General features: G+C 50.0%; 4 protein-coding genes across 6 annotated transcripts in view; 1 reads left to right on the plus strand and 3 right to left on the minus strand.

Annotated features, from left to right (window-relative positions):
• LOC149271717 (nuclear exosome regulator NRDE2-like) overlaps positions 1-9,456 on the minus strand; it is an 11,243-nt gene extending 1,787 nt beyond the window's left edge. Inside the window, exons 1-11 of the mRNA XM_089507184.1 lie at positions 9,396-9,456; positions 8,425-8,527; positions 7,679-7,882; positions 7,246-7,389; positions 5,928-6,381; positions 5,308-5,713; positions 4,534-4,667; positions 3,762-3,885; positions 2,929-3,104; positions 2,325-2,711; positions 1-729 (exon numbers count right to left, since the gene is read on the minus strand). The exon at positions 1-729 is cut by the window's left edge and continues 152 nt beyond it. Coding sequence (XP_089363310.1) covers positions 1-729; positions 2,325-2,711; positions 2,929-3,104; positions 3,762-3,885; positions 4,534-4,667; positions 5,308-5,713; positions 5,928-6,381; positions 7,246-7,389; positions 7,679-7,882; positions 8,425-8,527; positions 9,396-9,456 — 2,922 coding nt within the window. The remainder of the gene's footprint in view (positions 730-2,324; positions 2,712-2,928; positions 3,105-3,761; positions 3,886-4,533; positions 4,668-5,307; positions 5,714-5,927; positions 6,382-7,245; positions 7,390-7,678; positions 7,883-8,424; positions 8,528-9,395) is intronic.
• A 14,254-nt stretch (positions 9,457-23,710) lies between these two features.
• LOC149271718 (calmodulin-1-like) lies at positions 23,711-24,951 on the plus strand. Its single transcript, XM_089507178.1, has 4 exons — positions 23,711-23,780; positions 23,999-24,105; positions 24,351-24,486; positions 24,923-24,951. Exons 1-4 carry the CDS (start codon positions 23,711-23,713, stop codon positions 24,949-24,951), a joined length of 342 nt encoding a protein of 113 aa, XP_089363304.1.
• Positions 24,952-32,603: 7,652 nt separating this feature from the next.
• LOC149271719 (tetratricopeptide repeat protein 7B-like) lies at positions 32,604-54,151 on the minus strand. 3 transcript variants are annotated; one of them, XM_089507175.1, is made up of 22 exons: positions 54,031-54,151; positions 53,318-53,472; positions 50,600-50,768; positions 48,161-48,291; positions 47,832-47,953; positions 47,370-47,393; positions 45,424-45,502; positions 44,579-44,751; positions 44,031-44,094; positions 43,183-43,320; positions 42,113-42,196; positions 41,757-41,861; positions 41,340-41,457; positions 40,962-41,019; positions 39,131-39,203; positions 38,894-39,054; positions 38,331-38,447; positions 38,019-38,130; positions 36,187-36,223; positions 35,891-36,031; positions 34,624-34,826; positions 32,604-32,825 (listed from the first exon to the last, which is right to left on the minus strand). In XM_089507175.1, exons 1-22 carry the CDS (start codon positions 54,149-54,151, stop codon positions 32,604-32,606), a joined length of 2,607 nt encoding a protein of 868 aa, XP_089363301.1. The 3 variants fall into 3 exon arrangements, with proteins under 3 accessions (XP_089363301.1, XP_089363302.1, XP_089363303.1); XM_089507176.1 differs by lacking the exon at positions 47,370-47,393; XM_089507177.1 differs by lacking the exons at positions 36,187-36,223; positions 47,370-47,393 and having other exon boundaries at positions 38,033-38,130.
• Positions 54,152-61,671: 7,520 nt separating this feature from the next.
• On the minus strand, positions 61,672-66,836 carry LOC149271720 (ribosomal protein S6 kinase alpha-5-like; the record flags this gene model as incomplete). The annotated part of the gene is made up of 8 exons (XM_089507185.1): positions 61,672-61,905; positions 62,040-62,203; positions 62,662-62,821; positions 63,798-63,989; positions 64,585-64,755; positions 64,844-64,937; positions 66,265-66,398; positions 66,711-66,836. Coding segments are annotated over 8 exons (1,275 nt in total), but the record flags the coding sequence as incomplete, so codon positions are not given.
• Between the last annotated feature and the right edge of the window lie 171 nt (positions 66,837-67,007).

A 67,007-nucleotide genomic window follows, 5' to 3' on the forward strand; every position in this document is an offset into this window, starting at 1 on the left:
TCTCCACAGTGACGTGTTGGTGGGGCACAGCTTTAAGGCGGCCATCAGAGCCTCTCTGAGTGGGGTAAGAGGGTACACGCTGGCCCTGGTGTGGTACCGGAGCAGATTGGCGCGCATGACCGCGATATCCTGCAGAGTGCTCTGGGAGCCCTGCGCTTCTCCTTGGTGTGCAGCAGGGGGCAGACACGAGCTGGAGATTTGTACCAATAAAGCGAGAGCTGCATCAATGCCCACAGTGAGATACTGGAACAGCGTAAAACAGCCATAGAAACAGCGCGTTCCGGGCGTCTGGGGGCGTTTCAGGCAGTCTTCCACAGCGTGATCGTAAGCCTTGCGAGCTCTCAGGATGCGAAGAGCTTGCACCGGGCCGCTGAAGGGAGCATACGGGGAACTTTCAGCAAGACTCGTCAGAACGTGGACGGCCCGAGAGCCGGCGCCTCCGTCCGGACACCCCAGCTTTTCCCCTTCCAGTTCTGCGTACAGGAGGCAGAGGCCACAGAGCTCCGGGTCTTGTAACCCTTTGCCCCCTGCTGAACCGATTGCAACATCAAACACCTTCCTGGCATCGTCCAAGTTGCCGAGAAGCCACTCCAGTAGCGCGTACTCCTTCCATAGGGCCAAGCAGTTCCGGTTCGAAGCCTCTTTCAGCAAAGCCTTGGCCAGGCGTTTGCTCCGCTTGCCCTGACACTTCAGCTTCCTTTTATTCGTTGTTTGGAGGTATGAGACCACCTGCCCACGGGAAGAAAAAAAAATGTTACAATAACATTAAATCTCACAATAAGGCACCATCTCCCTCTTTACATTTCCTAATATCTTCCTCCTGTCCAGATAGATTGTGTGTTATCTTCTGTTATATACCATCCATCTCAGCCTCTAACACTAGAGGGTCAGAGGCTGAGATGGAACGGAAGGAAATTTTACTTTACTGAGATGGTGCTAGATAAGAGGAACAGCCTCCCAGCAGAAGTGGTAGAGGGTAATACAGCGAGGGTATTAAACATGCATGGGATAGACATACGGCTCCTGAATCTAAGACGAGACCAACGACTGATTAAGGTTTGAGTATTTACAGCAGGAGAAATGGAAGACTAGACGGGGGCCGAATGGGGCCGATCTACTGGATTCTGGGTTTCTTTATTAGTGCAAGTCATAAACCGTCCTTTTTTGAAAGTGTATTATTAGGGATTTCTGTAGAAACAATATATATATATATACCGTATTGGCTCGGATATAGGCCGCCCCCTAAAAGTTTGGTGCTTTTTTAAAGAAAAAGTTTTTTTAATAGACATGCTGCCACTCTGTCCCCCCCCCCGAGATATGCTGCCACTGCCCCCCCCTGAGATATGCTGCCACTCTTCCCCCCCCCCGAGATATGCTGCCACTGTCCTCCTCTCCCCCCCCCTGAGATATGCTGCCACTCTGCCCCCCCCCCCTCGACTTACCAGAGCAGACTCCTGGGTGTCTTGCGGGGCCGGCGGGGGACATCTACGCAATACGCGTATACAACTTATATACGTATAGCGTAGATGTCCCCCGCCGGCCCCGCAAGACACCCGGGAGTCTGCTCTGGTAAGTCTTGGGGGCAGAGGTAAAACGCATCGTGCGGACGGTCACCGGCAGCGGCGATGCAAGCGTAAACAACCTCCGCTGCCGGCACGTCTGCGCGATGCGCTTAGACAACCTCCCATACCGGCTCTCCCCCCCGTGGGAATTCCTGGCAAGGGAGATTGGTAAAGCACACCGAGCAGACGTGCCGGCAGCGGAGGTCGTTCACGCGCATGGCCGCTGCTGGTGACCGTCCGCACGATGCGCTTAGACAACCTCCCGTACCGGCTCTCCCCCCCGTGGAAAGTGCCGGCAGGGGAGGCTGTCTGAGCGTATCGGGGAGTAGGATACGGGTCCTCTGCACCGCTGCGGGGGATCTGTATCCTAACCCTGCTGCCTGCCCGGGCGCTAGACCCCGGATATATAGGGGAAAAAAGTGCAGCCTATATTCGGGCCAATACGGTATTATTTAACAAGCAACATTATAACTGAGGCTTCTTGCTGGCAGAGAGTCGCCGGCTCCTGAAGCATCGCCAATGTTGAAGATATACCTGACGATAATACTGGTGGAGATAATATCATTTTATAAAGATAAGGAAACTTTTTTGGTCTAAAGGGTAAAGTCAGTATTAAACTGCTCGCCACATAGCGCTCTTGACCCGGAAGCGGCGGCTGCTTTAGCCGTAGCCGGTGTTGGCTTCTTGCTCGAGCGACGGTGCCCCAGTGTGACGCGTTCGCTTACGCCGAAGGGTTCACGTTTCGTACGAATGAACGGATACCTTGGATATTTCATACCGCAGCCAGTAGACCGACAGTTTCACCTTCTCCTCTCCTTGGAAAAGTGAAAGCGCAGACTGGAAGACATTTTGTATGAAGTCTTCTCCTTCCTTGGACTGACCCACCAGTCGCCTGCCCCGGGTCATGGTGTCCAAGTGACCGACGGTGCAAACCCCTGACCCTGGCGGCTTGAATGAGGTCAGCAGCCTCTCATATGGAGGAATGGGGTCAAAGATGGAAGGTTCGTCCAGAAAGAGGTAGAGGCAAGACTCGGGGAGACGAGACCCGCAGGGGACCCCAAGGAACTGCAGGAAGGAGAGGATCAGCTGGAACTGGAGACCGGGGCTGGAGATTCTAAACAGGGACGGACCGAGATCATCAAACAGCACCTGAGGACACAGCAGGGAAACTCGGTAATTAGGAGAACGTGAGACCACAAAACTTACTGACACTCAAATGGTTTATATGATTACTACAGAAGTATATGAAACACCTTTTACCCGTTTTGCAAATAACTGCGGTCGTTATCTGTATATCCGTGTTCAGATCTCGCTGTAACGTCGCGGTGACAGTAACGGCATCGGGGTGACTTCCGATAATTCTCACCTGTCTCTCTGGATCCTCACAATCCTCCTCGGTCTGCTTTTTGGCAGGATCGGGTCGCCACGGCAACCAGTGGCGAAATTCCCTCGAGCACTCTACATCCAGCCAGATCTCATGCCTGGGACGGTCTTTGTCTTTAATGTCAAATTCCTCGTCCGCTTCATCCTCGTCATCCTCGTCTGTAGACAAAAGTAACACAGACAGACTCACCGAGACATCAAACTTTACAATCAGTCCTAGAGAGCCCTTTAAATCCCTAAAATATAGAAACCCGAAATAAAACATCAAACCCACAGGAAAAGTCCGAGGGGGGGGGGGGGAGAGTACCTACAAACTGACACCGGTACTCCATACATCAATAGAATCGTTTATAAAGAAGCAATTATAAATATTACAATGTAACCATTTTAAATGGGTTATTTTTATAAATCATACTATATTCTGTCTTATTAAATTAAAAATGGTTAGAAAATAAAAAAAAAAAAGGAAAACATGCAACTAAATTGGTCTCTTCTAAATCTAATATTAATATTTTGATCAGTCTCGCTGTTAAAGACACCGGGGCCATAAAAGAGTATCTTGTTTTAGGAAGAAAGACCCAAGTTTTCATTTGCATTATGAAAATCCCTGCTGAGATATATATACTGTAGTCTGCCTTGCATGTCAGGGGTTAATGTCTTTTTGGCAGCTCGTGCCGGGGTGCAATGCGACAGATCGTTAGCGAAGCCGCTGCCGCAGGTAACAGGAGCTGACAGACGAGATGAATGGTCTACAGCAGCGAGCAGATAAATATATGTCTGGCCTCTCCGGGGACCGGAACGTGCGAATAGGATTACCCAGGTTATTGATGGTGACCCAGCCGCCACGTTCCTGCTGCTTCATCCAGGAGCGCCAGCCCTTGGCACCTTTCTCACCAAAACGCGATTCCCCGCTGTCCCAAAATGGCTCAAAAAATTGCACCTGGGAATAAATGGGAGAAAAAATAATTAAAAGAAGTCTTGATGGCAGTCACCAGGGTCCTACAGAAATTCCTACTAGGTAAGAAAGTGTTAAATACCACTTTCAGGGCTCCTGCCACAACACAGCCAGACCGTATACACGTTAGCGCCATGGCATTTAACCCTTAGCCTGCCTGGCTTATTCACATCCGCTGCATCCAAATGTTTACAAGCCGCCAGTTGATCTGTCTGCCTCTAACTGTTAGAATTCTATGCCTGAGCGATGAAGAACGCGATAAACGTATTTAATGGACACGGCTGGGGGTCTTTGGGGTTGACGATTAACGTCATGAAGCTCGTCACCTTAACACATCTAATTCACCAATACGTCAGGGTCGGAATAAGCGGAAGAGACGCCAGCATCACTGGTAGAGCCTTCCACATACGTGCACACGGGTCCCACCAGACCCCAGCTGGAGTGTTTGCCAAGGTGTGTTGGAGCTGGTAGGGGGGCAAATAGGGATTCTGCAGATTCCACCCATGCATTTGCAAGAGGGAACAGAGACCTCTCACTTATCATATGATTTAAAGTACATATGATGGCTGGAGTGTCCCTTTAAATCGATTCCCAGCTCTGCCCAAAGCCAGGGGTTCCGGCTGCTGTAAATACCTGTTCTCTGCTGCTCATGTCTTTCACGCTGTCCGGCTTATAGAGCGTAAACTCAATGAGTGCCTGGAACAGGGACACAGCTTTCTCCGTATGGCCGGCCTGCCGTAGGAAATGGCATTGCTGGATAAAAATATCTGAGAGGAACGGGGGAAAGAAGAAAATGAGGCCAGATGGTTACCAAGCAACGGAAAAGGTTTTTTCATAAAAATAAAAAAAAAGAATCCCAAAAACTGGAGCTTAGGAAAATTGTACACATTTTTTTTTTTTTTGTTATGCATTTATTACTGAGAGGGTGGTAGATAAGTGCAACAGCCTCTCAGCAGAAGTGGTAAAGGGTAATACAGCGAGGGTATTAAACACGCATGGGTTAGACATACGGCTCCTGAATCTAAGACGAGACCAACAACTGATTAAGGTTTGAGTCTTTACAGCAGGAGAAACGGGCGACTAGACGGGGGCCGAATGGGGCTGATGAAGGAAGGCTCTCGTGGGTGCGCTTCCCTTAATGTTACAGTAGGTGGCGCTGATGGCTGTTTTACATTTTTATTTAAACAGGACCATTTATCATAAATTGCCCGGAATAAGGTACAGGTTTCACCTCTGGGGTAATGCTTGTTTCTGGGGAGCTGATAAAATTAAATAAGGTTGGCAGAGCAAAAATCAGAGCTGTTTTCAAAATGTCAATTTTCTTAGGTGGTTTAGGATATTAAACAGTATTTGAATGATATGTCTGAATATCGGCACGCATTTAGTCGGCGGGGACGGGTCACTCACCGAACATGCTGCGTTCAGTGCCTGGCAGGGCTGGGTGAGACTGCATGCTGCCGTCCAGCACTGCTGCCAACGTACTGAGACACTTCCCAAAAACAGCGTTCATCTTGGACGTGGTGAAGGTGCTGAACTGGCTTTGGGAGAAGCGCAGATATTGCTGCCAGAGCTGCGGGTCATTGGGGTGCAAGAAAACCAGTTTCTGCCATTCCTTCAGCATAGCGGGCGCTTCCCAGAACTCTGCGCACACCTTCAGTCTGGCGGTCTTCAGCTCTGTGCTGCCCAGGTTGCTCTCGATGGCTCTCTCCAGGATGGACAATTTCTTCTCCAGAAGCGGCTTCACCGACATCCGGTGGCTGTCCAGCTCTCCCTCGCTGGTGGAATACATGCTCGGGTGGCTGATCAGTTCATCCTTTAAGGAGAGAGCGATGGGAATATCAAATTTAAGGTTCTGAATTAGAGCAGAAAGCAGCCAATGGGAGATAAGCAGGGCAGAGATTCAATCTCTCATTGGTTGCTCACAGTTTTGTCCACTTTAAAAACTGCTTGTTTGTTTTTTTCCCCATTTGTTTTTCAGATATAAAAAGAGAACACAACAAAGACGCATCAAGTAAGAGGAAGAGTACCTGGAAGGAGACAAAATCCATCCACGTCTGAACGTCTGTTGGGTTTTCCCGGATTCTCTTGTTGTAGTCCTCTATCCTCCCCAGAATGCCGCTGTCTCTGGGTGCCGGCTGCGGACAGTCTTCTTTGCGATTCCCTTTTCCTTCCAGCCACAGGGCGGTAGATGAATCATATACCCCGAGAGGGTTTACCCGGCTGGTGGGAACAGAGGAGGAACCGGGAGCATCCGGGTCACCGTGCGTTACGGGTATAAAATCCGGCACTTCTGATCCTGCTCCATCATGGTGTGAAGACACCAGCTCTCCGGGACACCGGAAGTCATGCACGGCGACTTTAGAGAAAAATCGTACCCTTTTCACCTGTTTGGGTTGCTTCTTATCGCCTGGTGTATTCTCCCAAACTATCTGCTGCTTCTTACGGTCGATCCCAAGGCAGGAGTTCCCTTTCCGCTTGTATCTAAGCGACAAAATACACCAAGAACAGTCTTATTCAGATAATCGGGTAACGAAAAAAATAAATTTGGGTATAATTTGCTACAAACTGTACATATTAAGAACCTGGATGAAACGACAGCAAGCAAAATTCTGGTACAAATCAAAGACCAAAGATTTGAAATTAATAAATAGAGTCGGGTCAGACTCTGCTTATTGAGACATTAATCAACATTATAGGAGAGCAGAAGGACTGGTGATTTATAGTCCAGCTGTTCAGGACTCACATCATTTATTGAATTAATCAAGAGTCCCCTTGTGGGGAGAGCGCCACTTAATAAAAGTTAGAAATAACACACGAGCATTTAAAGCAACATTTCCGTAGATTGTAGCGAATGTGAGAATAACTCCAGAGTTTCGTGGCCTATAAAGCTACTTGTGTAGGTTTGTATTCCCCGGAACGTATCCCTAACACCATATAGCTAGAATTCTTCCCGCCTATGTGTTCTCCAAACTTCAGGGAAATAATGTTTGGCGTTGTATGTAGATAAGCCGGGGACGGCACATCTTCATATCATATAGAAAAACACTCTGATGCAGATTGTACATTTACTTGGGGATCGTAACCGCTGCCTCGCAATGGGGTTTGAAATCGCAGGTCTGGAAACTTGGTGGACAATTAAAGAAGCCTTTTGTACATCTTTTTCAGTAGTTTATAGATCTGAAAAAGTACTGAAAAAAAGACGAAGGCTAAAACGGCCTAAGCAGCGCTTGGCATTAACCCTAACCTGTGCAGCATACACTCTGAGACGTGTGTCTGGCATCTGCCCGGCCCGCTCTACCATGGAAGTCTTTGAGGCTTGTGCGCTGCCAGCGGATGCCGCCTTACCTTGCAATGTCCCCTCTGTACAGAGACTTGTACTGCCAGTTTGCAGGGTCGCCTTTCTTGTCGATGATGAATGTCTCCTCGGTCCCAGACTGGGTCTCATCCAACCATCGCCAAACTCCAGAGGCTGATATCTGAGAGTCCTGCCTGATAGAGAGTAGTCGTGTTACCACCCATAACATTACACTCGATAGAAACCTGCTGCGTTAACGTTGCCTTTCTTGCAGGGGGCTTATGTTTAGTCGGGACATGGCTAGCACGGTCCATCAAGATCAGTTAGGCCCCCACTTTCCCATCAGCATAAAAAACTCTCTTCCCATGGTACCCTCCACAGCCCTCCATTCAATATGTCAATATATGTCATTATTAAACTAGAGCTTTATAATGCTTGTTAACCCGGGACTTGTGGAATTACTACCCCAGATCCCCTGTGTACCTCTGCGCAGGTTCACTTTCTGCCTTCCTTGTGCCCGAGACGGTTTCAGAGTCGCTGCTGCTCCTACCAACATCATCTTCATCGCTGCTGTGCTTTCTCTTCTTCGAGTGGCTTTTTTTTTTCTTTTTTTTCTTCTTTTTCTTTTTCTTTGACGTCTTAGAATCCCCCTCGCTTTCCGCTGACAGCTCCGGCTCGGACGGACTCCTGCAGGGAACAATGGCCGTCACTTTAACATCCCAGCAGTAAATACTGACAAACAACTTACCTTCAGAGGGATTATATAATAATATTATATAATATGTATTAATAATAATAACAATAGTAATAATAATAATAAAAATAAAATAATAATAATAATAATTTAAAAATGCATTCCACAAAGGAAAGTCTTTTGGAATATAGAAAAGTCCTAATTATGTACCTTACAGGTGTGATACATTAATTTTATACAACAGGGATGTTTGACCACCAGAGGCCAGAAAACAAGCGACAGGAAATTACTGGAGAACAGAGCGAATAAGAACAAAAATTGGAGGTTTTACAAAGAATTTCACGTCCTGACAGATTTCGAAAGGCAACCAATCACAGGACAGACGCCTTAGAAACGGACTGATTGGTGGCCTTCGGATAAGGAAACATAAAGTGGTCCAGACGTGTTAGCTGTACTTAAAACGTATCTGCATTTGGCCTTTTACATAGTTATTGGTTACACTACAGATCATCTAAACGGCTGATGGAGTAAATACCTAGATCCGCGGACCATAGGCTGGTGGTCGGCCTGCAGAGCGCGCTGGTGCAGAGACACGGCATCCTCCGTGCAGAAGCTTTTATTTGTCAGCCAGTCCAAATCTGTGGAGAGAGGAAGGTGGGAGACGATCAGTAACATGAGCTCTTAAAACCCACAGCTCTACGCGCGACCCAGAACAACGTCCCCCGATGTCATTACCCCCTTCACAACAAAACGCTGCCATTTAACCCCTTCAATGGGGGTTCACTCCCATCACTCCTGTGTTCCAATGGCACGTTGTGTTTGCTGATCCATGTATAGGTTTAAAAGGCTACATGATGGTTAAAAAAAACCTTTTGCAATTATGTTACAGACAGAAATTTCCTTGGTTTCCATGGAAACAGCTCAGTGATCCCAAACCTTTGGACCGTAGTGTGTGTGTGTATGTGTGTATATATATATATATATATATATATATATATATATATACACACACACACATACATACATACATACATATTTTTTTTACTTTTTCAGCACCGTAAACACTAAGTAGCTTTTTAGTGTCTATGTCAATAACCTATAGGCGGTTATTACACTGCTTGTGTGTCACGTGACAATCATGAGTCCCCAATAAAAATCATTAAAAAAATCAGTCAAGATTTTTCGTGATTAAACGCTTTCTGAGGAGGGTCTGCGTATTTGTTTCTGATGCTGTATTTGGTTATTAAAGTGTTAAATTCAGCAGAGTAAGTGGAGCAGCAGCTTTAGTAGCTGCCTATGGTCAGTATGATGTCACCATTACAAATTTTATTCAAACAATGACGGTTAAACGCGCATAACTGATGTCTGATGGCCAGTGAGCTCACGTTTGGTTTACCCATGAAATGTAAGACTGAGGTCCCTGAAATGTTTTTTTTTTCTGCACGATTTAAGGGTTAATCTCTCTGCCCCCCCCCAGGAGCAGGGCATTCCTGGCAAGGGTCTCACCTGTGCGTGCAGGAGCCGAGCTGTCGCTGCTGCAGCCTGCAAAAGCTGGAAACAGCGCCATTTCTCCGCCGCTGTCAACGAGCGCGTCGCAGCCAATGCACGTCACGCATACACCACAACATCCTTCGCCGAACTACATTTCCCAGCATGCGGTTAGGCGCTATCGCTGAACTAATCTAGCGGCTAAACTGGCGTGCATGCTGGGAAATGTAGTCCACACATGTCCTCTGCAGCTTAATGTGGTACACTGTATTAACTGCATAGCAACCAAAATATCCCCTGTGGCCATTACTTTTTTTTATCACTTTGGCGACCATTTGCCCCTAGCTGGTGGCCACACTAAATTTCTGAAACCATCTTTTTTATTTTAAATGCCATGAAAGGTTATGATGCCTTTTACCAGATATATTTTTATAGTTATATTTTTTTATAGTTATTTATTTATAGAGTCATGTCAGCTATCCAGACCTCAGTGGTCTCTTCTTCAGATGTAGTCTCAAGGGACCTGAGGTCTTCAAATCTTACGATTTTATGATTCATATTTTGGATCATCTTCGTATTCTTTGGACTTTTTTCTCTTGGTCCGATATGCAAATATTTTTTTGTGAGATTACCATAATTAACCTTATTGTAAAAAAAAAAAAAAAAAATAACAACAACGAGCTCATTTATTTATTTGGCTGCAAATTCCAGCAAAATCTCATCTATACGATTATTTTGTGTTTTATACAGAATTTTCCTGTCCTTTTTTAATATCAGCGACCGTCAGCACTACGGAATATGATGGCGCTACATAAAACAATAAATTAGAATAATCGTCATTTTTAAAACTCCTTATAAATAATTACTATTATTTTGTCTGCTGAAATTTTTGTCTTATTGCATAAAAATGAAGGAAATATTCTACGTTTTGAGAAAGTTCTGTAGGAAATCGCAATCTTGCGGCACAAATAGTTCAGCCTGCGGCCGCGGGTTAATTATTAATGGCGAGGCATGGTTGGCCGCGCTCCAGTTAGCAGACCGGGGCCAGTATCGTCCGCAGTGCATTACGAGTCGGTTTAATCCTCCCAACTATTATTCATAGTGTCGTTTATTTAAAAGGGGTGAAAGTGAGCGGTAACCCGCGGCAACATAACGGGCTACGTCTAAAGCACAAATCTAGAGCAGAGCACTTGGAACATCCCGTTGGTTGCTATGGTGACTACACCACTTTTACTGCTTTTTTGATGCATTGTACCCAATAACGTCTATCCTATACCTCCCACGAATCCCTAATTTAGGAGAGACAGTCCCTCTATGAGACCCATCTTCCTGGTCATGGTGTCCCTATATGCTTAGAGCTTTCGGTGTGGATGAGGGCAGGTCCATCCTTCACAGAGGGCAAATTGGGTCAGTTACCCCAGGTCCTGCGCCCCCCCCCCCCGGTCACCTGCCGCGTGGTTGCTGGGAAGTCTCCGTTGGGGTCTTGCGTTCTCACCATTTCTTTCACAGCGGTCACATGACGTTGTTGCCCCACAAAAGGCGCATTTGCCTCTGCACCCCCCCCCACGGCGATGGCCGTGGCTGAGTGTATCCCAGACCCTTTAAACCTGCGATATTGTGCTTTTAATTCATAATAAATTCATTTTTACCAAATAAAACCCTTTCTTAGCGAAACGCACAGATCCTCGGCATTAAAAGACCCGACGTGCCGCTGTACCCCTGCACCCCCTAAATCTATAGAGCCCCCTTTTCCCACGTGAAAGATTGTTTTGAAGCCGGTCCCTTGGGATCTGAGCTTTCATGCGCGCACGTCGGCGACGGTCTACATACTGCACCATCTGTCTGCGCCATGTGCAGGCGCTCGGTATCCGCGGCGAGCCAAATCCTGCCGTTTTATTCCGATCTCCGAGGGATTTGTCACTCAGACGTGAAATAGAAAAAGCAGTTTAATTGTCAGAAGTCATTTCAGGTCATAATTATCGCTTTACCCCAAAAGTCTGTATCCAACTTATTCAGTATTTGTTACCGGCAGCAGAAAATCCGCCGCTGGGCTGCTGCTCCCCGCGTGGCGGACGGTCGCTAAGTAAATGGTGCAAATCGCGTCTGATTGTGTAGTAGTGACCCTGAGCATCAGATACCCTTGCTGGACGCCTAGGGGTGGCTAAGGTGCAAACATTGGCATTCATTACCACTGAACGTCACTCTCTTCCTTATTTTTTAGGTCTTATTATTGGAATTAGAGGGATTGGCACCGAAGGGAAGTTTATTCCAAAGGAGGAGAAGAGACCGGAATCTAACACTAGAGGGTCAGAGACTGAGATGGAATGGAAGGAAGTTTTACTTTACTGAGAGGGTGGGAGATACGTGGAGCAGCCTCCCAGCAGAGATGGTAGAGGGTAATACAGTGAGGGGGTTAAACATGCATGGGATAGACATACGGCTCCTGAATCTAAGACGAGACCAACGACTGATTAAGGTTTGAGTCTTTACAGCAGGAGAAATGGGGCAACTAGACGGGGGCCGGATGGGGCCTATCTGCTGGCAGGTTGTGTGTTATATGTTATGAACTAGTACCCAGGAGTAGTCACCCTGGGCAGTCGTCCCCCAGCAAGCCCCACAGGGCAGAACAGGGCCAATCTACCCCTGGAAGGGTTAATATTTCTGTGAATATATAGTTTTACAAATAAACGCATTAATAGAGAAAATTAATCCGCATCACAGAAAGACTCAATTAACAGAAAAGAAATAATCGTATTAAGTTTGCATGTTGGCGGCCGTCAGATCCGCCGCTCGGCAGCACTCAGAATAATAGGTTTCCGTCGTGTTTATTGATTGCTCTGCGGGAAGCCTAAAACCGTCGCTTTTCGTAAAAGGCTTTCGTGGCAAAAGTGAGTTTAATCCCCGCGTGAGGCGAACGCCTGCGACCCGAACCCGGGCTGAGCGGCCGCTACACGGGCAACGCAGGAATTACAACGGCAAACGGTTCTCAAAAGGAAAAAAAATGCGTTTTTAATAAAAAAAAGAACTATTGGACTTCACTGAAATCTGCATCTGTGCCACAGGGGTTAATACAGAGGCTGAGCGATGTAGCTTTTAAAAAATGTTGATTTAAAAAACCCTTTATTGGATATTGTGGCCAATATGAACAGACCCTCGCTTCATGCTTAGAGGTTAAAGGCAACAATATATAAATAGGAATAAAGTAGATTTTATTTTATGCAATTATAAATGTAGGAGGGTCCTTTGTGTCTGTTTTGCCCCAGGAGTGCTAGATAAGTGGAGCAGCCCCCCAGCGGAAGTGGTAGCGGGTAATACAGTGAGGGTATTAAACATGCATGGGACAGACATCCGGCTCCTGAATCTAAGAGGAGACCAACGACTGATTAAGGTTTGAGTCTTTACAGCAGGAAAAACCAGATGGGCCGGAAGGGGCCGATCTGCCGGCAGGTTCTATACGTCGTCTGTTCTTATTTGGTATCAATTAGCCAATTAGTCTCCTGCATGGATAATCATTTAGAAAGCCGGAGGCCGCAGCGCGAGACTCTTCCTATCGCAGTCTAATGAGACGCCCCATCATTTACAGAGATAACAGCCGTTATTAGACGCCACAAAAACACATCTTTCTGGAAAAACCACAAAAGTCCAGAATAGGGAATTTCCAAAGCTGTTTGCCTTCATTAGGCTTTTATTGGTGTTTATTGTCTTTATTATATAGAGGGTATCAGAGACGGTAATTTTAATATCAATCAGTGACCCCCGTGAAACCCCCCCAGGGAGCCATCGTCCCCCACATAGAGAGAGCGTTTTAAAGCGTGGCGGACCCTCGGCTGCACAGAAGGCTGCGTTGTGTTCGGTGCTTTTATCCTGTACTGGAAAAAAAATGATATTCACGGGGATTGTGTGTTTTTTGCATTATACTATTTTTTGCTTCGTCTCCGTGGGCGTAATGTTTCAGCCTGAAAAGCCTGAAAAGCCGTGGTTTTTTTCCCCTAAATCACCTTCCTTCCTTTTTGTAAACCAAATATTTACGTTTAAAAGTCTAACATAGAATGTGGTTTCTACAAATAAACAAACACTCGTCTTAATTCTGCACATTCTTAAAAAAGATATAAATAATATAAATACTTATATATTTACATACTGTATATATATATATATATATATATTAATGTCTATAACACCATATACTGTGTATATATATATATAAATGTCTATAACATATACTGTATATATATATATATATTAATGTCTATAACACCATATACTGTGTATATATATATATATATGTCTATAACATATACTGTATATATATATATATTAATGTCTATAACATATACTGTATATATATATATATTAATGTCTATAACACCATATACTATATATATATATTAATGTATATAACACCATATACTGTATATATATATATATTAATGTCTATAACATATACTGTATATATATATATATATTAATGTATATAACACCATATACTGTATATATATATTAATGTCTATAACATATACTGTATATATATATATATATATTAATGTCTATAACACCATATACTGTATATATATATATTAATGTATATAACACCATATACTGTATGTATATATATATAAATGTCTATAACACCATATACTGTATATATATATATATATATATATATATTAATGTCTATAACACTATATACTGTATATATATATATATATATATATATATGTCTATAACACCATATACTATATATATATATATATATATTAATGTCTATAACACCATATACTGTATATATATATATATATATTAATGTCTATAGCATCACAATGGGATAAATGCAGCTCATAGCCAATTAGTAAATTAGTATTTATTTCATTATATTTTAACACCATCGTTTCCAATTGCAAGAAAAAAAGGACAATTCTTTATTTTTTCCAGGTGACTAATGAAATGGTTTCTAAAATAAACATGGGGCATAAGGCTAAGCCAACCCCCTCTCGGCACATTTTACTATTTGTATAGCAGAGGGTGGGAAAGCATCTGCCCCCCTCTGTTTGATTGCACGTAAACATTTACTATTACCCCCGGGGTAGATGCGCCCAGCGCCCACCTGATGGCACAATCATGTTGCGTGTCGTGGGGCGTTTTCAGCTGCCGCCGGCCGCACGGTGCAGCACACAGTGTGCGTCCGGAGTGGCAATCGGGTGCTATTGGCCAGCGGCCCACCGAGCATTTGCCCAACGTCCCATATAGCCACTCCAGGCCTGCCTACACCTGCCACCTGGCCTCTGTGGCTTAGACAGAGTATATTAACAGGGCTTTGACTGGTTATTAGGAGTGCTATTCTAGATTGTAAGCTCTTCTGGGCAGAGCCCTCCTCGCCTTTTGTTTCTGTAAGTCTAAATTCTTATGTTACCCACCGCTTGTTATGTACAGCGCTGCAGAATATGATGGCGCTATAAGAACAATGAATAATAATACGAAGCCGAGCCTTTATAGTACTCGCGGTATGGTAAAGACAAGCGGCAGAGCTTACAATCTACGGGTTCAAACAGCGACGCTCTCTCATAGGATACATTAGTCACTTATTTCTTTACACGCGTTCTGAGTCCGTGGTGATCGTAGCCGAGGTCAGTGAAATAATTTCTTGCTCCTCCCGCGGGTCGGTCAGTCATTTATCTAAATAACCTCCTGCGCTGGGCGGAAAGCGCCATTCTAGTAAGAGAAATAATTACCGTCGGTTATCGGATTGCTTTGTACTTTGGTATTTACAGCATTTTCACGGTTAATCATTACTACTATGTCAACTTTGCACACCGTCTGATGCCAAGCCGAGCCTGCGCGTGTGTACAGTAACCAGAGACACGCCAAACACACGCAAACATGCAAGCGTTTCTCTGCTATGATGTCATCCGGACCCCCCCCCCCCCGTGTCAGGATAACGCCAGCTTTTAATGCAGCAGGACCTGGGCCGGTACTATGGAAATCTTTACACATTGCCGCATTACGTTTGTATTCTTAGTAACAGTTGCCAGCCGGTGAGACGTTTTCGGCTACAATGTTTCCGGCACACAGATCGCTCGTGATCCTCTCGCTGCGGGCACTGAAACGGTTAAACGCGTAGGTCACGTGTCAAAGCAGGTGCAGCTACACAATCTGATCACCAAAACGGTGCCACCTTTCCAGTTTATTACACTAAGGGGACGCGCTGCAAAGCAGAGCAACTTAAAAAAAAAAAAAGCCAAAGATATTCAGATTCCATTGATATTGTCTTAAATGAGTCACCTGTATTCAAGCAGGGATTTGTAACGGGCGCTCGACCCAAAGGTAGGGTCAGAATCTGCAAATATGCACAAAAATATACAGAAAGGGGGGGGCGCAGGGTGAGAGAGCCCTCCGGGGAGTCTCACTGTGTTAAGGGGCAGTGCCGGCCCACAGATCTCAGGTAAGCATTGATGCGACGCGGCATTCATCACACTTGGGGTCTGTCGACACAGTGTGGATTATACATTATCTACAATATACGGCCATACAGTGTGACCGAACCCCGATATTTACCCCTCAGATTTCAGTACGAGCCGGGCGAGCGCTGATCTCTCGCTCCGGTTACCTCTCACTCTCCGCTAGGTGTCAGCTCTGGATATCCAGGCAGTGCCAGGCGAGGACAGCCGAGTAATAAACTACTATTCACGATTTAACGCGAGTCCCGTCACTGCGATGAGCTTCTGCTAGTCATAAACTCCGTGACTTGGGATAAATGGGCCGTACAGAATCGCAGCGCTCCGTCTCCGAAGTCTCCTCGTTAGTAAATCTCCCTCGCCGGCTTCTTCTCCAATTGATGCGACAAAGTCTTTAGAAGGATCCAGCAGCACTAAAGCGTTTAAATGGAATGGATATACCATATATACTCTTATTTCACCCAAAATACTCCTTTAAAGGGATATTAATAGTTAACAATGGGAATAATGGAACACTAGAATGTAACGAGAGGAGAGGGGGGTGATAATATCCCTTTGTACCCCAGTCCCTTTAAAAATGTAACCCCATGGAACGGATCATTAAAGGGGTGGGGGTGCGGACGGCTCGGTGTCACTGCACTGCACCGCACACACCAGGGGGAAAGGCATCTTTGGACACCAAAGGGTTTTGGCTGAGGGTGCTGAGAGTTGTAGTTAAAGCAGGAATCACTATTGCAGCTTCTATTTTAACCCCCCCCCCCCCCGTATCACATTTAACGTGGTTTGCACTCAGTTATTATAAATAAAGAGATGCTCCGATGCACCAGCCATCAGAGCGAGGCACTCGGCATATACCGTCTCTCCTATAATAGGAATTGCACCGAGCCGGCTGTTTCCGTGTGAAGGAGTATCGTGCCTGCTACATGCAAATACTTCCTCGCTCGCTATTTCCCTGAATTCCTCCCGGATTATTCAGTCACCCGACCTAAAAAAAAAAAAAAAAAAAATAATAAATAAATAAATAAATAAATAAAGGTTTTCGCTTCCAGATCCGGCAGTAAAAATGCTGGTTTAACGCGTGGATTCCGGTGCATGCGCCTGCATGTAATCCTGGGTTTTGGCCTCTGGTTAGGCATGATGGGAGTTGGAGTCGGCCCCTTATAATACAGTATTGCTGCACAAAGGGTCATGTTTTTTTTAGACTGTAAAAGCAGGAGCGGGGCCCCTAGGAGCCGATCATTCTTCCCAGGAGCTTTGTATGAAAAGCGCCGTAAGGCTAGATTGTAAGCTCACTGGCCAGGTCCTCACGCCCTGTTGTATCTGTCTGTGTAAATGTATCTTTGTAAGATATTTGTTAACCCCCCATTTAAACCGTACGGCGCTACAGACCGTGTTAGCGCTTAACGTTTACAAAGGCAAAGTAGAAAAGGAGCAATCGCCATGGAAACCACTGGAATGTTTCTGCGGAGTCCTCCCTATGCAGCAGTTTGGCCCGATATGACTCGTCAAATGTCCCAGGGAAGTGACACAGGAAAGCAGCAGCTTCCTTTTCTCAGGCTCTGGGCCACGGCCTCCCGCTGAGGCTCTATTTTTAGTGGAATTTGATACTTTTGACGAATATTTGACATAAAGTCCCGCAGAGGCTCCAGGCGTTCCCTCCGCTTACTTCCTGGATGATCCTACTGCAAGGGCCAAACCTAGGGCTGGCCGATTAGCCCCGGGGGCCACCAAACCGCAGCGGAGGATGAGGAGTCAGCGCCTTTACAGCCATCAGGAAATCAGAGGCTCTGCATTTAACTCTCCGACCAAAGAGGCTCCGCAGCAGCTGGGGCAGATGTCTCCCGCATGCCAGCCCTATACAGTGCAATAAATAGAAGGGGCTCTACCACTGGCATTATTATGGCTGCCCGGTTTGGGGGGCTGCCAATTACCCCCAGCACCAATGCAGGATGCATAATAATTAATTTAAAACAGCAGCTGGTTATTACCGGGTAGTTATTATACAAACTACTGAATGGGGGGTAGTTTTTGGCCTCTATTTCTTCTTTACAGACTTTTACACTTTGGGGGCTCCTGTGCACCCCCAATATACCCCATTAACCCCTTACAGTCGGAGCCGCCTCCCTATCATGACACCATTTGCTGGGCTGTTACGGCCCCGGCTGCCTGCGGTGCAAGCGGGGCCCTGCAGGCCGGGTAGGGAGGGCGCATGGAGGGATGCTCCAGCAACCGGGGCCACGCACAGCGCCCGCAGCCGCCGCCGACACCACTTGACGCATTGCAGGTATAGCGCGACCAATGACAGCGCGCGGCTCTTCCGGGCAACCATTGCAGGGTCCGGCCAGCCAATCAGAGCGCCCCTCACAAATGCATGCCGAGGACTTCCCAGCGCCAACCAAGCAACGGGTTTGTGTGCACCAGTAGAAGCCTGGTAGGCGTGTAACCCTCCGCGCTGGAATATAGTCCCTGTGTGATGTGCCTGGAGAGGAGGAGGCCTGAAATCCCTGCCCAGCATCTGTCCCACTGCAGCAGTGACGCCGCGCACTGCAACCACCCCACCGGGGGCATCATCAACAATTAACCCTTTATATATATAGAGTTTTCTTTAACTCAAATTCTTTTTTCTTGTTTTAAGGTAAAAATAATATTACAAGCTTTTGATGTGAAAATTTCAAACTGAGTTATTATAACTTTATTTCTAATATTAAATAGTGTTTTTTTAATTCTTTATTTAGTTAGAAAATCCACGTTAGTGAGTTGCAAAAAAATATAATATAAATGCACTTCGTGGGACTTTTTTATTATTATTACCAATTTATTATTATTTATATTATTAGTAATTTATTTTATTTATATTATTAGTAATTTATTATAATTATTTATATTATTAGTAATTTATTTTATTTATATTATTATTAATTTATTATTATTATGAATTATTATTTTTCTTGGTTTTTTTTATCCCTTTTAGGCACAAATGGATCTCATGAGCCCGGACAATAAATCCAGCAGCGGCTTCCACAAACAGGACGGGGCATTTAAATAAAATAATAATAATGATTGGTTATTTTGGTTGCGCAGCTGCAGAACCTCTTGGCGAGCGGATATCGATTGCTCATTAAATTCTCATATGTTTTAAGAAGCTTAAAGAAGGAACAGGCTTGGGATACGGGGTCCCAGAAGGAGCTGGTTGCAGAGCTGACACTCATGGGGGGGTGTCACTAAAAAATGACTTTGCGATTCTGTTCTGTGAATAGTTTTTTGTGCGTTCATCGATGATGTCATTGCGCATGTTCTGACCGTCTCGTGAAGTTATCCCGTCGCTGCCCCTCTCCGCTCGGATCAGCGGGTCAGGTCAATTCCGTGTAATCATGCAAAGAGTTAACCGGTAACTACGGTAACCGCGTGTGGCGTTTGGCACCGAGGTGTGTCACGCGTGTTTGTTCTCTGTCGGTATGAGGCTGACGGCTTCGGCCGGCCTCCATGCAGCAACCGTTCCATTGTACAGCGCTGCGGAATATGATGGCGCCATATAAACCTACTAAATAATAATGGCCGCCAGCGACGGGCCTGGCTACGGGTATCGCGAAGCGGCGGCTAATGAACTCTCTCGATCCGGCCCGGGGGCCCGACACTGAAAGGGTTAATAAAGTACGGTTGTTTTCATTGTTCGGGGGGATGAAATCCGCTGTTTATCGGTTCCGTCCCCCGTGACTAGAACGTGTCTGCAGCCCGTTACTCCCAGGGGTGCAGCCCGTTACTCCCAGACCTGCAGGCGTTACTCCCAGGGGTGCAGCGTTACCTGTTTTGCAGGCGGGGGGGGCAGGAGACGCAGCTTCTGATATTTTGCTTTTTAAGGCGTTTTCCTTCCAGTTTTGCTGTCAGTCGGCGGCTCTCGCTGAGGACGATCCTTTAACCATTAATGTAACAGAACCCCCTGGCAGATCGGCCCCCATCCGGCCCCCGTCTAGTCGCCCGTTTCTCCTGCTGTAAAGACTCAAACCTTAATCAGTCTTTAAGGTCTCGTCTTAGATTCAGGAGCCGTATGTCTATCCCATGCATGTTTAATACCCTCGCTGTATTACCCTCTACCACCTCTGCTGGGAGGCTGTTCTACTACTCTCTCAAAACACAATGCATAGTTTACTCACCTGGCCCGTAGAGTAAGTCCGGTACTTATATATATATATATATGATGTTTAATATTTTTATATACATATCAGATTCTCTTATAGATTCAATATGAAGTTCAGTCTACAGAGGTTATCATTTGCTGATTCGTATAGCGCCGTCATATTCCACGGCGCTGTACAGCAGGGTTACAATTAGGATCCACCAGGATGGCCCTAAAAATCTGCGTCCCCGGAAATCCGTGACACGCGGCGGCCCACGGAGCTGTGATGGACGGATAGCAGGACGGGCGGCTGTGACGGATAGGGAAGGCATGATTGGAGTGGGAGTCGGGCGAAGCCAATTCCTCTGCCGGGCACCGGGAACTCCCATTCCCATCACACCTCCCCTATCCGTCACAGCGACCTCTGGCACATCCACAGACTGCATCTCCCACAAGGCTCGGCTGGCATACTGGGAGTGGTAGTCTGCCGTGGCTGAGCTGCCCCGGGATCCGCCGCAAATACTGACAAAAAACAAGCGTCTGATCCGAGCAAAAACACCGCAGACGAGGATCCTTCCCAAATCGACCCGTACGTGTCACGTGACTGTTAACCCTTCTGACGCCGCTCTGGCAGCTGCCAATAAGCGGATGGATTGGCTTCGGTGTTTGCCGTTATCTGGCGGGTTTTCCGATGGCGGCCGAAGCATTTTATTTACAAAGTCATATAAGAAGAAAAAAAACGATCGCCGGCCGTCAGACGCGGCTCCGGGGGGGTGGGGGGTGCTGCAGATCCATCGTTTAACCAGCTCACTGTGCAGAGGATCGGAGACGGACGGCCGTGAGCAGATAACGCGGGCAGAAGAGCTGTCAATCGCTTTATCCTAATAGAATCCCGCCGCCTATCACTCTAAGCCGCGTCGAGCGGATGGATACACTTTCTATTATTGTTTCCAAACTGGATACATAGTTTCTGTTTATTAATAAAACATGGGGCGGCCTGAAACCGTACGCCGGGTCCGTGTAACGCGGCACTCACACGGTAACCCTAGAGGACTCCGGCGTGACCCTCCTCCCCAAATCCGGCACCCGATCTGCCCCCGAGCGACATCTGCCTTGCGCAGGCTTTAGGAGACGGCGCGGGGTACAAGACGGGGGTCCGTGAATGTATCAGGGGGCAGCGGGAGGAATTAACCCCGTGTTGTTCAGAAGGTAGTGTGTCTGACTCCTGAGCAGCGGTTACGGCCCCCGCAAGTCGCCTCTCCTAATGCCCCACGTCACACCCCAGCCTTTCTCTGCACCAAACCGGACGGAGACGTCAGAGCCGCAGCCCCAGCGGCCAAGGCATCTCCCCGGGGTGTAGCCACACGAGGCCTCTCCTTACTGCATCTCTTTAACCCCTGAGATCAGGACATGGGGGGGATTCTGAGCAGGAGACTGCAGTGACCCAAACACATGGCGGGGGGGGGCAGATGGGTACCCCCCCGGGCACCCTGCTTCTGCTGCATGTCAGGGGTCAGTGTGCCCCACCTAATCGAAGTGCAGGCGGACAGGGAGCTGCTGCTTTTACACAGGTGACACGGTGCTTAGTGAGGCACTTGTGTGAATGCAGAGCTCCGAGGGGCCACAGCCTGAGGCCTCCTCGATACTGGGCGGCACGTCAGACGCTCTTTGGTGCGGGGCTCTCCGGGATATTCTGCAGCGGCTGCCCCCAGATACCCCACACGTTGCCCCCCCAAACAGCCCCTGATAAACTGCGAGAATGAAAGCAGGAGGAGTGGTCGGATTGCCGCGGGGCGGGGTCATACTGAAGGATTGTGGGCGTGTCTGTGATGGCTGATGGGCGTGGTATTCCGCCGCAGTCCCGGCTCCCAGGCCGTTGGCGGAGGGATACGCGATTATAAATTGTTGTGGCTGCGGTTCCCACCCCCAGCACTCTGTGGAGCTCCGCTTGCAGAACAGGTCGCATTGATCCTGCACAGCGTGCCCGGCCTCCCTGCTGCTGACCTCGCCACACAGCCATGGTAGGTAGCCTGGGCACTGCCCGGGGACTTGCCGCCGTCCCTTAAGCTCCAGAGATTTCGGTTATTCACGGGCGGGCAGGGGCGCGGGACTTCCGGTCAGTTTCTCGCCGCTGTGTCACATTCTGTTTTCCCGAGCCGCGGTCTCTTTGATATCTCAGTTCATCGCTGTATGTACGAAGTGTCAGGGACCTGAGCGTGAGAGAGAGCGCGCTCTGCGCGGGTGGGGGCGTGTCCGCGCTGTGAGGCAGAGCGGGCAGGGGGTGGAGTTGCCCCGTTGCGCGCGCCCAGGTGTTCTGTTCCCGCTGCGCGGGCACGTCATGGAATTTGTGGGGCAGGTGGGGTCACAAGGGCGGGGACATTAGCCGATATCGGGGGCCTGGAAATACCGCTGAGTCGCCTCTGACGGGTTAGCCTTTCATCGTGGGGTGTAGATGGTATGACTGGCGCTGATACCCCTGCTGGGGCAGTCTGTAGGGGGCTGTTGGTGTAGCTGGCACGAAGATCTGTCCAGTGAGATGCAGTGAGCCAGGTGTTGCTGCAGAGCCTCTTGTGGTGGTTTGCTGCACCCTTTCTGCTCCGAGAGGTTCTGCAGCAGCGCAGAGCGAGGGTATTACTGCCCCTAATAGTCTTAGCTGGGCGAAGGGGGCTGTGCTGTTGGCTGTTATTTTATTGCCCTGCGGGTTCAGGAATTGGGCATTAATCTTCCTTCCTCGTGTGACCCTCCCAGCTGCACCCTGGTGGGCTATTAGCGGCTCTCTGGAGCGGGTATTATAGGCTATGGGGAGGATCGGTGTATCCTGGTTACAGGTGGCTGGTAAACACACGCATGTCGGCTTATTGGCCACACGCCTGCCACGTGAGGTGTCCCACGCCGTGTATACTGCAGGCTTAACCCTGTGCTGTCCTCAAAATACGTTCTGTAATATGGCAGCCAATAAGCAGCAGGGGTAACTGCTTTGACGTGATTGGCCGGGCTTATCTGGAACCTGATATTCAGCCTTTATGCCCCATACCTTGGGGGCTGTTGGTCTCCTTTAGAGGATGCAGAATTCTAACCCTATTGCACCGATACTTCTGATGGAAAATACCCCCTGGTTGGAGGGCTTTCCATGCCCCTTTAGGGAAAGATAAATGCAGTGACGCCCCCAGGGGGCCGGTAGTCTGCCCCGTATTTAAAGGTCCCGATGCTCTGGGGCGTCATCTGTGCCGAGGCGTGATATAAGGACAAAGATTTCATTCAAACGTCCCTCTGAAGTTAAGACGGCCGTAAACCCCCCCTGAAACCGTCTGACATCCTAACTCTTTTCTGTTTGTTTATAGGCTGATCAACTAACTGAAGAACAGATCGCAGGTGAGCCGCTTCTCATTGGCCGATTCTTGACCCCGTTAAACTCGGTGGGCATTTAAATGTGATGTCTGCGGCTGATAATTGGGCGATTTGTCATTTGGATGGAGTAGCGTTTGTTTGGAATGACATCATACCTGCAGGCATACTTCCTGTTAACCCCTTTTTTTACGGTGGCCATGATTAATGCGCTCCCTCGAAATATGAAAGAGCCTCTTCCGAGTAAAATGTTGGGATGGCCGGATACGCGGATGCCCTGTCGCCCCGGGGCGGTCACTGAGCTCTCTGCTGGGCTTCGTGGTGTTTAACATGCGCGTCTTTCAACAGAATTCAAGGAGGCCTTCTCCTTATTTGACAAAGACGGCGATGGCACCATCACGACTAAAGAGCTGGGGACGGTGATGAGGTCCCTCGGCCAGAACCCCACGGAGGCCGAGCTGCAGGACATGATCAACGAAGTAGACGCTGATGGTAAGGAGAGACCGCCGGCGGCTTTACAGACCCGCGGATTGCCGGGCAGGATACTGGCCCACTCGTCATAACCGCTGCCTGGCGCCAGACTCCTATACAGATGGAGGGGCCGGAGCGTGCCGCAGATCCTGCCGGGCCGGGCTGACTGCCATCGCTTGGCGTTTTACCTGTAAAGCCTGACCCAGCGACACGCGAACCTCACTTGGCTTCTCTTTCAGGCAACGGCACCATTGACTTCCCCGAATTCCTGACCATGATGGCAAGAAAAATGAAAGACACAGACAGCGAGGAGGAGATCCGCGAAGCTTTCAGAGTCTTTGATAAGGTACAGAGCGCCCAGAGTCCCCTTTAGCTTCAGACGGAGGCATTTAGCGGCTTCGCTCCATTATCTGCCCCGGAAGATGCATCGCCCGCTGATCTAGCGATACAAAGTGTCACGGGGGGGGGGCTTGGCGGCAGAGCAGCATGTACGGTGTATGGGAGGGGGCTTCACTGAGTGGCGGGATGGATATTCCTGCCCCGGCTGGGCATTGAGCAGAGTCTGATGTGCCGTCTCTTTCGTTTTCACAGGATGGTAACGGGTACATCAGCGCGGCCGAGCTCCGCCACGTAATGACTAATCTAGGGGAAAAGCTAACGGACGAGGAAGTAGATGAAATGATCAGGGAAGCCGATATAGATGGCGACGGGCAGGTCAATTACGAAGGTGAGTAGTCTGCGCGCTTCCGCGGCGCCCGGAAAGTGTTTACCGCTTGATGTCTCGTTCCCGGCGTGCTGCGTAGTGGATTTTGGCGACACCAGCATAGCGGCAGAACTCCCCTCGCTCCCGCTGACCACCCTAACCTGCCAAATGCAGTGACCCGAGACCCCCGCCTGGGTTCCTCCTCCGAGCCTCTGATAAATAAAGAGTTAAATATTGGAGGCTCGCAGCACAAATCATATAAGCGGACGTGGCGTGTATCCCAGAGCTGAACTGGTTAACCAGACGCTGGGGGTCAGTTGAGATAGTAAATATTACAAATTCTATGCATTCCATGCTTTGTGTCGTTGCCTTGGTTACTGAGACGAAGTAAACTCTCGGCGGACTCTGTTTGACGTTCTGTTCCTCTGCCGCTTCCTAACGCGGATTATTTTGTTCACAGAATTCGTACAGATGATGACCGCAAAGTGAAGCCTCGTCCGTCCCCCTCTAGAAGAATCAAATTGAATCTTTTACTTACCTCTTGCAAAAATGTTAATTTACTCATTCTGTTTCTGTATAGCAAAACTGAATGTCAACAAATACCTTCTGTCCACAAAAAAAACTGCATGTAATGGTTGGTGGTCCCGTCCCCCCCTCTCCCCTCTTCCAAAAAAAAGATGAGTTTTACAGTATATCGAGTACTCGTACTCCCTTAACAACGAGGAAGCACTTAGTGGACTCCTTAAGCTCCATTTGCTAATGATTAACCCCGTTTGGGCTGGCCGCTTTTACATGCATGCAGCTTGACAATTGAGCGCAGTCAGATCTTTGTATTTAAAAACAAGGCAAAAAAAAAATATATAGAATAAAAAAAAAATCCACTTTTGTCGGGTGGGTTCGGTTTGAGTCCGTAGCGTAAATTGTCATCGCTGGTTTTGACGTAAAGTTGGTCGATACCTCGGGGGGGGGTACGCGGCGCGGCGGCTGGGGGGGTGCAAATGTCGAGGAAAGTCCCTGGTGATCTGAACGCTGTGTTTTTACCTTTTTTATTGTTTTTTTTTTCTCTTTATTTTGTACTCGGTGTGCTCCGAAATCTTACCCGAAGATGGCATGTCTTTATTATTGGTTTTAACACTTTGTTTGCCTTGCACTAAAAGCGGAACGGGTGTCGGGCTGTTAGCCGTTCACCAAATTTTTAGAGGATAAAAAAAAACAAAAAAACCTTTCACCGCGGGGAGCATCTTTTGGACTCTCGTGGGTTTTTAAGACTGTACCGGACTTTGAGCCGCCGGAGACCACCTTCGTAGGACGTCGGCGCCGACCGACGCGGCTGCGGGAGAAAGTTCATTCTGTCCATTCCAAGTTGTAAATGCTAGTCATTTTTTTTTTTGTTTGTTTTTTTTTTTTCTTTCTCAATAAAAGACCATTAACATTTTTGTTGTAAACACTTTAATTTATTCATCCATGTACAGATTGCTTTTCATCGCTTTACTCGTTACCGCGGAAACCGGCCGTGTTCTTTATTCCGTCCCCCTTTTCGTTAAGCGGATCGGTCGGCTCTTTATCGCTGGACTGGCTGTGTGGCTGTAGGATTGTTGGGTGGGATTGGCGGTGTTTGGGGGTCTTCACGGAATTCTTTGTTCTCGGTGTCACTTTGTATCTGTATTTATGACGCGTGGCTCGTCGCGGGGGAACCTGCATGCGCGATCTACAGAAACAGGTTGTTGAGCTGTAAATAGGCGTGGCGGGGGATCCTCGCTTTCCTCCGTGCTGCCATCGCACATGTAATAACTTCGCATGTTAAAGCGGCTATTCCGGTTCTGCGAGCTCAGCGGGTCCAGGCTGCCGAGATTTCGTTATTCTGCTATTGCTCGTAATCTGCTCCCCGGGGGGCTCTTCATGATTTAAAGGAGTATTTTTTTGTAAAAAACAAAAACCAAACCGGGGGGCCGCGGTGTGTACTATGTTGGAGTTGCTGCCCCCTTGTGTTGCTATGTGTATGTATTCTGCCCCCTAGGTGCGAAGCGGGGGAGGGGGGGCCGCGTGCTTTCGGGGGGGGGGATTTACCCCTTTTTGTATATTATAACGTTGGAAACGTCAGATTTTGCCTGGAAAGAGTTATTGATTTCGGCACGGGAGGGCGTTTAACCCCTTGCGGTTGTGCCGCTGGCGAGGGGGTGCATGCAGTCTCCGTGGTATTAAGTCGTGGTGGATACGATGTTTATTCCCGCCGTGATGTCGGCTGCTGACCCCGTCCGCTGGGACTCGGGTTTAATAGCGGAATCCCCCCGAATCCCCCCACATGATGCCGGAGTCCTGTGGGCGATGAATGTGTATGATCTGTGTATGTACAGCTCCCGGCGTAACGACACTTCAATAAAAACAGCTTGAAAACGGTGGCCTCGCTCTGCGTGTGATGTACGGCGCGCCGGCGGAGGGGGCCGCAGCGTTATTAGAGGGGTATACGGGGGGGGGGGGGGAATTGATTCACTGCTGAACGCATTAAAAGGCCAAAGAGTTTATGGTGAAAGTGCCCCTCGTGGCATCATGTGACTACACTGGCCCCCAGTTGCACCTTTTACGGGGGGTACTTGTGGCACTTAAAACTTGGAAATCATTGAGCCGTACAGCCTGACTCTGGGGGGGCTGCCGGGGCTGAGCCCCGTATAATGTATGGTTAATATGGGGAGCTTTATTATTTGACGTGCAGTCAGGTCTCTTCCCTTTACACGTAACCCGTGATTATCCTGTAAGGTGTATTTCTCTATCGTGCCCCCCAAGCAGCGCTTTACGGGGGCAACGGCGGGCGAACTGCTGCAGAAATCGGTAAAATAATCCTTGTTTCTGTGTCTGACGCTGGGAATTCGTTAGCTTTGTAATTGCCCCAGGGGCCAGGACTTGCCGGTGACTCCTTCATGCCACGTTGTGCAATTTTAAAGCCCCAAGCAAGTGTGCAGTGCTAAAAAGCTATTCTGGCTTCAAATATGGCGCAGTCACCATGGCAACCAACGGAATGTTCTTCTGTTTGCTCCACATGTAGCGATTTTGGTAGAATCACCCAGGATCATTGCTGCTGACGGCTGCTGGAAAGCTGAGCCTCGCCGGCCCCCGCAGGGCCGCTCCCCACCTCGTACAATACATTATTTGCATCTCGGCTTCTGTATAAACAAGACGACTGCGGATAGAGCCGCGCGGCCCCGGTGTTTGCTGCCGGCTAACAGCACGATCACAGAGAGGAGCCTAGAGAGGACCCAGTCAGGGTGTAAAGGCTGCATTCATTTCAGAAGCCATGCGCCCAGCACTGTGAAATCCATGGACTGTGAGTCCATGCGCGGTACTCAGAGGCTCCAGACGCACCTGGAACGCACTCGCATCGCCTGCTGCTGATACCCCGGCCGCTTCGTCTCTTGCCCCCTGGTCAGAGGTCGAGTTATTTATCGGAAGCTGCCTGATCTTTTAACCAAGTGCCCTTTGAGCTGGAGATAAAGCGTCTTCCGTGTCATTATCGCCCAGTTAGTGAACACGTTACACGGATGGGATTAACACGTCCGCGGTGACCTCCAGGGAGGGCCGGAGACAGACGCAGAGGTCACGCGAGGCTTGTCTTCACATTCCTACAAATTAAAGTCCAGGGTTTGGGGATTTCATCCCCTCGGCTTCCTGCAGACAGAAGCCATCTGTCAGGGATAACGAGCCTCAGGCGGGGGCCGCAGAGTGACACGGGGGGGGGGGGGCTTTTTTCTCATCAATTAGAGTATAACGGTTTTCTGGAACGAAAGGGTCAGCAATTTAACAGCGCCACGGACTATGACAGCGATATATAAATAACAATACATTGTACTGCGCCACAGACTATGACAGCGATATATAAATAATAATGCATTGTACCACGCCACGGACTATGACAGCGATATATAAATAACGCATTGTACTGCGCCACATACTATGACAGCGATATATAAATAACAATACATTGTACTGCGCCACGGACTATGACAGCGATATATAAATAACAATACATTGTACTGCGCCACGGAATATGACAGCGATATATAAATAACGCATTGTACTGCGCCACAGACTATGACAGCGATATATAAATAATAATGCATTGTACCACGCCACAGAATATGACAGCGATATATAAATAACAATACATTGTACTGCGCCACGGAATATGACAGCGATATATAAATAATAACACATTGTACGGCGCCACGGACTATGACAGCGATATATAAATAATAACACATTGTACAGCGCCACTGAATATGAGGCGCTATATAAATTAATAACACCGTGTGCGAGCCGGCCCCCTGCACAATGTATAGTTAAATCAGTGTTACTGCATAGTGTTAGCGTGTGTGAGTCACTGCATGATGTTAGCGTGTGTGTGAGTTTCTGCATGATGTTAGCGTGTGTGAGTCACTGCAGGATGTTAGCGTGTGTGAGTTACTCCATGGTGTTAGCATGTGTGTTACTGCATGGTGTTAGCGTGTGAGTTACTGCATGGTGTTAGCGTGTGTGTGAGTTACTGCATGGTGTTAGCGTGTGTGTGAGTTACTGCATGGTGTTAGCATGTGTGAGTCACTTCATGGTGTTAGCATGTGTGTGTGAGTTACTGCATGGTGTTAGCGTGTGTGTGAGTTACTGCATGGTGTTAGCATGTGTGAGTCACTGCATGGTGTTAGCGTGTGTGTTACTGCATGGTGTTAGCGTGTGAGTCACTGCATGGTGTTAGCGTGTGTGTGAGTTACTCCATGGTGTTAGCGTGTGAGTTACTGCATGGTGTTAGCGTGTGTGTTACTGCATGGTGTTAGCGTGTGTGAGAGTCACTTCATGGTGTTAGCGTGTGTGTGAGTCACTGCATGGTGTTAGCGTTTGTGAGTTAATGCATGGTGTTAGCGTGTGAGTTAATGGTTGGTGTTAGCGTGTGTGAGTCACTGCATGGTGTTAGCGTGTGAGTTACTGCATGGTGCTAGCGTGTGAGTTACTGCATGGTGTTAGCGTGTGTGTGAGTCACCTCATGGTGTTAGTGTGTGTGCCACTGCATGGTGTTAGCGTGTGTGTGTGAGCTACTGCATGGTGTTAGCGTGTGTGAGTTACTGCATGGTGTTAGCGTGTGTGTGTTACTGCATGTGTTAGCATGTGTGTGTTACTGCATGGTGTTAGCGTGTGTGAGTCACTGCATGGTGTTAGCGTGTGTGTTACTGCATGGTGTTAGCGTGTGTGTGTTACTGCATGGTGTTAGCGTGTGTGTTACTGCATGGTGTTAGCGTGTGTGTGAGTCACTGCATGGTGTTAGTGTGTGTGAGTTACTGCATGGTGTTAGCGCGTGTGTATGTTACTGCATGGTGTTAGCATGTGTATGTTACTGCATGGTGTTAGCGTGTGTGTGTTACTGCATGGTGTTAGCGTGTGTGTGTTACTGCATGGTGTTAGCGTGTGTATGTTACTGCATGGTGTTAGCGTGTGTGTTACTGCATGGTGTTAGCGTGTGTGTGTTACTGCATGGTGTTAGCGTGTGTGTTACTGCATGGTGTTAGCGTGTGTGTTACTGCATGGTGTTAGCGTGTGTGAGTCACTGCATGGTCCCCCGCGCTGCGGTTGCGCTCTGTACAGGGTGACGGGAGAATATTTGCCCCGCGGATGTTTCTAGAATCCCGGCAGGGATCCAAATGGTTTCGCGTCTGGAGATTTGCGTGAAAACGTGGCGACTTCATGAAATGGGGCCGGAGGCAGTTTGGATAATTGCCCCACCTGGCCGGGCACTTTGCATACCGACCAGCCTGTAACTGGGAGCCCAGTCCCTCCAGCTGTGCCGGCCCTGATTGGACCGTCATTGGCCCCAAGATTGAAGCCCACAGTAGAAACGCTGGGAGGGCCACACGTCGGGGGCCGGGAAATCCTGAAGGGTGGGCAGAAGAGGCAATAAAGCACCGCCGGGCTTCAAGGGGCTGATGTTGGGGCATTTATGCCGCCGCGGCTCGGGTCGCAGTCTATGCAAATAACGCAGAGCATCGCGTCTCTATTTAAATCTGTTGGCGATGACACCACGCGGGGGGGGCTGACCTGCCCCTAGGAAATGCCCCGGGGAGGGGGGGCAGCTTAACTCTTCGAAAGCCAGAGAGATTTAGCTTCTACTAAACAGCAATGGCTTTGGGGCGGGGGGCAGGATCTCAGCCGTTTGCCCCGTAGCCGCGTTTCTCGGCGCGTCTTTTCCCTGCGCGGCTCCGACTCATTTCTTTTGCCCCAATAATTTCCTGGCTGCCCATTTTGTTTGGTGAGCGGCCCCCGGCGGCCCCCGAATCCTCTGAGCCCGGACCTCTGATACGGAGGAAGCAGCTGCGCCCGCGAACCTCTGAGATCCCGGCGCACGTCCGCCTTGGTCCTACGGAAATGTAGGTCGCATTTAAGCCCTGCGGGGAGACGGCGCGGAGCCCTGCCCCCGATCCCTGCCCGTGTAACACCCCCCGGTTTGTCTTCCGATATCTGCCCCGTTGTACAGCGCTGCAGAGTATGACGGCGCTATAGACATCAGTAAATAATAACGGCTTGCCCTTCCCATCGAGCCATTATGTTCACATGTTAAAAGTTAAAGGGTTAATTAAAAAAGCAATTGAGCCGTAAAGGTTCCGCGAGTCCTCCGGGACGATCCACCTCCGGGCAGAAGCCGCCGGGGGGGGCGATGAGAGGCGGGGAACGAGGCGCGGAGGGAGCCGGAGGAGATTATGGATGATCCGACTTCTTTATACGAAAGCTTTATTACTTATAACAATAAGAAGGGGACACGCGAGGCTTCACGCCGACGCCGCAGAGAGCTGCCGGGGGCCACACCGCTAATTTCCTAACGAGCGAGGAGCCACTTACTTTAGTGATGAAATAAAGGGGACCAAGTTAGATACAGGGGGTGAGAGATCATTATGGGGGTCCGGTTAGATAAAGGGGGTGAGAGATCATTATGGGGGGTGCGGTTATAGGGATTTGAGATAATTAAGGGGGGGCAGTTAGATATAGGGATGAGAGATGATCACGCTGGAGTCCGTGTTGTGAATTAGAACAGCGAGTAGCCAATGGGAGGTAAGCAGGGTGCAGACTCCATCTCCCATTGGCTGCACACGGTTATTGCCATTGCCTCACGTCATCGTATAGGGAATATAGGGATGATACGTCGCTCCGTCCTCATCATGCAGAGAATTCCTTCGCCGCGAGCTTCCGACCCCCCAACATCTTCGCCCCCCCCCCCCCCCCCCATTTCTTCTGATCCTTTCCGGTGATGCTTCCGCTCGCCCCCCCCCCCCAGTTTCGCATGTTATTATAGGAGTAATAAAGGAGAAACGAACGCGGCCCCCGGGGGCCACCAGCTCGCGTTTCTTTAATAAAGCCTTTTATTGTCAGATGACGTATATCCACGGAACCCGTTTATACATATTATTATTATTATTATTATTATTATCGGATAAATAAACTCTGAATCCACATAAAAAATTAAATACAACATCCCGGCCGCGGCTCGCGGGTAACGGCCGCTCCGGCCGCAAAATAGAGTTCTGGCCCTGTGACTTTTTTTGTGATTTTCGTTGGCTTTCTGTGGATTACGAGGCTCATGAAGCGCAGCCGACACATTCTCGGGGGGGGGATTGGCAAGGAAGGGGTTAATGTCGGAATCTTAACCGTGATACAAAAATACAGCATATTGAGCTCTGCGAGCGAGGAGGAGATACAGCATATGGTTTCCAGCACGTGGTCTCGTTTCAGTGATTCCGCCCCGATTCATCCTCCCCATCGCCCCAAACATGCCCAGGAACCGGCATCTCTGGGGCAATCAGGGGACCGACGCACGGTCGGCCGTCACACCCAGATCCAGGGGAATTACAACTCCTACGACGCTCAGCAGGCCTGATCATCACGGAGTTGGAATGCCGCATCGGGGGGCTTCGCGGGCTTAAACGGGGTGGGCAGAGATTGTGGGTGAAGCATTCAGCCCCCCGCGGGGGTAACGTGCAGCCCCTCTCTCTTTATCCAGACTGTTTAACACCTGAGTAGAGTCCTTGCTGCCCCGCGGACAGACCGTTACCCGCCACCTCTCAGTTTAACCCCGCGAGTGCCTGCCGGCACTCCGAGGGTTAAAGCGCCGGCCCTCACAGCGCCCGGGGGATGATGGTGAAGGGCACGACGGGGCTGCTGGCCTCCAGCTCCAGGGCCGTCAGGAAGCACTCGGTGGCCGCGTCGTCGTGGCCCTGGGCTTGGAGGACTTCCCCGAGACCGTTCCACACCTCGTGCGCCGCCGAGTTCACCTGCACCGCGTCGCGCAGGATCTTCTCCGCCAGACTGTAGCGGCCCAGATGGTGGAGAATCAGACTCTGCAACACAGAAGAAACGGATCGTCAGTAACTGGGGGCAAAGAAACAAATCCCCCCCCCCCCCCCAACAGTAACAATTACCAGCAGTTATTCCGCCCCAAACACCCGCAACGTCCTCCGGACCCTCTAGAGTTACATTCCGGCCTTTTTACTCCTCCTGTACTTTGTAATAAAATCCCCTCCTGTACTTTGTTAGATCCCTCTATGTATTTAAATGCCTCCCCCTCTCTCTCTCTCTCCCTCCCTCTCCCCTCCTCCGACTCTCTCTCTCGCGCAGGAACATAAATCCTCCAACACAGGAGGCGTGTGACGGGGGACACGCGTGCCTCACCTACCGGACTCTCCACCATGCGCCTACTACTACTACATAGCGCCATCATATTCCGTAGCGCTGTACAGCGGGCATTAAAAGCTTTTATTATATAAATGTGTGATTCCGCCCCGGGGAACTTTAACCCCTGATGTCATAGGAAGGTAGAATCTGACACGGATGAACACGGGTTTATAAATAGGTCCCGTGAATGTGCAGAGTCAGTGGGTCCGTGTAACGGTCATATAACTCACACGCTTCCTACGGGGGGGGGGATGGGGGGGCGTCAGGACAGCCGGAAACGCGCCGGGTCTCTCTATTTTATTACATTTATTATAATACGCAGAGTAAAGACCCCCGTTCTGATTGAGCCCCCGCATGCACACAGGGGATTTAAAGGGCCGGCTCGGAGGGGAGGGCCAGGGACATTCGTGGTTCAACCGGCCAACCTCGGCCCCTGCAATTTTACAATACGGAGGGGATTTTTCCCATTTATTTTGATAAAGTTGTCATTTTTTATTTTAGAATTAAGGTGAACTCCACGGACTTTATTGTTTCGGATCGCAGGCGAGCAGCTCCGGTGTCACCGCGCATGACTGTGCCGGAATAGCGAGGGTCAGATGGTCAGCCTTGTGCTCATGCAGAGCTTGCCGGTCACTATTTGGTTAAGAGGGCCTGCATATCTGGAATAACCGGTGCAGCCAGTCACTGCAAACATACCGTGGGGAGCGGGAGATCCCGATCAGATTGCAAGCTCCCCGGGCAAAAAATATTTTACCCTGGAGGAAAGTTATGCCCCCCTGACGTGAGTGATGTGAGTTGCCGCGCATGAGTTACATTTCGGTCGGATTAACCCGTTAGGTGCCAGGGGGGAGGCTCAGAACTTAAAGGTTGGGCACAGAGGCGGCCGGCACTGATTGGCCGGTTAAGCGTCAGCCACTTCGCGGTCGCCCTGATATAAAAACTCCAAACAGTTCTGTAAAGGGTTAATGATTAACGGTCCAATCCGCATCCAAGAGATTCTGCAGCAGCTGCAACCGTCTCCGGCTATTTATTACCCCAAGGAGCAGATTAACGCAAACCTGACTGCCCTAAAACCACCCACCCCAGGGCACAAAGAGCAAAAATAACAGCGACATATTGTGCTGGGCGCGAAGGCAGGGCTCCCACTCCCTGCACCAACTACTATCCGAAATCAAACAGTGAAAATAGGGCGACCCCTTCGATGAGCCAAGTGTCTCGATCGATCAGCTCGCCTCTGCCCAGAGAACCGGCCGCGGATCTACTGTCTTTTTAACCCTTTCAAGCAATAGATGAAACCTCTGACTTGATGGCGGATCGGCCCCCATCTAGTCGTCCGAGAAATCGGGGTTGGGTGCGTGGTCCGTGAGCCCCGACGGGCCCGCTTGTACATCGCGCTGCCGTGTGAGCGATACAGACCCGCGATGGAGACGGGCGACAGGTCACAGAGGTCTCGCGCTCACTCACCAGCCGCTGCATGCTCTTCACGTGAGTGGGGCTGATGGACAGAGCCTCCTCGTACCAGCGCTTGGCTTCGTCCACGTTGCCCCGCAGCTCGGCCACTTGGCCCCTCATGTACAGAACGTTGTGGGACACGGGGAAGAGGTTGGCCGCCTCCTGGATACACGCGGAGGCCTCGGCGGGCTTCCCGATCCCGATGTACACCTCGGCTGGGGAGGAATAACAAAGCCAATGAAGAGATACCCGCCAGGAGCTCAAATACTTATTACATATCAGATAAACAGCGTGCTGGGGGGGTCTGTGGTCATGTCGGGTGCAGACGTGGAAGAGGAGTGCGTCTCGGGGTCAGGCCGGCCGGGTAATCTCCGGGGAGCCATCGGATCCCGCGGCGGTCTGTAGATACGCGGCACTCGGATAACCCGCCGGCCCCCGACAGCCTCATGTTATCAGGGAGGTCACATGAAGCCCTTAATCATTTAAAGGGACGGTAAGCGGATCCAAGCTGGGGATTAAATCTCCCGAGTAACCCCCCCAGGCTCTGTCGCACTGGCAGAGGGGGGGTCCATCGAGATATGAGAAGACCCCCCGCAAAACCATCCTATCCACAAATACGCCCGTAACGGGCGCGTCACACGGCTGTAATTCCACCGATAACCCGGGGCCGGGAGGTCAGGAGACCGCCGAGTCCTTCATACTCAGGAGCTGAAATTTCACACCAATCATTGTTCCTGCAGATCCCTGGACACCCAATCCGACGGCCGCTTCCTCGCTGCCCTCCTGTTAGCTCCATATCAGTCCCCTGGCAGATCGGCCCCGTCCGGCCCCCGTCTAGTCGCCCGTTTCTCCTGCTGTAAAGACTCAAACCTTAATCAGTGGTTGGTCTCGTCTTAGATTCAGGAGCCGTATGTCTATCCCATGCATGTTTAATACCCTCACTGTATTACCCTCTACCACTTCTGCTGGGAGGCTGTTCCGCTTATCTACCACCCTCTCAGTAAAACTTCCGTTCCATCTCAGCCTCTAGTGTTAGATTCCGGTCTCTTGTTGTAACTTTTCCTGTCGTTTGATAGGCTCTCTCCCACCCGTCTATATGTTTTAGTACCCGCGGCATACTGAGGGCCCCGCGTTGTCTGTCAGCGCTCCACAAGCTGTTGGCGCCATATCAATGAACAATAAGATCAAGATACCGCCCGTGTATGTAATGAAGGTGAGCTTTGCCTCCATGCCCCCCCCCCCCGGGGTAATTAAAGACCCCCCCGCCCGGGTCACTCACCTGCGTGGAGCCAGATCTGGGCCAACGTCATCCAGGGGTGGAGAGGACCCTGCTTGGGGGCGCTGCTCTGCAGAGAGGACGCCACCTCGGACAGCGCCTGCTCCACGCGGGACGCAGCGATGGACGTCGCGTGCACAGAACCTGCAGAAACACGCAACACGTCAAGAGGGACACGGGAGAGAATACACGCAGCCGTCACACAGCCCCCCCCCCCCCCCCCCCCCCGTGGAGAGACGCTGATCGCCACGGAATTATGTGAGTGAGCGTCACCGGGGAGGAATAACGTTTCCGAGAACAAAGCGAGAATACAAAGGAAGCTCCGTTATCCCGAGCCTTAAAGAGACCGCCCGGGAAACGAGACGGCAACCAGACGGCAACGAGGACCCCTTCCTCCCCAAGCAATCTGCTGCAGGCGCTGGGATCAGAGCCGGGGAGACGGCGAGTGTCAGCGAGTTCTGCCAATCATCCCCAGTAATGCCAAAACATAACAATCCATATGCAGTGGCGGTGTACAAAATAACCAGGCTTTAAACCAGGGGGCAATTCCTACGCGTTTTAACCCATTGCTACCGGCAGCTACAGGGTTAATGCAGCACGATACGGATGTTAATGCAAGAAATCACTAACTTAACATATAGCGATTTAACCCGTTCAGCACCGGACAGCCGCACATTCTAACAAGCGGTGGGTTAGGTTACCGTATAACGAAAGAGTAAATACATTTAACCCGTTCAGCACCACATTCTAACAAGCGGTGGGTTAGGTTACCGTACGCATCTGGAAGGCGCAGGAGATTGGACGGGCTATCCTCCCGAAAAGCCTGGATCTGCTCACCCCAGTGGCACCAGACGGCCCTAAACTACGGCCCCTGAGCAGAAGAAAGGCACGGGTGACACAATGTATCCAACGCCCATTACATATATTCTGATCCGGACAGAATAGCGCGCTCTCTAATGGGTTAATTTGGGTGGTTGGTGCTAATCTTTGTTTCTACCCCGACTGCTGCTTTGCCAAAGGATTTAGTGATGGGAGTTGGAGGCATCCAGGCGCATGTCACGCACCCCCCCCTTACATATTATGCAGCAAAAGCCGCAGCACAGCCCCCAAAATAATAATTTTTATCACAAATTGTAACTAAAGGCAAGCCACGGCAAACACAAGAACCCCCAAAACTCTGATAATCCGCAGAACGACCAGCAAAGCTTTTTACTTAAACGATGATAAAACGTTACTAGTATTTAGGTTTGTGTGAATGAATGAGCGTTAAATCGGCCAATCAGGAGTCTCTGAGGATTATCAGAGGACGGGAGGAAGCCCCCCCATTCACGGCAGAAAACCACGTTACAGTAAAGGAGATCGGACGGCCCGCCGGAGGGCTCGGGGTCCGCGGAGGCCTTTAGTGGGTGCTCGGGTTTGGGAGAAGACAGAGGAAGATGGGTAGAGACATAAAGGTGGAGAGGTGAGTCTGGTCTCGAGAGGGAAGAGGAATCAGACGCTAAAAGAAAAAAAAAAAGGAGAAAATAAAACCTAAAGAAGCATGAAGGCGGACGGAGCGGGATTATCAGGAGCCCCTCGCCGGGAGTGCGGCCCTCGATCCAGGCGTCAGGGCCGGAGACAATGAAAGTATTAGCCAGGGTCTCCCCAACATGAGCCGTTCTCACGCGGTGTATTCTGCATTGGGGTGACCCCAAACCTAGCTGGGTAACGAGGGTCCACTAGGCGACACACAATGAGCAGGAAAGGGGGGATTCATTAAGAATGAGCTTCTGTTGGACTGGATGGACAGTCAGCCGAGCAGCGGGACGGACGCAGTATATACCGGTATATATATATATGTGTGTATTCGTTTATCAGATAATATCAGTGAATTAGGCTGCCGGATTCACGTGTATTTTAGGTATCGTGGAGGTGCAGACCCGCTGCAGATCACAACTCACATAACGCTCAGCCATTTGCAGCCGCTGGATGTCAGCTCCTCTGCTTGGCGAACATCGCTAGACGTCCGGATGGTCGGCACAAAGCAGCTCTCCCCGTCCTAGCGAGCGGCCGCGTGCCTCAGGGTGAAGGTGCGCTGGCGGAGCTCACACCTGCCTCCCCGGGCTTTACGCGGAGCGGGCCGGGGGGAAGCCGCGGGGGTCTCACCTGTGTCCGGGTCGCTGAAGTCCGGCAGGCTCATGGTGTTCAGCTGCCGTCTCTCCGCAATCGCCCTGTCCAGCAGGCTGCTGCCACGTCCCGAATCACTGCCACACAACACGGGACAATGAATGCCACAAACACGCCAAGACCCGGGCCCCGAGCGCCAAGACCGGGCCCCCGAGCGCCAAGACCCGGGCCCCCGAGCGCCAAGACCCGGGCCCCCGAGCGCCAAGACCCGGGCCCCCGAGCGCCAAGACCCGCTGTATCTCAGCAAAAATACCCAGAAAAACAAAAGCCGCTTTACCTGGGGTTGGTCAGGTTGTAGCAGGACTTCCAGATCTGAAGCATGTGTTTGCAGGTGAGGAGGGCCTCGTCCGGCCCCCGGCATAACGATTCCAGCTTGGCTTTTGAAAATAACAAACTGTAACAAAAACAACAACAACAATTAGCCGGATTCAGACCAACGAAAAAAAACAACAAGATTTCCTCACAAAACATTGAGACAAAAAACATCCTGCTTAAATCAAACATATTTATGACATCACACTCGCTATTACATCACACTCACTCATTTATCATATCCCACCTCGTTGTGCCCCGACAGCCGCCGCATCCCACCCCGACAGCCGCCGCAGCCAGCCGCCGCAGCCCGCCCCGACAGCCGCCGCAGCCCGCCCCGACAGCCGCCGCAGCCCGCCCCGACAGCCGCCGCAGCCCGCCCCGACAGCCGCCGCAGCCAGCCGCCGCAGCCCGCCCCGACAGCCGCCGCAGCCCGCCCCGACAGCCGCCGCATCCCGCCCCGACAGCCGCCGCAGCCCGCCCCGACAGGCGGCCTTACCCCTTTGCCTGCCTCCCCGACGTACTCACGTGAAGTTCTCGGGGTATTCGCTCAGCGCCATGTCGATGATGTTCAGGGCATCGTGGTAGTGTTTCTGCGCGGACAGTAAGAGCGCCAGCAGATGGAGGGAGTTGACGTCGTCGCCCTGCAGTTGCAGCGCTTGCCGTACGTACCCCAGAGCTTCTGGAATCTAAACGACATGTCCCGTTAACCCCTCGTGCCACCGGCGTTACGCCACGTACCATACGTACGGACACATTACTCACCTGTCTGGATATGGCCAGCTGCAGAGCCAGGTAAAACACGGCCAGGTGATCGGTGGGAGACAGACTGTGCGCCCTAAACAGAACAAAACGTTCACAAATTAAAGGAGCGCGCGGGCGAAGATCGCGGGAGGGGGCATTCCCGGGGCGGCTGCCCCCCCCCCCCCACCCCGGCCAAGTAGAACGGGGTCCCTCTTAAAGAATTAAACGTTCATTGAACGGGGCCGTACGTCCGGCGTGACCGAGCGTTCCCGGGAGCCGGTCACCGCACTGGCACCCGTTAATAAACTACGGGGGGTCCGCGCCCAGCTTTATTGGATCGATTCGTTTCAGATCGATCTGTACTATACAATAGAGCGCGAGCGGCCCTGCTGAGCTCCACGGCCCAGAGCTGCTTCTCTGCAAACAAGCGGCTCGTCTGTGTTTAGCGCTGAGATCCGTGCAAATTACCCACGGAAACCGCCGCTCCGCGTAAACATGTCATTTACACGCCAAACTACGTGTTTAGGCAGCAATCAAAAACCCGTCTGACTCCCGGAAGATACGGAAACCTGTAATAAGAGATTTTCCGGATTCCAGGCAGAGAAACGACGCACCCGCCAGTCCCCCGTCTCTTCAGCTCTCGGGGTCTCCCTGTGCCCACCCGCCAGTCCCCCGTCTCTTCAGCTCTCGGGGTCCCCCTGTGCCCACCCGCCAGTCCCCCGTCTCTTCAGCTCTCGGGGTCTCCCTGTGCCCACCCGCCAGTCCCCCGTCTCTTCAGCTCTCGGGGTCCCCCTGTGCCCACCCGCCAGTCCCCCGTCTCTTCAGCTCTCGGGGTCTCCCTGTGCCCACCCGCCAGTCCCCCGTCTCTTCAGCTCTCGGGGTCTCCCTGTGCCCACCCGCCAGTCCCCCGTCTCTTCAGCTCTCGGGGTCTCCCTGTGCCCACCCGCCAGTCCCCCGTCTCTCCAGCTCTCGGGGTCTCCCTGTGCCCACCCGCCAGTCCCCCGTCTCTTCAGCTCTCGGGGTCTCCCTGTGCCCACCCGCCAGTCCCCCGTCTCTCCAGATCTCGGGGTCTCCCTGTGCCCACCCGCCAGTCCCCCGTCTCTTCAGCTCTCGGGGTCTCCCTGTGCCCACCCGCCAGTCCCCCGTCTCTTCAGCTCTCGGGGTCTCCCTGTGCCCACCCGCCAGTCCCCCGTCTCTTCAGCTCTCGGGGACTCCCTGTGCCCACCCGCCAGTCCCCCGTCTCTCCAGCTCTCGGGGTCTCCCTGTGCCCACCCGCCAGTCCCCCGTCTCTCCAGCTCTCGGGGTCTCCCTGTGCCCACCCGCCAGTCCCCCGTCTCTTCAGCTCTCGGGGTCTCCCTGTGCCCACCCGCCAGTCCCCCGTCTCTTCAGCTCTCGGGGTCTCCCTGTGCCCACCCGCCAGTCCCCCGTCTCTTCAGCTCTCGGGGTCTCCCTGTGCCCACCCGCCAGTCCCCCGTCTCTTCAGCTCTCGGGGTCTCCCTGTGCCCACCCGCCAGTCCCCCGTCTCTTCAGCTCTCGGGGTCTCCCTGTGCCCACCCGCCAGTCCCCCGTCTCTTCAGCTCTCGGGGACTCCCTGTGCCCACCCGCCAGTCCCCCGTCTCTCCAGCTCTCGGGGTCTCCCTGTGCCCACCCGCCAGTCCCCCGTCTCTCCAGCTCTCGGGGTCTCCCTGTGCCCACCCGCCAGTCCCCCGTCTCTTCAGCTCTCGGGGTCTCCCTGTGCCCACCCGCCAGTCCCCCGTCTCTCCAGATCTCGGGGTCCCCCTGTGCCCACCCGCCAGTCCCCCGTCTCTCCAGATCTCGGGGTCCCCCTGTGCCCACCCGCCACTTAACTCACCGCTGAAACGCAAGAGCAGCTTTCCTCTGCAGATCCTCCTGCACCCCTCGCAGCGAGGCTGCAAAACAGACACAGCGTTTAGAGACAGACAGCGATATTCCGCAGCCGCGTGTGTGCAGGACGTGAACGGGGGGCGCGCGGGATGTGAACGGGGCCCTCAGGGGCCACATGCCCTTTAGCTCACAGACTTGCATAGCCATTTCTTGTACCACTCAGCTCTCAAACAGTTAAATGCCATTGGAGAGACAAAGCAAAATTAGTAAAGCGGGGACCACTGACATTTGAATTTGGGGGTCCATCAACCGGTGCCAGACCTGGAATACAAAGCTAACAACCTGCCGTTGGCGTCCGGCCGCCCCCCCCCGCCTGATAACTCACCGTCCGAAGCCTGCAGACTGTAGGTGAGCCCCAGGGCCAGGAAGCCTTTGGCCCGAAACTCGGAGCTTTTGTCGCCGCAGTCAACGACCATTTTGGCGAAACGTTCGGCTTCATCCAGCTAAAGAAAAAAATATTAAAGTCTAATTCATTAAACGGACCCTCGGTACCGAGCAGCCGAGTCTGGAAACTTTCTCCCGGCTCCAAGGCTCCTTCTCCCTCTCTCAGAAGACATGGGTCGATTGTAAGCTCTTTGGTCAACACTCTCATTCCACATCCCCAGAAACTTGCCTGAGCCGAACACATGATATACTTATACTCAAGTGCAATAAGCCGGGATTAACCCCTTTCATGCCGCGTGCTCACCGGCTCCGAGCAGCTGCCGGCCGGCGGAGAATCGCCGCGTCTCGTTGAACTCACCCAGTGCAGCGAGCCCATGCAGAGTTTGGCCGCTAGAAGCGGTATGGTGGCATCCTCGGGCTTCAAGCGTATGCATTCCTGTAAAACCTTCACGGCTCGCGCGGACTGGACGGGCCAACCGAGGGAAAGAAACAAGACGGGGAATCATTAACCGAAAGGAGAAGCCCCCCCCCCCCCCAACCTACGACCGGGCGTTTAACGGACGTCATTAACCCCCCGCAGGTAGACGGGCGGCTGAACTCCGTTTGAACGAACCCCGCAGATACACGCAGGCAGAATAAAGTCGGGGAATTCAAACTGCAGCTCCCCTGCAGACTCCTGATTTAACAAAGAGACAGACGGAGCGTCGCCGTTACCTTTCCTGCGGCCATCAGCGAGAGAGCAAACTGATACCAGAGGTGGAACTCTTCAAACGCAAACTTCATGGCTCTCTCCAAACACTGCGAAAAAAAGAACAAAATCAGGAAAAACACGGAGTTCGGTCTGCAGATAAATTCTAGAACATCCCAGCACACGCACACACATGACACAGACACACGCACGCAGACAGGCACACACGCACACGCTTCTACTACAGAGAGCACAGCCATTAAAGCTCGGCCATTAGAACTGCTCCCAGCTGGGCATTATTAACTAAACGGGGCTGAGGCTCGATGGTTTCTCTTGCTGTCCGGGATTGTATCTGATTGGAACCGGAGCTTTAGATTAATTTGCTGCGGCTTCATTTCCGATCCCAACATAAACACGAAGGCTTTCGGTATTTTAGTATTCAGTTCCCGGCTCCGATAAACTCCACGGCCGTCCGTCCGATAAAACCACAAAGAAAAACTATCCAGGTGATATCCGAGCGAGAAAACGCGTCTCCCGGCGCTCTGTGCTGTCACCGATACCCCCCGGGGGGTAAACGTGCGCTCCTTCCGACCGTCAGTCTGGAACTCTATATTGTGACGGCTGCCCCCCCCACCCCCCGGAGTTTAATCTCTCCGTCACTCATTGCTGGGACTTTCTGAAAGAGGTTAATTGTTTTTGGGGACTGTCCATATTCAGACCAAGATGATTTTTAAACGATACCTAAAATATCCATATATTAACCCAAAAGGTAAAGTGCTCAAACAAAACATTACTTGGACTCTCCATTGAGATAAGCAAATAAACACAATCGTGTCCTTTAAATGATCCACCTTACTAGGGCAGCAGCCTATCAGTGCCTGTTTTAGTGTCACCTGACTATTAAGCGCCCCCCCCAATATTTTACGTGATTAAAGGATTACTTCTGGGAGGGTTTGGGTGTTCAGCGGCGCGAGGAACGATGTTTGTGACGCTGTAACTAGCGACGTGTCGGATTCAGCAGAGTAGGTGGAACGGCACCTTTAATCTTTTAAGCTCTTTATCCCGCGGAGGAGCGGGGGCCGGCGGCCGGACGTACCTCGGAGAGCATCTCGTACTGACCCCGGCGGCCCAGGGCGATGGTCAGCAGGTCGTACACCACGGACGCGCTCTGCAGGCTGATGATGCGATCGTTCTTGTGCTCGGGGATGCGGCTCAGGACCGCGTCTCTGTTTGCCTAAAACCGGAACAAACGACACAAAGAAGGCGAATATTCCAGAAACCCTTTTTTTTCACACCATTTTTACACCGGTGACACTCGGACTCTCGGCCGGCCCCCGAGACGGAGCCGGCAGATTCAGCCTGTCTGTCCGGTAAAAGTCCCTGAGGTGTTAACCCATCGGTGCCAGGAGATCAGTCGCCCGGCCCGCTCGTGAATACCGGCCGCCGTCATCCCGTCGCTGACCAAGCAGGACATTTAACTGCCAGGGAATAGAAGCGCATCTGCCTCGGCTCAATGCCCCGGCACCCCGGAGCATCAAATCTCTGTAAAGCCCCGTAAAGGGGCGAGCGAGCCGGCGAGGGACCGGGTAACAGATGCGCCGACAGCTGCCGAGCGCCATGAACGGGCCAAGTTCTGCAGGAGAGCGTCAAGCCCCTGGCCGAGGGGTGGAAATCTGCCTCCTCCTTGGGGATAGGATAACATGGCTGACTATGGGGTACCGGTGGGCTCATCACACGCTACCCCTTATCACGACAATAACAGGGTGATCGGCAATATCTGCCAATATACTGTACACCCACCTCTGCTGGGCGCAGGACCCCTATCGATTAACACACCTCATACACACATAGCAGTGCTGAAATGGCTGTGACTGATCCCGTCGGCGTGTCAGGGGCCAGCAACCGAGAGCAGGGGCCCCTGTGGGGCCCGGATGAATGACTTACCATGGACTCGCTGATCAGGAGCAGCAGAAGAGCCTCTTCCGTGTTTTCCTGGGGGCAGAAAATGCTGAAGAGGCGGAGATAAAACGAAAGACGAATTACTACATCACCGCTTCATGCCAAAGCCCCCGCCGGCACAGAAAGGGTCTCCCGGCTTCTACTCATTCCAGAGCAAGCGATGTATAAATGCCTTTTCATTATTCTGTGCAGATTACGGGGAAACGCGCTGGGGATGAATTGCAGGAAGGAAGCGCGTTTCACGGGGACAGAAGCGCCCGAGTAAATGCCCCGGCACAGGGGAATCCCGCGGAAACCCTCGGCGGGTCATTTCCCAGCCGCCAAACAATTACAAGGAAAACGGGGCCAAACTTAACTATTTTATTATTAAAGAGCATTTTATAGCCTTTCCATGCGCAGGCACACAGTCAGAGGGCATTTCCATCCAGCGGGGAGGGGGTATTAAGGGAACAGTGCCATCAAATAAATATATTTCTGAACCCCATCTGCCTCTCAGGGCAACAAGCCGGGTGCTTATACCCCAAAGCACCTACTTTTCTCCGGCGTACACGCGGGGTCTCCGGCTGAGCGTGTAGCTCTTGGTGTTCAGCCCCTGGCGCAGCGGGTCATCCAAGGGGCATTGGCTCGGCGGATCCTCCAGGGGGTTCCAGTAACTTTGCTCACACATCCCACGTAGTAAGATCTCGGCCAGCTGCCGGGCGATCGTCTGAAACGGGCCGAAGGGGCCGAGCGTTACACAAAGCCTTTCATTAACATCTGTGGCCAATACCAGGGGGATTTACAACATTTACCCCCCAAAGGGGGCATCTGAAATAATCAGAGGTTTCTACCGCGGCCAAAAAAACCAAACAACAGAAACTGAATCTCTGATAATGTGCATCGTGTAAAGCATTCTGCTTGGCTTTCCTGTTGACGGCGGACCAGGGGCCACCTGCGGCCCCCAATCTGGGCAAGCAGTTACTGCCAGGAAGGCGAGACCAGGGAAGACGCAAAAGCACATGGGGGATTCTGACGGGGACGAGAACAATGATTTAAAGGGGCAATCGGGTATCACGTGCATCAAAGTGCATACGACGGATGTCCCTTAAATACAGGGCTGTCCAAGCGGCCAGTGACTCGGGGTCGGTACGATGCCGGCCAGTGACTCGGGGGCGAGGACTCGATGGTCGGTTGTGATGACGGCCAGTGACTGGGGGGCGAGGACTCGATGGTCGGTTGTGATGCCGGCCAGTGACTGGGGGGCGAGGACTCGATGGTCGGTTGTGATGCCGGCCAGTGACTGGGGGGCGAGGACTCGATGGTCGGTTGTGATGCCGGCCAGTGACTGGGGGGCGAGGACTCGATGGTCGGTTGTGACTTGGTGGTGTGGCAGCTTTACCATTCTCAGGTTCTGGGTGGTCCGGGTCTCCACGGCCCTCAGGATCTCGCGGAATCGGCCAACGCCTCTGGTCAGGTTCCTGGGAACAGAGAGGAGACGGGGATTATCTCGGACAGGTCGGATTTTGCTCAGGGCTCCTTCATCGACAATAAAAACCTCGAGGGAGGGGGGGTCCGGGGGCAACAAACGGATCAGAGCAAGATTGGCTCATGGGGCGGCAGCAAGACGCTCAGCATCGGGGCCGGAGCTAGATCCGTACGATTTACACAGCACAAGGTAGAACTACGGCACAACCGACGCTCGTCGACTAAACGCAGCGTCATTTAGTGTACAGTTTAAGACCTAGGATCGAGCAGGACGGGGTTAAACAGCAGGGTATTCATTCTGCATCTCTCTATCAAATGAGCTTTAATGTAAATGTTGCCAGCAAACATGAGAACATCTGCCCCCCGCAGGCGACCCGTCCCAAAGGCTCTGCTCCCCGCTGTACTACTCCTTTAAATAGACCAGGAAAGCTGACGGCTGGCGGAGGAATAACGGGCGCGCGGGGTCTCCATGACTTTCCACGCAATCCGTCAGCCAAGGCGTTGGGGGCTCCCGGGTACACGAGAGGTTTATCGATCTGATCTTTCATCCCACCTGTGAAGCGGTGAAATGACTGAGAAAGCCCCTGCGGCCCCTGGGGACGGGGTGAGTGCATTTATCTGCTCTCAATCCATCGACGCGAGCCATTAGTGACCGCAGGCGATCACAACGATAACCGCGTAGACAGGCGAGCTTCCCATAGAACGTGCTCAGATGAGACGGCCCCCCCGGTACGAGAGAATCCCCTCCGCAGCCCCGGCTTGGATTTGGATTAAATTGTTACACAAAGCTAAATTGCCATAGCAGCAGAACAATGTTCGTTAACCTTTCCGTGTTGTTTTTAGACAACCACAAGCTTGTTTTAGTTAATCAGCGCCTGAAAGCCGCAAGTGCGTTGGTTTCCTTCACCGACGACCTCCGCGGCAGATATGTTATATGATCGTTATTAACCGGCAGTATACCCCCCCCCCCAGCTTCGAATCCATTTAAAGGAACGCCGTCTCTGTTTTTTTGGGTTGGTTTGTCTGATTGATGTTAAGCTCGGCCCAGGACTTTAACAAAAACGGCCTCTCCTGTCTCCGGTGGAAAGGGGTCGTTGTACAGCGCTGCGGAATACGACGGCGCTATACGGAACAATAAATAATAGTAATTACAGATAATATAGACGCGGGGATCTCTGCCGAGACGACGTTCGCTACGAGTTTAGCAAACGCTCTCGTCTCCCAGTCCTCAATATTTGCTTAGCAAATGAATGCGCGCTGCTTAACCCCTTCACTGCTCATCCCGGTCTTCAAAGCCAATGGGCACAGCAGGCACTCTTTCCCCATTACGGGGGCCGCTTGGTGCCCCTCTCGTGCATGCGCGCAGATCTCCATGAACGCGGTTGGATAAGCACCTACACAACACGATCGGCGCTACGAATCCGAGCCTCGGAGCCGGCAGGCCGGGGGGGCTGAGAATTTGGAAAGTTTGTCAATATGAAAAACTACAATGAATGAAAAAAGCCTGCCGTGGAAGCCAACTCCCATCACGCCCAGCGTATAGACACGGCAGCCGGCGTGGCCCTCGGACGGCTAAACACACGGAAGGCACCGGTTTCCACCAATCCCAGCGGCTCCCAGGTTTGAACGTTCATTAAATGAATACAGAAATCCATTCTCTATTCATTTCAACAAAAAATGGTTTATTCCAGATTCTGCCGAAAGGTTTTGACTATTTTGTTTGTTTTTTGGGGGTTTTTTTGGCTAAAAACCCCAAAAACAAACATTAGCAGGAAGAAAGGGTTAAAGATGGTCTTGTGCAAAGAGCTAACGGTCCTCTACATGGTGGGTGCGGGGGGGGGGGTTACAGGGAATACATACTGTTCATCTCCGTGAATATGTATCCTGCAGTTATAAATACAGACAGGTAAATAAACAACACGCGTGACATCATAACCACACAGATACACGGATGCCGGCTGGCCGCAGGGAATCCCATCACTCCCAGGCATCGAGTAATAAATTGGGAGTCATCAGATTTAAAGACAGGGGCATGTTTAGGAAGCCCAGACGTTTAAGTAATGTGCCCGTTACATGCAGAAGGTACGTGTGACGTGTAACATGTATGCATTAACAGCGGCCTCTTTAATAATGTTTTTGGGGGGAGACGCAGTACTTTTGATCTGTTGCCCCTATTAACACATCGAGCGAGTCTGAACTTTTACCCTAAAAATTTTCGTGGCCCCTGCTGGCCCCCCACCGACGGGGGGGATTGTGTCAGGCTGTTTAGAGTCCCATCAGAGCCTAACGCACGGCATGCGGGATCACGAAGCTCCGGCTTACCCGTTCTTGAAGTAAATGACATGCGCGCGCTGCAGCCCAGTCTCCAGGAAGAAGTTCAGCTCCTGGTCGGGGGCCACGGGTCCCGGCTTAGGGCTCCTGTTCTGGATATTGGCTGCTTGGACCTGAACGAGAACCAGAACTGTGTTATTAACGACGAACACCAATCAGGGCATCCCCTATCCAGCCCTTACCTCCCCCGCCGGGCGGCCGCGCACCGACCTCGATTCAGGGGGTTCATTATGGGGTTCCCTATTTTTCTCTGACTTCCATTAACGTTCGGCCAGGCTGCGGAGAAGGGCGGTTATTTCACCCCGGCGCACGTCACTCACCCGCTCGATCTCTTGCAGGTAGAGGAGGGCGATGTCGCCCGCTTTCTCGTAGCAGGTGATGATCTCCTGGTCGCGGTCGACGTGCAGGCTGTTGGTAGAAGAAGAATTTGGCAGCTTTTCCAAACACAGCCCTGGAAGAGAAGGACAGAGATACTCGTTATTACTCTGCGCGCGGACGGCGCAGACTGCGGGCTCTATTCACTAAACGGAGAGCTTCAACACCCACGCTTCACCGAAGAGCCAGCGCAGGCAGGTTACTCCGGCAAAAAAAAAAAAAGAGCTGAGCTGGCCCTGCACAATGTTTAATGTATAATCCAACGGGTAAAGAGACTGGGAGTCTTGCGCGGGGGTCTCGGACCGCCGGCATCTCCAGGCCAAACATCAGAGAAGCCGCGGCCGGAGGCTTAACGCTTTACGAAGTCAGCCTCTAATGCCCCGGATTAGCAGGGGGGGGGGTAGGCTGAGCGCTCGGCAGGTGCCAGGCAGGGGAAAGTACAGAGACCCTCCAGAGCGAGCCCTCCGGCCCCCGGGGGCCACACCTTAACCCTTCCGCTAGCAGGACGGCATCTCCGATCGCAGTCGCCACGGCCCCCAATCTGTCAGCTTTCAGTCATCATGAAAATGGAAGGAATTAGGAAAGCGGCGGCATTCAGATAAACGGCGGATTCGGACCTAAAACCAGATAACCATCCGATAACGCGGAAAAAAAATGCAAAAAAACCCACAAAACCCCCCAAAAGACTGAAGAGAAATGACTATTTATGAAGAGGAATTCTGGTGCATGTTTAGTTCAGTAGGAATTGGTTGCTATGGTGATTGTTTCTCATTTGCCCCGGGAATTAGATTGTAAATATAGACAAAAATATTATCCTAAAATATTTATAATAAAAAAATTAAGAGATTCCACGTTAAAGGAAGTAGGGGGTCCCGTGTACGGACCCCCCGTGTGCCAACACACAGCCAGCTTCTGACGGACTGAATGACCAAATCCCAGCACCCCCCTGATAAACGGCCAATAATACTAATAATTTGATCCAAAAAGTGCAACTAAAAGGTTTTTCCAGCGGAATTAAACGAGGGTCTCCTCGCTGTCAGGGGGCGACATTAAACCTGCGCGTCTCCTGACTGCACCCCCGGCACAACCTTTCCTTCCTATTTACTAACACGGCCTATGGAGAGAAATGCCCCAGATGACGTAGCGGCCGCCCCAAGTGCCGCCACATTACAGGGCTGTGAAAGTTGGATGAGGATTGTGGGAGCAGTGGATGTGGATTGTGGGAGTAGCGGATGAGGATTGTGGGAGCAGTGGATGTGGATTGTGGGAGTAGCGGATGAGGATTGTGGGAGCAGTGGATGTGGATTGTGGGAGTAGCGGATGAGGATTGTGGGAGCAGCGGGTGAGGATTGTGGGAGCAGTGGACGTGGGAGTAGCGGATGAGGATTGTGGGAGTAGCGGATGAGGATTGTGGGAGCAGTGGATGTGGATTGTGGGAGCAGTGGATGTGGATTGTGGGAGTGGCGGATGAGGATTGTGGGAGCGGCGGGTGAGGATTGTGGGAGCAGCGGGTGAGGATTGTGGGAGCAGCGGATGTGGATTGTGGGAGTAGCGGATGAGGATTGTGGGAGCAGCGGGTGAGGATTGTGGGAGCAGCGGGTGAGGATTGTGGGAGCAGTGGATGTGGATTGTGGGAGTAGCGGATGAGGATTGTGGGAGTAGCGGATGAGGATTGTGGGAGTAGCGGATGAGGATTGCGGGAGCAGTGGATGTGGATTGTGGGAGTGGCGGATGAGGATTGTGGGAGCGGCGGGTGAGGATTGTGGGAGCAGTGGATGTGGGAGTAGCGGATGAGGATTGTGGGAGTAGCGGATGAGGATTGTGGGAGCGGTGGATGTGGATTGTGGGAGTGGCGGGTGAGGATTGTGGGAGCAGCGGGTGAGGATTGTGGGAGCAGCGGGTGAGGATTGTGGGAGCAGCGGGTGAGGATTGTGGGAGCAGCGGGTGAGGATTGTGGGAGCAGCGGGTGAGGATTGTGGGAGCAGCGGGTGAGGATTGTGGGAGCAGCGGGTGAGGATTGTGGGAGTAGCGGATGAGGATTGAAACTGCCTTCCCCCGCTAGGAGATGAAGTCTCTGGCCCCGGGCGGAGGGTAAGTAAAAGCCATGGACTGAACGCCTCTCATTATAAACGTAATCCGTCCGGCAATTACTTACCCGGCGGCATTAATGCGGTAATAGTATTAACGGCCCCGAGAGGACAGGCCCCGGGTCACAGCGCCCCCTGCTGCCCAGACTCACAACCTACTGGACTCCAGTCTGTCAGCCCCACCCCCATATCCCAGGGGACGCCGGTAGATCAGACCCATCCGGCCCGTCTCATCGGCCCCCCGGCGGAGGCTCTGAGGGCTGCGTGCGCTGTATATACCCCCCCCCCGGTCCCTACCTCTGATGGCGAAGGCTTCCGCTATCATCCTCAGCTTGTACGGCGCGCAGGCCACGAGCTGCAGGTCGTCCAGCCCCATCCTGCCGTAGGTGGCCAGCGCGTCCCGGTACTCGCCCTCCACGTAGTTCAGTTTGGCCATTAGCATGTTGGCTTCTTGCATTAGATCTGCCTGTTAACACAAAGTAACAAAATACTGTTAAAATACCACAGCTGCCGGGCTGCCGCGCACCGTCTCCACCTCCGCCCGTGCTGGGTACCGGCTCTGGCAGCGTGAAACCGAAGTGCTTGCGATCAGTGGGCGGAGGAGTGGGTCGGCGGGGAGTATCCGGTGCATGCGCAGCACAGAGCCGGAGATGCGCTCTCCTATAAGGGAAATAACCGGGGGGCCGGAAAGACGAGACCCCCATAAACACGCAGCAGAGGTATCTGTCTAAAAAGAGACCGCCGTGTGGAACAGAAGAGGGGTCTTCTGGCGTAGAACATATACAGACGAACAACGTTTCTAAACATAACGTTTCTGGAGCGATAAATATTTACCCCAGAGAGGAGCATTTCGTAAAGAAGCGTATTATTTCAAGTAGAAATCGGCCCCATCCGGCCCCCGTCTCTCCTGCTGTAAAGCCTCAAACCTTAATCAGTCGTTGGTCTCGTCTTAGATTCAGGAGACGTATGTCTATCCCATGCATGTTTAATCCCCTCACTGTATTACCCTCTACCACCTCTGCTGGGCAGCTGCTCTATTTATCAACCCAAAAAGTCGAGGGTTGGTAAAAACTGTTTTAGAATTCGTCTTTGTGGAAGAGGTAAAAGCTGGAACGGTTACAGAGACGGTCCTGGGACGTTTATCCGGCACACGGAAGAGACGCCAAAACAAGCAGGACACGCTACAGACATGTTCCACGCCACGGGCTGTACATATTAACCCTTCGCTGCAGGGCCGGAGTATGCCACGGAGAAAATAAAAAACAAATACAAAATATTATTATTATTACTATTTTGTAATATATATTTATTATTACAAATAATGTCATAAATAATAGTAATAATAATATAATTTGTAATTATTTTCAATAATAATAACAATAATGTTATAAACAGCAGATACAGTATAGATTATTATTATTATTATTAATATAAATAACAGCAGATACAGTATAGATTATTATTATTATTATTATTATTATTAATAATAACAGCAGATACAGTATAGATTATTATTATTATTATTATAAATAACAGCAGATACAGTATAGATTATTATTATTATTATAAATAACAGCAGATACAGTATAGATTATTATTATTATTACTATAAATAACAGCAGATAAAGTATAGATTATTATTATTATTATTATTATTATAAATAACAGCAGATACAGTATAGATTATTATTATTATTATTATTATTATTATTATAAATAACAGCAGATACAGTATAAATTATTATTATTACTATAAATAACAGCAGATAAAGTATAGATTATTATTATTATTATAAATAACAGCAGATACAGTATAGATTATTATTATTATTATTATAAATAACAGCAGATACAGTATAGATTATTATTATAAATAACAGCAGATACAGCATAGATTATTATTATTATTATTATAAATAACAGCAGATACAGTATAGATTATTATTATTATTATAAATAACAGCAGATACAGCATAGATTATTATTATTATTATTATTATTATAAACAACAGCAGATACAGTATAGATTATTATTATTATAAATAACAGCAGATACAGTATAGATTATTATTATTATTATTATTATAAATAACAGCAGATACAGTATAGATTATTATTATTATTATAAATAACAGCAGATACAGTATAGATTATTATTATTATTATTATAAATAACAGCAGATACAGCATAGATTATTATTATTATTATTATTAATAATAATAACAGCAGATACAGTATAGATTATTATTATTATTATTATAAATAACAGCAGATACAGTATAGATTATTATTATTATAAATAACAGCAGATACAGTATAGATTATTATTATTATTATAAATAACAGCAGATACAGTATAGATTATTATTATTATTATTATAAACAACAGCAGATACAGCATAGATTATTATTATTATTATTATTATTATTATTATTATTATTATTATAAACAACAGCAGATACAGTATAGATTATTATTATTATTATTATTATAAATAACAGCAGATACAGTATAGATTATTATTATTATAAACAGCAGATACAGTATAGATTATTATTATTATTATAAACAGCAGATACAGTATAGATTATTATTATTATTATTATAAATAACAGCAGATACAGCATAGATTATTATTATTATTATTAATAATAACAGCAGATACAGTATAGATTATTATTATTATAAACAGCAGATACAGTATAGATTATTATTATTATTATAAATAACAGCAGATACAGTATAGATTATTATTATTATTATTATTATTATAAATAACAGCAGATACAGCATAGATTATTATTATTATTATTATTATTAATAACAGCAGATACAGTATAGATTATTATTATTATTATTATTATAAATAACAGCAGATACAGTATAGATTATTATTATTATTATTATTATAAATAACAGCAGATACAGTATAGATTATTATTATTATTAACAGCAGCGTTCTGAATATTAATAATAATAATAATAAATGCTCAGCGAGCCCCCCCCCCCGTACCTTCAGGTTCCCCCTGTCCAGGACGGCCGTCAGGTGCTTGCGGACGTCGATGAGTTTGGGCCGGGGCCCCCGGGGGCCGACTCCTTGTTTGAAGGGATTGTCCTTGAGGTGCTGCTCCAGCTTGGCCTCCCCCGTCAGCAGCTCGGCCATGTCATCTGCACACAGAGAGCCCCCGTTACACACAATACGACAAATACCGCAGCACCTGCATTATGTCAGGTGTAGCAGTGAAAGCCCCCATTATCACAGGTGTAGCAGTGACAGCCCCCATTATCACAGGTGTAGCAGTGACAGCCCCCATTATCACAGGTGTAGCAGTGACAGCCCCCATTATCTCAGGTGCAGCAGTGACAGCCCCCATTATCTCAGGTGCAGCAGTGACAGCCCCCATTATCACAGGTGTAGCAGTGACAGCCCCCATTATCTCAGGTGTAGCAGTGACAGCCCCATTATCTCAGGTGTAGCAGTGACAGCCCCCATTATCTCAGGTGTAGCAGTGACAGCCCCATTATCTCAGGTGTAGCAGTGACAGTGCCCCCCTGCATTAACTCAGGTGTAGCAGTGACAGTGTCCCCCTGCATTATTTCAGGTGTAGCAATGACAGTGTCCCCCTGCATTATCTCAGGTGTAGCGGCGTCCTTTGTGCAGCAGTGTTTGCTTTCCCCGGTTCCAGGCCGCAGTCCGGGGGCTGTAGTTACCAGTCCTGACCGTACCGTTGGAGATGAGCTTGGCGGAGAGCTGCCGGACCAGCTCGTGGATCCGCTCCCAGTTGGCTTCAGAGCGGCAGCGCTCGATCTCCAGCTCCAGCCGGGTGCCGGCCTTCCGGGCCGCCATGGGGGCAGAGGGGACACGGAGGCCGGGGTCGCTGGGAGGCCTCGGTGCAGGGAAAGGCCTCGGAGCGGGGGCAGGCCGGGGGACGCGGTCACTGGGGGGCCTCGGGACAGGAAGAGGACACCGGGTCAGGAGGCTGGCGCAGGGATCCCGGTCCCCGGAGCGGAACGTCTGCAGTGTCCGGCCGGCGGAGCTCACAGCGAGAAGACAGGAAGCAGCGCCACCGGGCGGCCGCATGCAGAACCGCAGCACAAATCCCAACACTCCCAGCAGCACAAATCCCAACACTCACAGCATCACTCCCAGCACGACAGAGGCAGCCGGCCACTTCACACAGGGGGCCGGTAAACCAGTAGAATTCCTGACCTCATCCGTATGTAATAAAACGAAATAACCAGAAGACCCTAAATGACCCGAATACCGGCCATTCCCACCATTACCCGCTCATTATTCTGAGGCTTTGCTGTCAGTAGGTTGCCTGGTAGCCATCGTGACCAAGGCAGCAGAGCCATAACTAGGGATTTTGGCGCCCGGGGCTGTTGAAAAAGAAACACCTGTTACTGCAGAGCCATATAACCCGTTATAGCCCATATTATATATTATATATTATATACTCTCTGGCCGTATAACTAATCCCGTCCTTATAACCCGTTATATCCCTGTATATTCCTCATATTATATATTATATACTCTCCGGCCGTATAACTAATCCCGTCCTTATAACCTGTTATATCCCTGTATATTCCTCATATTATATATTATATACTCTCCGGCCGTATAACTAATCCCGTCCTTATAACCTGTTATATCCTGTATATTCCTCATATTATATATTATATACTCTCCGGCCCGTATAACTAATCCCGTCCTTATAACCCGTTATATCCCTGTATATTCCTCATATTATATATTATATACTCTCCGGCCGTATAACTAATCCCGTCCTTATAACCCGTTATATCCCTGTATATTTCTCATATTATATATTATATACTCTCCGGCCGTATAACTAATCCCGTCCTTATAACCCGTTATATCCCTGTATATTCCTCATATTATATATTATATACTCTCCGGCCGTATAACTAATCCCGTCCTTATAACCCGTTATATCCCTGTATATTCCTCATATTATATATTATATACTCTCCGGCCCGTATAACTAATCCCGTCCTTATAACCCGTTATATCCCTGTATATTCCTCATATTATATATTATATACTCTCCGGCCGTATAACTAATCCCGTCCTTATAACCCGTTATATCCCTGTATATTTCTCATATTATATATTATATACTCTCCGGCCGTATAACTAATCCCGTCCTTATAACCCGTTATATCCCTGTATATTCCTCATATTATATATTATATACTCTCCGGCCGTATAACTAATCCCGTCCTTATAACCCGTTATATCCCTGTATATTTCTCATATTATATATTATATACTCTCCGGCCGTATAACTAATCCCGTCCTTATAACCCATTATATCCTGTATATTCCTCATATTATATACTCTCCGGCCGTATAACTAATCCCGTCCTTATAACCCGTTATATCCTGTATATTCCTCATATTATATATTATACACTCTCCGGCCGTATAACTAATCCCGTCCTTATAACCGGTTATATCCTATATATTCCTCATATTAAATATTATATACTCTCCCCCGTATAAATAATCCCGTCCTTATAACCCGTTATATCCTGTATATTCCTCATATTATTTATTATATACTCTCCGGCCGTATAACTAATCCCGTCCTTATAACCGGTTATATCCTATATATTCCTCATATTAAATATTATATACTCTCCCCCGTATAAATAATCCCGTCCTTATAACCCGTTATATCCTGTATATTCCTCATATTATATATTATACACTCTCCGGCCGTATAACTAATCCCGTCCTTATAACCGGTTATATCCTATATATTCCTCATATTAAATATTATATACTCTCCCCCGTATAAATAATCCCGTCCTTATAACCCGTTATATCCTGTATATTCCTCATATTATATATTATACACTCTCCGGCCGTATAACTAATCCCGTCCTTATAACCCGTTATATCCTGTATATTCCTCATATTATATACTCTCCGGCCGTATAACTAATCCCGTCCTTATAACCGGTTATATCCTGTATATTCCTCATATTATATGTTATACACTCTCCGGCCCGTATAACTAATCCCGTCCTTATAACCCGTTATATCCCTGTATATTCCTCATATTAAATATTATATACTCTCCCCCGTATAACTAATCCCGTCCTTATAACCCGTTATATCCCTGTATATTCCTCATATTATATATTATATACTCTCCGGCCGTATAACTAATCCCGTCCTTATAAGCCGTTATATCCCTCATATTATATATTATATACTCTCTGTCCTGTATATAAAGGCTTGGATCTGATAGAGCAGTCTCTGTACGGATTCCACATCTTTACGGCTCTTGCTGTAAATAGCCCTTTTTAGCCTCTTTACGTCTGAAGAAAGAGGAGTTATTTTTTGTGCTGGAAATAAATACAGATCATCAGACGTGGCTTGGTGAAGTTTTTATTTGAATATGTATTACATTTGTTCACACAAAGCTTTGCACAATATAATCCATTTCCATTAAATCTCTTACCCAGCTAATAAATCTCCACGCACCTTATAGAGAACTTTAAAATCACCCATTTAAGAATCTGTCTCCAAAAAAAACACCCTTTTTTCCCCCCCAACATTTTTTTCCCTTCTGGGTTTACAAGTTGATGCAACTCATTCAATAAATTCCCTTAACAAAAAAAAGGGACGTGAAAACCTTAGAATTTTGGTATAAACATCGTAGATTTTTTTTTTAAATTTTTAATGCATAAAATCTTTACGACCTCAATAAATATTCTCTATAAATTCCCTTGTCTTAATAATTATTTCTGACGGCCCTTTTTTGAAAGAGTTTTTCTTAAAAACACGAATCCGAGAGACACATATGGCTCGTCACTTTATAAAAATTCCGTCTATTGGATCCTTCCACCAAAAGGGATCCAATGAAATCAAAGACCCTACAATAAGTTACCAATGGTTTATTCTGCGGTCCCGCAAAAATGAAAAAAAAAGGCCAGGGCAATGGAACGGCGCTTCGGGGTGATATAAGAAAGCAGAGGACAGAAGGACGCCGCCGCACAGCCGAGTTTGTATTATTGCTGCAGTTACCAGTATACGTTCCTCGTATAGCGCTGACAGATGCTGCGGCGCTGCATACACGCTGTTGTAGTAAAGCGGTTATGTATAAAAGATTGGGATTCTGGTGCAAAGCTTTGAAAGCGGTCTGATCTCCGTGGCAACCAAAGGAATGGTCCTATGGGCAAGGACATTCCTCTCGTTGCCCTGGTGATAAGATCACTGCACCGGAATCATATATTACATATTGTATTTATTTCCACGTAACCCCAATGAAATCGAGAGATGGCAAAGAAAGCGAAGTATAAAGCGGGTAAAACCGGTAACGCGGGGTGGGCGATTTTGCTTGCAGCGAGGGGGGTTCCGATAAGCTTCGGGTAGGTAGGAGCAGAAGCCCCTGGGCCCCGAAAACCAGGAACAAATCCCCCTTTTGGGTGGTCATCCCTGCTCAATAGTCCGGTTCAAAGAGAGATCCCTGTATGACCCGACGCCTTAACAGCCCCCTTGTTACAGAAGCAGGACAGAGAAGGTCCGCTCGCTGTATAAACCATGCATCGTGCGGGGCTGACAGCCCTTCCGCAGGAGAAGCCCTCCATGTACGACCCTGCATGGTGCAGCGAGATGTAACGTCCCACGTGACCTCGGGGGGGGAGACACCGGGAGGGCCGCCGTACCGCAGAGGGACACAGCTCTACTTTTTAAATAAAAGCTTCAACTTACAAACAAGGAAACATGGCCCTAAACGCGGGGGGGGGGGGGGGGGGTGTAGAATAAATAACTATTTCTGTGAACAGTTTGATATTATGTAGATATTATGTTTCTAATAATGCATTTCGTTACAAGTGTCAGATACAGCAGCAGCTTTAAGCCCCGTATACAGGCTCTCATTTAGTAAACGCACCCCTAGCGGCCCGTCGGACAGGACCAGGGGGTACTTTATAAACCTTATTTGGCTGGAAATCCCGCAGTTTAGTCGACGATCCCAGCCGAGGTTCACTCACAGCTTTAATGCGCTACAGTTACCACCGAGTGCTGCTCTTCACGAAGCAAAACCATAAACCTTAAATCTGAATTAAATATAAAAAAAAAAACATTCCACAGAGGTCACATAATTCCAATTATCAAAAAGTTCGTTCTCAAACTGCCAGCAGCCCAAGTATCCGATCGCCTCAGTGTATAACGGCTCTTCGCGTCAGCCCACCTTACCCAAAACGCCTCTCCGAGAACGGATCAGATCCCCATTTCATCAACGGTGCCCACAATCAGCGGTGAAAGGGTTACAATCCCACAATACTTCATACCCTACAAATTGTACGTGCGCGGCGGGGACTAATACTCACCGCTCTTCGAAGCGCAACGACCGGCGGCGCAAAAGGATCCAAGGTCCCATTATACGAAGGTCTATTCACTAACCTCCGAGTTGTTAATTGTGTTACGGGGGTCTCAAGCAGAAGCCCACCTTCTCATTGAGCGTTCGGATGCCGTCGCGCCCAACGCTCTGGAGATTTTCACGAGGAGTCTCTTATCGCACGGTTCAGGTTCTACAGAAGCCAGTCCGGCGGCGCTTGCCTAATTCCTGCAGATTTTCACCATTTCTGGGTCAACTCGCCCCAACCCAGGGAGTCGAAATCATGGAACCCGACCCCCTCTTCCACTCGACTGACGACTCAACTCAGCTTTGAGGGAACGCGTGAGATACGAAGCTCTCCACTGCAACTCGACCCAAGATGGGAGTTGGGTTGGCTTTTGATGAAACCCGTGAGTGGTCCCATTGAAGCCCACTCGATAAAATTCAGCCTTTAGTGACCCCACATACTGAAGACGTCCCAGGAGGGTCTTCAGGTACCAGGTTGGTGGGGGCGCCATTAATTTATTATAAAACCCACGGGATCTCCACGCGGTTGAGACCTTCTGGACGACAACAACAACAACAACAACAACAACAACATTCCACATTCTAATCTGCAAGATCCGATCCTAGTTTACCTTCATCTAAAGGTTCGATCCTTATTCAATTACGAAAAGAACGTATTCCATACGAAACGGGAATTATCTTAAAGCGCAAAAATTCCCCAAGAAATTCCGCATTAGCAAAGTTCATAAAAATGTCACAGAAAAAAAAAAAAGTGAATCCCTTTTAAAGCCAGCGTCACACGAATAAAATCTTTGCATTCCGCGGCTGTTCCCAAATTGCGGTTTATAGACTTCCAGCCATACCCAGGACTTTTCAAAATGCCCCCCCAAAAATGTGTTTCTTTAAAGGGTGCGACTGGTAATCCCTTCCCCTCCTTCTAGACCGGCGGTTCCGGATACTTTTAAAGAGGAGGAGGAGGAGGCCCAGCGTACGTGGAACCAGCTAAGCACCGCTGTGAGTAGTGAGAGTTTTATTTTTTGAGCAGGCACCTCAAAACCGGCTGAATTAGAGGGTAACCGGAAGGCTGCCGCTACTCTCACAGACCGGCTGCGGGATCGCCGCCGCCGCCGCCTTATAGCGTGTACATTTAAAAGGGATTTTTTGGGGCTCATCCACACGTTTCCATCCCTTTTGCGCACCTGGTTTCTTCTGCCTCCCGAATGCTATAGAACTCCTTAAATATACATTTACGCCCCCGCTCCAAAAACACACCGGACGCGGACTTCTGACTCTTCATTCTTAAACAGGACAGGCTCAGCCTAAGGCCGTTTAAACTGTACAATGCGGTCCGCAGAATACCTATAGAGTCCGTTTAACGAGTACAAACAGCGACCCTGCAGAAAAACAATCACTTTGCGTAGGCCAGACGTTTACGCCACGGCAGAGAGCGACCCCGAGGCCGCGAAAGCACTAATTAATCCTGGAATCACAGACACAAAATGAATCATTATTAATTATTAGTATTATTATTCGCACAAACATACAAGAAAGGGAGTCACGGACGTCACTTGAAATGCTGGTGGCGGGTGCCTCGTTCGTTCTCCGGTCTGTGAAGCGGCTCTGATGGCCAAGTGGTAGATGTGATGTCCACGAGGGCCATACGTTACAGCAGGGGCCGGTAAGGTTGTTAGACCGGTATATGTTACCGTTACAGCTACATCTACGGTAACGGCGACGGACTAGCAGAGCCAAGGGAGGTCCAGCGGACCCCAATAACTTTCCACCGGCCCGAGACAAAAACCTCCTTTTTGTGGACACACAAAAAAGCCCAAACCTTTCTCTCTACCGACGATTAATCCTCAGTCATCCCCATCGGCGATAATAAACGTGACATCATAAGTTCACAGAGATGACATCAGCCAACCTATCCTCAACAAAGCAACAAAATCAGCAAAAGCGACCTCAACGACAAACCCTGCGCTGGCAGCCGATCGCTTTCTGGACAGGCGGAGATCCCCGTCCTTCGGTCCCACTCCCCGGAAACGAGAGATTTTATTAATATTCACCATTTCTTTTTTTTACAGTAAATAACACTTTACGGGTATTCTGTACAAACGAAGCAGGCGCGGGATAAGCTCGAGAAGAAACGCGCCCTTCATTCCTAAAGTAAAAGCATTGGGCGCTCACAGTGCAGGTTGTATAAAACCACGTTTACGATGCGACGGGGGGGGGGGGTTTAAAACGCTCGCTGTTAAAATAGCACAAAAGATGGGAATTTAAGAGAGATCTCATCGCGTTACAATGTAAAATTCATAAATGGACCAAAAAAATTCCATTTCTACTTTTTAAACAGTGCTAGGTTATTGCTTACGGGGCTACTAAAAAAAACCAAACATATTTTGGGAAACAGTGGGACTTAAAAACAAGCCGAGAAAGCGGGGCGCCGGGTCGGGGAGACTCAACACGAAACGAAGGACAATTGCGACAGTTTCCGAGGCGCAGGATGAAAATCTATAAAATAAGACGTTGCTGCCCTTTTTTTAGTAAATACCGGAGCCTTTCCTCGAAACACACAAAGAATGGTAACGAAACCGTGCGGCCCGAACACGGCGTGTACACGGAAAGCAGCGAGCGGGAAAGAAACGACAGGCGAGACGCGCGAGATCGCTCACAGCAGCCCTTAGTGATCAAGGCCTTAAAAACCTCTCTGCGCCGCAGCGGCAAAGAGAGAGGGGAAGGGGTTAATCGGCTAAATCGCCAACAGCAAGAGGTCAACTCCGACACTCTCAGCCAGCCAATCAGGAATGCAGCAGCTGGTGTGTTTTTTTTGGCGGCCCGTATCCTGCAGCACCAGAAAAGGTTCGACTGAAACGGAGCGGCGGATGGGAGGTCGCTCGGGAAACCCGCGGCGCAGCCGGTGAGCCCCGGCACGAGGATCAGGAGCGCAGGTTTTTGGTCGGTTAGAAGCGGCGGCCCGGCGGCTCGTCTACTCGGTGAACTGGAAGATGGCGTCAGGGTTATTGCTCTCGGTGGGGTTGGCCGGGTGCAGGTTCTTTGAGGGGGACGTTTTACCATGCGAGTGGGAAGAGTGGGAGCTCTCGCTGGAGCTGCTCCGCGTCTCGGTGCTCGTGCTGGTCTTCTTCATCTTCCTGCGCTTGGCCAGCGGCGCTTTGTCCACGTTCTGAAGCAGAAAACCCTCTCGCTTGAACTTATTGAAGGCCTGCAGAGATAAAATACGTCATGGGGGGGGGGGGGTCTTGGCGGGTACAACGTTGCTGACACATGCGCGACAAGTCCGTAAACGTTTGCGGAGAAAGCTCGGGAAGCCTTTTAAATCAAATGAAATATTCTTACATGAAAGGTGGCTTTCACGTGCGTGTTTACGGTGGCCCCCGCGGAGCCCAGAATGTCGGGGGTCATCAGAGGGTTGGAAGACAGCTGGCTGCCGTTCTGAAGCCATTCGTTGTATCGTAACGTGGACATCTTGATTCTTTTGTTTGGGTCTACTGTGAGAAGCCCTGAAGGAAGACAGCGTTATCAGGTGCCTTGGACCCTCCGCACGGCCATCGCGTAAACCCCCCAGAATCCCACCAACACAACCTCGGCGGTTTCCACCCAAAGCTTGAGAAGCCCAGCACTGTATGTATGGGGGTCACTAACGTAAGCTTTACCCGAGGCAGCCATCCCCAGCTGCCCCATAGGATCTACCCCAAGGACAGCGTCTTCTTCTCGATACCCATCCTCTATGCTCCACGCGAGGACATGACATCATAACAGGGGGCTTTGTGACATAAGGGAGATACCACGGAGGGTGCGCTGGTTAGACACGGACCACCACGGTGTAAAGGGGCCGGCTGAACAAATGGAGATCTGCACCCAGTGACGCGGCGCATGACCCGCTGTCTCTCCAGACCCGCAATACCCCGTCGGAAAAACCCACCAACTACGGAGCCCGGCTCTCATCGTTTTATTTTACCTTGTATCAAATCTTTGGCCTCCTGAGACACGTTTTTCCAGGCTTCGCCTTCGAAAGAGAAGTCTCCCTGTTTTATCTTCCTCATGATGTCCTCAGCGCTGGCATACAGCATAGTCTTCTCCTGGCACTGGAACGGCACCTGTCCCGACAGCATGGTGTACTGGCAAAGCAGAGCAGACACCCTGAGTACAGCCGACTCTCCACCGAGAGACATTATAATCACATATAACGCGGCATAATAAATGCTAAACGGCCGCTTTACAGTCCGGTCCCATGAAGCGGGGGGGGGGGGTTAAAGCCCCCCAACGTCCTGGTGACATAGAAGGCATCTACCTACGAAATCAGGTATTTGTGGAAGCTACAAGGCAAAGCACGGGGTATATCTACGGCAAGCGGAATTCATTCAGTGTCTGGTTTTGTAAACGAGGCAGTAAACACAGCGTTTACTGGCAGCGGCCCAGCTTCGGCATCTGGTGTCCTCTGAGCTTTTTGGGACGAGAGGGGTTAAAAGGCCGGCGGTTACTACCGTTTCCTGAAATGCAAATCCCCCCCCCCAATCGAAAAGGACCAGCTGTACAGCATTCACAACGCGATCCAACGCTCAGCGAAACCAGAGACTTCCCCAAAACCAGCCAGAGAAGATTAACCAAAAAAAAAACGATGAATGGGACATAAGCTTAAATTCAAAGCTACCATCTCTCGCCTTGCTGTGCATTTATTATTGATTTATATATCGCCGTCATACTCCGCAGCGCTGTACAATGTGTATTATTATTTATATATCGCCGTCATACTCCGCAGCGCTGTACAATGTGTTATTATTATTGATTTATATATCGCCGTCATACTCCGCAGCGCTGTACAATGTGTTATTATTATTGATTTATATATCGCCGTCGTACTCCGCAGCGCTGTACAATGTGTATTATTATTGCTTCACATAGCGCCGTCATATTCCGCAGCGCTGTACAATGTGTATTATTATTGCTTTATATAGCGCCGTCATACTCCGCAGCGCTGTACAAAGGGTTATACGTTATCCATTTGACTGATGGACGGGAGAGGATTGTGTTGAAGTGTGTGGACCGATACATATTATCTACATAACGAGAATGGAAAAGCCCCCCTTTACTCACCAGAATGACCCCCAGGCTCCACAGGTCACATGATTCATCGTAGCCGCTGGCACTTAGCAGCTCGGGGGCCGCGTAATGGAGGGTAAAGCAGGGGGTTTTAAGGGGCTGGTTGTCAGGTGGCTTTAAACGAGCAAACCCAAAATCGATAATTTTTATTTCAGAGTTCTCACTTTCATCCGTGAAAAGGAAATTCTAGAAGGGGGGGAAAAAAAAAGATCAGCGGGCGGATTTCTCCAGAATTTGTCTTAATAAACAGTAACTGGTTTCGGGACATTCTTTACTGAAACAAACAGAATTTGTATCGGCGTTAAACAAAATAACAGCTTCCTGTTTATGGAATTCCCAAACATTGTGAAAACGGGGGCGCCACGGCAGGCTCTCCACCGGGCCCCAGGGGTAGCCACGGCAGGCCCTCCACCGGGCCCCAGGGGTAGCCACGGCAGGCCCTCCACCGGGCCCCAGGGGTAGCCACGGCAGGCCCTCCACCGGGCCCCAGGGGTAGCCACGGCAGGCCCTCCACCGGGCCCCAGGGGTAGCCACGGCAGGCCCTCCACCGGGCCCCAGGGGTAGCCACGGCAGGCCCTCCACCGGGCCCCAGGGGTAGCCATGGCAGGCTCTCCACCGGGCCCCAGGGGTAGCCACGGCAGGCCCTCCACCGGGCCCCAGGGGTAGCCACGGCAGGCCCTCCACCGGGCCCCAGGGGTAGCCACGGCAGGCCCTCCACCGGGCCCCAGGGGTAGCCACGGCAGGCCCTCCACCGGAGTGGGATAAGGGTTTGCGCAGATACCTCCGGCTTCAGATCTCTGTGAACGACCCCCACGTCGTGCATGTGGCTGACGGCGGACACCATCCTGCGCATGATGTGGCTGGCTTCAGACTCGCTGAACAGCTTCTTTTTCTTGATTCTTTCAAACAGCTCTCCTCCTTTCAGTAATTCCATCACTAGAAACGTGTGAAGCTGCAAAGAAACGTCTCACGAATAAATCCGGGATATAAATGAACCCGCGAGCCCCCCCCCCCCCGAAACCATGCAAACGAGGGGGTACCTGGTCATGGTAAACATCGTATAACTTCACTATGTTGGGGTGTCCTTCACAAAGCTTTAGGGCCGTTATCTCTTTCTGGGTGTTGCTTTCCAACCTAAAACAAATAACGGAAAATGTGCAAGAACAACTGCAACGTTTTAAGCTAAAAGTCTGGGCTTTTGGGTCTTTAACAGCCTATGGATTGTTACAATGTTACACGTTAAATGTTCCAATATGACACAGAGGTCATTAATGATGGCGTGAGACCCCCGTAACGGGCACTGAGTTGAAACACCGGTTCCATTCCCACCATCGTTCCTGCTGTCCTCACGCAGCAAAGACGATTTATTTCTCACTTGTTTTAAGAGATCTCGATAAGTCCGGCCCGGAGGAAAGAAGCGAGAGACGGGAGACATTTAACTACATAAAGGGAGGGAAGTTTATCTTAAAGGAGGAGAAAAGTTACAACAAGAGGTCATAATCCAACACTAGAGAGTCAGAGACTGAGATGGGGCGGAAGGAAGTTTTACTTTACTGAGAGGGTGGGAGATAAGTGAAACAGCCTCCCAGCAGAAGCTACAAAAACCCTCGGGGTAACATCCCGATACGCCCACCCTCGGGGTAACATCCCGATACGCGCACCCTCGGGGTAACATCCCGATACGCGCACCCTCGGGGTAACATCCCGATACGCCCACCCTCGGGGTAACATCCCGATACGCGCACCCTCGGGGTAACATCCCGATACGCCCACCCTCGGGGTAACATCCCGATACGCCCACCCTCGGGGTAACATCCCGATACGCGCACCCTCGGGGTAACATCCCGACACGCGCACCCTCGGGGTAACATCCCGACACGCGCACCCTCGGGGTAACATCCCGACACGCGCACCCTCGGGGTAACATCCCGACACGCGCACCCTCGGGGTAACATCCCGACACGCGCACCCTCGGGGTAACATCCCGACACGCGCACCCTCGGGGTAACATCCCGATACGCGCACCCTCGGGGTAACATCCCGAGACGCCCACCCTCGGGGTAACATCCCGACACGCGCACCCTCGGGGTAACATCCCGATACGCGCACCCTCGGGGTAACATCCCGATACGCGCACCCTCGGGGTAACATCCCGACACGCGCACCCTCGGGGTAACATCCCGACACGCGCACCCTCGGGGTAACATCCCGACACGCGCACCCTCGGGGTAACATCCCGATACGCGCACCCTCGGGGTAACATCCCGACACGCGCACCCTCGGGGTAACATCCCGATACGCGCACCCTCGGGGTAACATCCCGATACGCGCACCCTCGGGGTAACATCCCGACACGCGCACCCTCGGGGTAACATCCCGACACGCGCACCCTCGGGGTAACATCCCGACACGCGCACCCTCGGGGTAACATCCCGATACGCGCACCCTCGGGGTAACATACCGCTTGCTGATGATCTTTACGGCAAACTCCTGGTTTGTTTTTTTGTGCAAGCATTTTCGACAGATAGAGAAGCTTCCTTCGCCCAGCGGCTGTTCTTTCAGATCCAGCTCGTAGTGCTGATAAAACGGGGAGTCCTGCCCAGAAGTGCAGAGTATTAGATGAACGGGTAACCGGGGAACACATTTATATACGTAAAGGAACTTAAAAGTACACAAGGGAAGTTTTACTTTACTTAGAGTGTGGTAGATAAGTGGAGCAGCCTCCCAGCAGAGGTGGCAGAGGGTAATACAGTGAGGGGATTAAACATGCATGGGACAGACATACGGCTCCTGAATCTAAGACGAGACCAACGACTGATTAAGAAAAAAAAACAGGCGTAATGGTTTGTATTTTCTTCCACGTTCTATATTTCTATGAATGGCGATTCTTTTGCTGAATATAAGAACCTTCATCATTGCGCTCCTGGCGATGGTGGTGACCCCGGGACGCTCCACGCCGAGGTGATACTGAATGGGGTCGGCTATAGCGGCGTTCGGCTTAAACAGGATGGAAGGCGCCACGAAGGAATATCCCTGCGAGAGAAACACAATCCCGACAACACAATCTTACAGGATTCTGGAAACATCAAAATATATCATTATAGTGAAAGATGCCTCTAGAGGAGGCAAGCAGTTATTAATCGGACCCCCCACTACTCTCAGCCGTCTCGCCGAGTTGTTGAGCCTTACAAAGAGTGAAAGAAG

This window comes from Sceloporus occidentalis, unplaced genomic scaffold (assembly GCF_023333645.1).
Source record: "Sceloporus occidentalis isolate IW3139 unplaced genomic scaffold, rSceOcc1.0.p SCAF_471, whole genome shotgun sequence".
Classification (NCBI taxonomy): domain Eukaryota; kingdom Metazoa; phylum Chordata; class Lepidosauria; order Squamata; family Phrynosomatidae; genus Sceloporus; species Sceloporus occidentalis.

Bases quoted from the DNA above. Each gene is read 5' to 3' on its own strand.
- LOC149271718 (XM_089507178.1), top strand. From the start codon at position 23,711: ATGAGGTCCCTCGGCCAGAACCCCACGGAGGCCGAGCTGCAGGACATG. The intron at 24,106-24,350 runs GTACAGAGCGCC...TCGTTTTCACAG, and splicing joins CTTTCAGAGTCTTTGATAAG to GATGGTAACGGGTACATCAG. The intron at 24,487-24,922 runs GTGAGTAGTCTG...TTTTGTTCACAG, and splicing joins CGGGCAGGTCAATTACGAAG to AATTCGTACAGATGATGACC.
- LOC149271719 (XM_089507175.1), bottom strand. From the start codon at position 54,151: ATGGCGGCCCGGAAGGCCGGCACCCGGCTGGAGCTGGAGATCGAGCGC. The intron at 43,321-44,030 runs GTAAGTCATTCA...TTCCGGTTTTAG, and splicing joins TCCTGATCAGCGAGTCCATG to GCAAACAGAGACGCGGTCCT. The intron at 38,131-38,330 runs GTAAAGCGGCTT...GTTGTGTGGCAG, and splicing joins TACAACCTGACCAACCCCAG to TGATTCGGGACGTGGCAGCA.